Genomic DNA, 63,597 nt, shown 5'->3' with positions numbered 1-63,597 from the left:
CTCTGGTGTTCTGCCTGTGCACATCAGCAGATGAAGGGGATCTGTGTTGGGAGGAATTTAGGTTACCACCTCAGGCCCAAATGAACAATGTTTACTTATTTATTTGAGACAGAGTTTCCCTCTGTTGCCCAGGCTGGAGTGCAGTGGCACGATCTCAGCTTAATGCAACCTCTGCCTTCCGTGTTCAAACTATTCTCCCGCCTCAGCCTCCCGATAGCTGGGACCACAGGCGCGCGCACCGCGCCCGGTTAATTTTTGTATTTTCAGTAGAGAGGGATTTCGCCATGTCGCCTAGCTGGTCTTGAACTCCTGAGCTCAAGCGATCCACCAGTAGGCCTCCCAAAGTGCTGGGATTACAGGCGTGAGCCACCGCGCCCGGCTGTCTACAATGATTTGAATCCAGTCACTACTACAGATTCTCCACCTGAGGACCAAATGGTTGCTCTGAGAAGCCCAGATCCCTGACCCCTTAAGTCTCACTGACTCTTCAGTCGGTCTAGGCGGCCTTTTCCTACTGATCAGTTCACTGGAGGCCATGACCCCCCACACTCTGGAGGTGAGGTCAGGATTCAATACACCTGAGCGGTCATTACAGGTTTGCAATGCGCATTTTCCTGTTGAAGAAGCTAAGTCTCACAGAGGTAATGTGGCCTGCCCAAGGTCACACTGGCACTAATTTGTCTGAGATGCTGATTTAAGTCTCCAACCAACGTTTTCCCACAGTGCCTCCTGCTTCAGGTTTGCCCTCTCCTGAAGGCCTAAATTCAAGGTGCCCCCCTCCCTCAGCGCAGCCCAGCGCAGCAGGACCTCTGGAACCAGACGTCCCGGCCGCGCCCGCGCAAGACGTCCGACAGCACTGGCGCGGGTGGGCTGGGGCTGCGGCTCCGCTCGCTGGGCACGGGTAGGACGGCGGGGGATAGCGGCTGTCCAGCCCCTGGCGCACGCGTGCGCTGTGCGCGCGTCGTGCGCGTCTCCCGGGACAACCGTCGGCGCGCCCCTCCCCTACCGCCTGGGCGGTTAATTGGATTCGGGAGGGAGGGGGCATGGCAGCTACTGCAGGGGCCAATCGAAGGCCTAGAAGGCCCCGTATGCAAATATGAGGGTCGGGTAGACCCAAAGTTAGGGCGAGCGCGGGTTGGGGTTGGGGCTGTCGGGCAGCCAATGGGAGCGTTACTCCTTCATCCTTCGAGGAGGGGGCCGGCAGGTGTGGTTGCAAGCTGGACTAGCAGCCCAGCGGGGCGAGACGGGAGAGTAGGAATCGCTGGTAAGAGAGCCCCAAAGCCCGGTGCTGGCTCCAGACCGCAGCCTCCTGGTGTCTGTCCCCTGAAAACCTGGCTAGACACGTCTCCTTAAACCTACATGGGACCCAGGTCCCCAGGGTACCCCGCTGCCCTCCCTACGGCGCCAGGCACTTACCCTCACGGTTCCTCGGCTCCGGGGCTCCCTCCTTTTCAGTCCCTCTTACTAACGTTCATTTCCTGCCCTCCCCCAATTTCCTAAGCCACAGCCACCAAGGAGCTGTCTCTTAGACACCAGCGATCCCTGGGACTCACACAACTCTCTTCACCCCCTTCATCCCCATCATTGGGTCATTTTCTTCATCACTGTTCTTCCTTTGTCTGGAGAAACCTTCCAGAAAGATACTTTCCATTTTTCATGGCTGGCATAGTCCTCTGCTGATGCCCCTACCCCCTTCCGGTCTGGTGTTCTTTCATTTCCAGTTGTTACTTCTCACCCCTCCTGAAAGAGTACTCTTCTGGTTTTGCAGAAGGTTCTCCTTTGGGATTTGAACTCTAGGAAAAATATCACATGGGGGATGAAGTGGGAAGGGAGCTAATGTTTTTAAAGCACCAGTATGTGTGAGGCACTCCAAAAAATATTTAATATTTATGCCAATCTTATTACTGTATTTTCTTTTTTATTTGTTTTAAGAGATTGGGGGGGGGGGTCTCACTTTATTGCCCAGTCTGGTCTCGAACTCCTGAGCTCAAGTGATCCTCCCACTTTGGCTTCCCAAAGTGCTGGAATTACAGGCATGAGCCACCACGCCTGGCTTATATTTTCATTTTACAATACAGCCTTTATTTTGAACCAAGCACTGCCTTAAGGGTATTAGAAATATTAACTCATTTAATATTTAAAACAACTCCATAAAATGAATATTATTATCGCTATTTTACTTATACAGAAGCTGAGGTACAGAGAGGCTAAGTTACTCACCCATGGTCACGCATTCTAGAAACTGGTAGAGCTGGGATTTGGATCCAGATCCGTCTGTCTTTGCTAGCAATGCCCTGAATATTGTGGAGAAAATTACTGGGCATGAGCCTGATCTGAATATTGCATCTTCCAATCTTGCAGAATTTCTCAGTTTCTAGCAGAATAAAAGATAGCATATAAGTCAGCAAGATTCTTATTGTTCCCACTACATGTGACCTGTCATTCTCAACACTTCTTATTGGCAAAGCCCTTGAGCAACTGGGTGCCCCATCCCTCCCTTGTTAGTCCGTATTTTGCTTAGGACCCTTTCAGGCCCTGGCCTGAAATTCAAAGGGTGACTAAAATGAAAAGTCAAAAGACCACAAAAAACATCTTATTTTATCCTGTCTGAATCAAAGCCCAAAGCGCTTTTCTAGATGTGAAGCTTTTATCCTCCTAGTGGTCCTGTAATTATAGAGAAGATAGGGAATGGGAGAGGAAATAATTGCTTGGATTTTTATGACATACTGAATTGGAGGGGCAAAGCTGAAAGCAAGATCCAGAGGTCTTACCTCCGCATGTTTTCTTCCCCCATCCACTTTGACATTTTCCAAGAGCTAGCCACTGGAGGCCTTCAGAGGGATGCTTCCAGTAGGGAAATGAGGACCAAAAGATGAAAAGGAGGTACGTGAAGGAAAACCTATTATCTGGGGAAAGAGAGGGACTTCACAGACAGACACAATAGGCGAACCCTGCAGTGCTCTGTATTTTCCTATAGACTAGAAAAAAAGTCCAGGTGGTGAAGGTCAGAGATGAAAACACTTGGCTACAACTTGAAATATGTTCTCCCATGGTTCTCTTAATCAACCACCAAATTATTGTTTTGTATCATTTATAGGATGCCCGTGTTCATTCAGTTTTGCAAAAGAAAGCACTAAACCGCCGGGTGCGGTGGCTCAGGCTTGTAATCCCAGCACTTTGGGAGGCCGAGGTGGGCCAGTCACCTGAGGTCAGGAGTTTGAGACCAGCCTGACCAACATGGAGAAACCCCGTTTCTACTAAAAATACAAAATTAGCTGGGCGTAGTGGCGCATGCCTGTAGTCCCAGCTACCTGGGAGGCTGAGGCAGGAGAATCACTTGAATCCGGGAGGCAGAAGTTGCGGTGAGCTGAGATTGCACCATTGCACTCCAGCCTAGGCAATAGGCTGGAGATTTTTTGAAACTCCGTCTCAAAAAAAAAAAAAAAAAAGAAAGAAAGAAAAAAGAAAGCACTAAACATTTTCCACCCTCTGCAACACCTCCAGGGGAAAGGAGAGTAGTCAACAAATATAGTCCTTCGGAAGTGGAAATAAGACAGGGACCCTCCTCTGAGTTTTTTCCAAATAACCAGCAATGGACCCGTCCCAGTGAACCCATCCCACTGCTCATTTCCTCCCCCTGGTGGCCAATGTAGGACATTTTCATGCTGTCTAACCAGGATCTGGTTGTCAGCCTCTGGCTTGGAAGATGTCAAGATCAAACTCTATACTAAAATGGAAGGAAACATGAGAATTTTTTCAGTGTCTTAACTATCCTACTTGGAAAGGTGAACTGATACCCTTCCTTAAGGACACAATGCCCTTGTGTCATTAAGAAAAACTGATGATGGGCAGGGCGCGGTGGCTCACGCCTGTAATCCGAGCACTTTGGGAGGCCGAGGCGGGCGAATCACGAGGTCAAGAGATCGAGACCATCCTGGCTAACACAGTGAAACCCCATCTCTACTAAAAATATAAAAAGAAATTAGCCGGGCGCGGTGGCGGGCGGCTATAGTCCCAGCTACTCGGGAGGCTGAGGCAGGAGAATGGCGTGAACCCGGGAGGCGGAGCTTGCAGTGAGCAGAGATGGCACCACAGCACTCCAGCCTGGATGACAGAGTGAGGCTCCCGTCGCAAAAAAAAAAGAAAAAGAAAGAAAAACTGAAGATGCTATTTTGCTATTTACTGTGTTTGTTAACATTGGTAGTACAGCTCTTAGTCTTTTTTTTCTTTTTTCTTTTTCTTTTTTTTTTGAGACAGTGTCTCCCTCTGTCGCCCAGGCTGGAGTGCAGTGGTGCGATCTCGGCTCACTGCAACGTCCGCCTCCCAGGTTCAAGTGATTCTCCTGCCTCAGCCTACTGAATAGCTGGGATTACAGGCGCCTGCCACCATGCCCAGCTAATTTTTGTATTGTTAGTAGAAACGGGGTTTCACCATGTTTGCCAGCTTGGTCTCCAACTCCTGACCTCAAGGGACCTCAGCCTCCCAAAGTGCTGGAATTACAGGTGTGAGCCACCGCACCCGGCCTTAGTCTTTATTAAACTCTCTAAGGGACTTAGTCCACTTTGCATGTCCACTAACCCGGCATAATGGGAAGGTGACTTTGGGACCAGGAAGCTGGGGTTTTGGTGGTGCTTCTGATTACTTGCTCTCTGGCTATGTACAAGTCCCCTCCCCTAGCACAGACTGGTAGAGGGCAGGGAGTTCAAAACCTCTTCTAAAAAGATTCCTTCCAGCTCTAACATTCAGGAATTCCATAGAAGTTTAGAAAATATTCTAATTACACCCTTAATAAGAGTCCTGGTACAATGTGGACATTGGTGAAAAGAAGGGAAAGAGAGTGAAAATAAATATAAGTAGAAACAATACAGCTGTTACCAGGTTATGGCAAATCTGGAGAGATCCAAGCCCTTGTTGGAGATGGGAATTTAGAAGCAGTTGGCTTTAAGGAAAATGATGTGGAACCAACTGAATTTTTTTTTTTTTTTTTTTGAGACAAGGTCTAGTTCTGTCTCCCAGGCTGGAGTGCAGTGGTGTGATCTGTACTTGCTGCAACCTCAGCCTCCTGGGCTGAAGTGATCCTCCCACTTCAGCCTCCTAAGTAGCTGAGACTACAGGCACACACCACCACACCTGGCTTATTTATTTATTTATTTATTGGTAGAGATTGGGTTTCATCCTGTTGTCCAGGCTGGTGTCAAACCCCTGGGCTCAAGTGCTCTGCCCACCTTGGCCTCCCAAAGTGCTGAGATTACAGGCATGAGCCACCATGCCTGTCCCTAACTAATTCTTAAGGGACTAAAGTCACTAAGATTGCTTTTGGGAGTTAAAAGATCAGTTACTTTACTTTATGGTCACACCGTTTATGGATGGCCAGCAGAGAGGAAAAGGCAGTGAGGGGAGCATGGAGAGATAGGCTGTGGGGTCAGATGGACGTGTCTTCCAACCCCAGCTGTGCCTCTTACCTTAACCTCTCTGTCTCAGTCTTCTCATCTGTAATAGAGGAAAGAGTATCTGTGATAGGATATTATGAGGATGAGACATTATGTGTATAAATGCTTTAGTGTAATGCCTGCTACTTGGTAAGTGGGTTGTCAGTAGTCTATTGCAAGTGAATGAAACAAGCATTTTAAGTGCCAGCTATATGAGAAGGACCCAAGGTTGATGCTTTAACAATGTAAATAACAAATGTTATTTACCTAATGCTCACAACAACACTTCTATTATATAGCTAAGGAAAATGAACCTTGGAGAAGCTTAATCAGTTCATGCATTTATTCATTCTTCCAGCCCATTAATTCAAGGAACATATGGACATCTCATTTTCAGTATCTTTTCTAGACACTGCTAGGAGCTGAGAATGCAGAGACACAGCCTCTTCCACCAGGAAGTTCACAGTCCAGGGTTACATAGCTGATAGTGGTAGAGAGCACTTTGTGAGTACCTACTATGTGCCAGGCACTGTTCTAAGAACTTTGTGTTGCATTAAGTCAAATGAGTAAACTCATTTGATCTCCATAACTGGGAGAAGCCACTTTACAGATGAGGAAACTAAGGCAGGAGGTTAAATAACTGCCTGAGGTCAGACAACTAGGATGTGGCAGAGCTGGGATTTAAGTCCGGACAGACAGACTTTGAAATCTGAGTTCTTAGCCACTACACTGCAGCTGCCTCTTAATAAGTGACTTAGTCACCTATAGCTGACAGCAGAGGCCCTTACACCATGATGTATGTCTATTTCAGGATGCCACCAGCAGCTCCTCTCACTCCTTTTATTCTCCTTAGGCTATGTCTTTTGCCTTTCCTCCTTTTATTCCTCAAGGCTATAAGACTGCTTTTGGTGTTGGCACCAACAAAATTGGTAAGCAGGGCAGTAGGTGGGAACTACCAGGTGAGCAGGGAGTGGTTGCTAAGACTGGTAAGATAAGTCCTGTAGAACCAAATAAAGTCCACACCTGAAAAGTCTGAGAGGAGTCCCAGTTTCACCTGGGTCAGATTTAATTCTTGTTCTGAAAACCAGGGAATTAAAATGCTTTCTGGCTGGGCGTGGTGGCTCATGCCTGTAATCCCAACACTTTGGGAGGCCAAGGTGGGCGGATCACCTGAGTTCAGGAATTCGAGACCAGCCTGGCCAACACGGCAAAACCCCGTCTCTACTAAAAATGCAAAAATAGTTAGGCCGGCACGGTGACAGGTGCCTGTAATCCCAGCTATTTGGGAGGCTGAGGCAGGAGAATAACTGGAACCCGAGAGGTGGAGGTTGCAGTGAGCCAGGATCGTGCCACTGTACTCCAGCCTGGGTGACAGAGCAAGACTCTGTCTGAAAAAAAAAAAAAAAAGCTTTCTGCTCAGCCCTGGTGGAAGTAGCTTTTGTTTTCACTTGAAACTGCTTGGAGGCCAGAGATACTAGAGCAGAACCGCTATAAATTCAGATGTCTATAGGGTTAGGCATGTAGCTTAAATGAAAGAAGTGGGCTGGGTTTAAGAAATGTCACCTCTCTTGAGCTGGGTACAGTGGCTCATGGCTGTAATCCCAGCTGCTTCCAAGGCTGAGGCAAGAGGATCTTTTGAGGACAGGCGTTTGAGACCAGCCTGGGCAACATCGCAAGACCATGTCTCTAAAAAAGAGATGTCTCAATGCTGCTATAAGAAAAATAGGCTGGGCGTGGTGGCTCACACCTGTAATCCCAGCACTTTGGGTGGCCAAGGTGGGTGGATCACCTGAGGTGAAGAGTTCTAGACTAGCCTGACCAGTATGATAAAACTCCGTTCTCTACTAAAAATACAAAAGTTAGCCAGGCATGGTGGCAGGCACTTGTAATCCCAGCTACTCAGGAGGCTGAGGCAAGAGAATCACTTGAACCCAGGAGGCAGTGGTTGCAGTGAGCCAAGATCATGTCCCTGCACTCCAGCCTGGGTGATGGAGTGAGACTCTGTCTCAAAAAAAAAAAAAAAAAAAAAAAAGGAAAAATAATAGCACAAGGATAACTGTTGCTTGGCTCCTGTGTCAGGGAGACAAAAAGGAATGTTGGACATTGGGGCAGACTGGAAAATGTCTACAGGAGGCATTACTGAGCTCTGGTTGATTGCTGACATGAAGGAATAGAGACCTACTTCTCCAAAAGAAACGGAAATCTGCATTTTCTAGTAGTTGGCGACTACATATATATATACACACACACACACATAGATACACACTATATATATATGCACATACTATATATGTGTATATATGTACTCTCTCTTTATACATATACATATACTATATATACACATAGGTTTTTTTATTTGTTTGATTGTTTTTTGAGACAGGGTCTCGCCATCATCCAGCTGGAGTTCAGTGGCATGATCACAGCTCACTGCAGCCTCAATCTCCTGGGCTCAGGTGATTCCCTTATCTCAGCCTTCTGAAGTGTTAGGATTATAGGCATGAGCTACTGTGCCCCAGAAGTAGACATTTCTGCAAGCTAGATTCAGCATGCATGTCCCCAATAGGCAAACTTTGAAGGAGATACTCCCTTTCAGGATCTTCGGAGAGACAGGATTCAGCTTTGGAGATTAAACAGGGAGAGAAGCTTGGGGGAAACGAAAGCAAGGAGGCCAAAGACAAAGCAAAAATAGTCACATGGCAAGTACTGTTTGCCATCTTGCACCTGTCTTGGGTACCATCCAAGATGGCTCTTATGTCATAGGCAGCCTAGAATACAAGGGAATGCAGGCAAGAATTCCATGGTGACCCAGTTCATCTAAAAGTGCATGGGCTCAGTTTTTTACTCTACATGCTTGAGGCCCTCTCATGCAAGAGCAAACATAATTTGACCTTTTTAAATTTTCTTTTCCTTTTTCATTTTGAGACAGGGTTTTGCTCTCGTTGTCCAGGCTGGAGTACAATGGCACGATCTCAGCTCACCACAACCTCTGCCTCCCAGGTTCAAGCAATTCTCCTGCCTCAGCCTCCTGAGGAGCTGGGATTACAGGCCTGCGCCACCATGCCTGGTTAATTTTCTGTATTTTTAGTAGAGACGGGGTTTCTCCATGTTGGTCAGGCGGGTCTCGAACTCCCGACCTCAGTTGATCCACCCGCCTCATCCTCCCAAGGTGTTGGGATTGCAGGCATGAGCCACCGTGCCCGGCCTTTCTTTTCTTTTTTTGAGACAAGGTCTCTGTCATCCAGGCTGGAGTGCAGTGGTGCAACTGTGGCTCACTGCTGCCTTAAACTCCTAGGCTCAAGCAATCCTCCTACCTCAGCCTCCTGAGTAGCTGGGACTACAGGCATGTGGCACTGTACCCAGCTATTTTTTTTTTTTTTTCTTTTTTTTTTTGAGACGGAGTCTGGCTCTGTCCCCCAGGCTGGAGCGCAGTGGCCGGATCTCAGCTCACTGCAAACTCCGCCTCCCAGGTTCACACCATTCTCCTGCCTCAGCCTCCTGAGTAGCTGGGATTACAGGCGCCCGCCACCTCGCCCGGCTAGTTTTTTGTATTTTTTAGTAGAGACGGGGTTTCACCGTGTTAGCCAGCATGGTCTCGATCTCCTGACCTCATGATTCACCCGTCTCGGCCTCCCAAAGTGCTGGGATTACAGGCTTGAGCCACTGCGCCCGGCCTTTTTTTTTTTTTTTTTTTTTTTTAATAGAGATGGAGTCTCACTTTGTTGCCCAGGCTGGTTTTGAACTCCTGGGCTCAAGCAATCCTCTCACCTTGGCCTCCCAAAATGTTGGGATTACAGGCATGAGCCACTGCACCTGGCCTACTCTTTGAGGCAGACACATAAAAGGAACCATGACTTGTTCTTATCACTCAGGCAAGGACTCAAAAATGGGCAAAGAGAATTCGCACCTCCAGAGGTCAAATTCTGGGTCAGTTTTCTCTCCCCAAGTTAACATTAACCTTTAGGTAAACAGAGCCACTCCTCCTTGAGGGCTTGGTACATAGGAGCCGTTGTGGAGGGCTAGGGGAGTGGAGCTGGCCGTTTACCTGCAAGGAAGGGAGCATCCCAAGGTCAAGATTTCATGTACCTTAGTTCCCCTGAACTTTGCCAAGAATGTGCCTGTTCACTGGGAACAATTGACTTACAAGACCCAGGGTTTATCTGTCCTGAGCACATCTCTTCTTCCTCCTGCTCTGGTGTCACCATAAAGGGTCTTGCCTGTAAGTGGCAGCCCTCTTCAGAAAGAGAAAGAAACAAGTGGCAATCCTTGGCTAACTTAACAATTCTGCCCTCCCTCTCATCATAAGCATTCAATGGGAGCATGTATATGAAAATCTTTGAAAATCCCAGAGAACTATCCCCACATAAAAGCTTATTATTATATTATTTATAGGTAACTTCCATAGTTAAAGGGCTCCACACCACCACATTTGGTTTTAGAAAGGAATAGAGAGAGGTGGAAGGGTGCAGTCATATTAGAGACATTGGCCATAGGGTATAAAAGTTGTCTAGAATGAACAAGTTTGGGCTAGGTGCGGTGGCTCACACCTGTAATCCCAGCACTTTGGGAGGCTGAGGTGGGCGGATCATTTGAGGTCAAGAGTTTGAGACCAGGCTGGCCAATATGGTGAAACCCTGTCTGTACTAAAAATACAAAAAAATTAGCCTGACATGGTGGCGGGTGTCTGTAATCCCAGCTACTCAGGAGGCTGAGGCAGGAGAATCACTTGAACTTGGGAGACGGAGGTTGCAGTGAGCTGAGATTGCACCACTGCACTCCAGCCTAGGTGACAGAACAAGACAGCATCTCAAAACAAAACAAAACAAAAAAAAAACCAAAACAGGAATAGCAAATTTGTATATAGAGGGGAGGTGATTCCCAAGACATTGTGGGGCTCTGGTGAGCCTATTCTTGTTGCATATTGCTGGTAGTATTCCAAATTATTGCAATCCCTCTGGAAAGCAACATGGTATTTTATATATATACATATGAGAAGCTATGTAATTTGCATATTCATTAACCCTGTAATATCAGGATATTAAGAAAATAACCCTAAGTAAGTAAAAGGCCTTCTGCACATGCAAGAGTGCATTTTAGAGCTATTTATATAATATCAAAATTGGCAGCGACTTACATTTCCAACAATAGGACAATGATTGGTTACATTCAGGTGCATTCTTTCAATGGAATACATACAGCCATTAAAAACTAGAAATGGGGCCGGGCGCGGTGGCTCAAGCCTGTAATCCCAGCACTTTGGGAGGCCGAGATGGGCGGATCACGAGGTCAGGAGATCGAGACCATCCTGGCTAACACAGTGAAACCCCGTCTCTACTAAAAAATACAAAAAACTAGCCGGGCGAGGTGGCAGGCGCCTGTAGTCCCAGCTACTCGGGAGCCTGAGGCAGGAGAATGGCGTAAACCCGGGAGGCGGAGCTTGCAGTGAGCTGAGATCCGGCCACTGCACTCCAGCCTAGGCGACAGAGCCAGACTCCGTCTCAAAAAAAAAAAAAAAAAAACAAAAAACTAGAAATGGTCAGGCGTGGTGGCTCATGCTTGTAATCCCAACACTGTGAGAGGCAGAGGCAGGCAGATTGCTTGAGGTCAGGAGTTCAAGACCAGCTTGGCTAAATTGGTGCAACCCTGTCTCTACTAAAAATATAAAAGTTAGCTAGGTGTGGTGGTGCATGCCTGTAATCCCAGCTTTTTGGGGGACTGAAGTACAAGAATTGCTTGAACCCAGGAGGCAGAGGTTGCAGTGAGCCGAGATTGCACCCACTATAGCCTGGGAGACAAAGCAAGACTCTGTCTCAAAACAAACAAACAAACCAAAAAACTCAGAAACATGTAAACTTTGCCACAATGAAAAGGCTGTTTATGATCTACTAAGTGGGCAAAGAGCAAATACAAAATTGATTACAATTATATTAGAATAAGTATGCTTAGAAATTATTATTTTGGCAGGGCGAGGTGGCTCACACCTGTAATCCCAGCACTTTGGGAGGCCGAGGCAGGCGGATCACCTGAGTTTGGGAGTTTGAGACCAGCCTGACCAACATGGAGAAACCCCATCTCTACTAAAAATACAAAATTAGCCGGGCATGGTGGTGCATGCCTATAATCCCAGCTCCTCAGGAGGCTGAGGCAGGAGAATCATTTGAACCTGGGAGGCAGAGGTTGTAGTGAGCCAAGATCGTACCATTGCACTCCGGCCTAGACAACAAGAGTGAAACTCCCTCTCAAAAAACAAAAAACTACAACAACAAAAAAGAAATTATTATTTTTTATTTTTAAATTAATTAATTAATTAATTATTTTTTTGAGGCGGAGTCTCGCTGTTGTCGCCCAGGCTGGAGTGCAATGGTGCAATCTTGGCTCACTACAACCTCCACCTCCTGGAGTCAAGCGATTCTCCTGCCTCAGCCTGCTGAGTAGCTGGGATTATGGGTGTGCACCACCATGCCTGGCTAATTTTGTATTTTTAGTAGAGATGGGGTTTTGCCATGTTGGCCAGGCTGGTCTCGAGCTCCTGACCTCAAGTGATCTGCCTGCCTCAGTCTCCCAAAGTGCTTGGATTACAGACGTGAACCACCGTGCCTGGCCTTATGCTTAGAAATTAAGAATAAAAGTGAATCCACGGGCAGTTTAAAGTGGCTATTATAGAGTAGGAAAGCTACAGGTGATTTCTCATCCTACCTCATTTTCTAAGCCTCCTTTAATTTTATATTATTTCAATGATAATACATTGTAATAAAGATATTATTATCTTTTTTTTAAATCCAAAGAATTTGTGAAGGAGGAACAGGTAGTAAGTAGCAAGGGGACTGTGGACATCGGAGGGGAAGGGTTGAAATGTGAGGAGGTTTGCAGGATTTTCGGAGGTGAGGAGAGGAAGGGAAAGCCCCAGAAAATTGGCTCTGTCATCATAGGAACCTTGGATATGAGGGAATATGAATCCGATAATTGGGCCTGGCTGTTCTGGGTTACCCAAAGGCAAACTAAGCATGTTCTTAAGGAGGAGTGAAGCAGGGGCATTCAAATCCATTAAAAATAGTTGACATTTGACATTTCTTGTTTTTTTTTTTTTGAGACGGAGTCTCGCTCTATGGCCCAGGCTGGAGTGCAGTGGTGTGATCTCGGCTCACTGCAACCTCTGCCTTCCAGTTCAAGCGATTTTCCTGCCTCAGTCTCCTGAGTAACTGGGATTACAGGTACCCGCCACCACGTATAGCTAATTTATTTTTCGTATTTTTTCTTTTTTTTTTGAGACAGAGTTTCTCTCTTGTTGCCCAGGCTGGAATGCAACGATCTTGGCTCACCACAACCTCCGGCTCCCAGGTTCAAGCGATTCTCCTGCCTCATCCTCCTGAGTAGCTGGGATTACAGGCATGTACCACCGTGCCCGGCTAATTTTTGTATTTTTAGTAGAGATGGGGTTTCTCCATGTGGGTAAGGCTGGTCTCAATCTCCCGACCTCAGGTGATCTGCCTGCCTTGGCCTCTGAAAGTGCTGGGATTACAGGCGTGAGCCACCGTGCCTGGCCTTTTTTTTTCTTTTTTTTTTTAATAGAGACTGGGTTTCACCATGTTGGCCAGCCTGGTCTCAAACTCCTGACCTCAAATGATCTGCCCGCCTCGGCCTCCCAGAGTGTTGGGATTACAGGCGTGAGCCACTGTGCCCAGCAATATTTGCCATTTTGAGCAAACATGAAAGAAATCTCATGGGGCCAGGGAGGATGAGATTCTACTGAACTTCCTTATATGTATTTTATAATTTGATCTTGTTTTTATTTTGGAATGGATGGTGGGGGAGACATAGCCTTCTCTGTGGTTGGTGTCTCTGAAGGTCTGCATCTGGCCCTGGGCTTGAATCTTATTGTTCAGTCAGCTACACATTAGTCCTGTACTCCACGAGCAGCAGTTGCATTCATTTTTAGGCCAGCATATTGTTGTGTGGGAGGTTCACTGCAGTGCTGAAACAGTTAACAGACCTCCTCAGAGCACCTCTACCTGCACCCTCTGGGACTAACTCTCTCAGCTAGGAAGGCTTGGGGCTTCACTGTCTCCAGACACTCACTCACTTTAATATTGTTTACCAGGTGGTGCCATGCATAGCATCTCTGGCTTCTCCTGAAAATCCCAGGAGGGAAAAACCAAGGCTAGGGTTGGCTGAGTGCGTCTCCAAGGTCACAGCCAATGGCAAAAGGTGGAATCAGCTCCCTCCCAGAGTTTGCATCAAACCACGGAGGCCGAGTGGCATTGTATAAACTGCAACCTGTTGCCTTGAATTAGAACCCTGGGTCACCACCCACAAGAGCGAGGGAGGGGGTCCCCCTGCAGGTGGATCCCTGTAACTGCAGCTCCCTCTGCCCTCTCTCTAAGGGCCTGGTATTTCCCCAGAGCCTCCTCCCAGGCCAGGGAGATGTCACGGTGCCGGACTCTGGAAAGCCAGGAAGGGGCAAACTCCGAAGAGAAGGGGGACAGTTCCATAGAAGATCCAAAAGAAACCATCGCGCTGGCTTTTGTGAGAGTGAACCCAGGGGCACAAAACAGACTTCAGAATGCCCAGCAGCAAGGCAAGAAGAAGAGGAAGAAAAAGAGGTTAGGATTGAAAGCTGGGGAATGGGGAGCCATGTTGGTAAGAACAGGAAGGACCTGGAGGGAAGGGGGTCTTGGCTGATGATGAGAAGGTAAAGGAGAAGCTGTGTGCCGAGACTGTCAATATCTCACCACTTTTGGTTCATATAAAAAGAATCTACTTTTGATGATCTGTTTTATAGAATCAAATGATCGTGTGGGTAATCTAAAAAACCACACCTTGTCCTAATTTTCATTCTATTTGTGTTTAGGATGCCTTTAAAAAAATAGCAGGAAGAGAAGATTTCCTTGTTTTAAGAAGGCGCTTATTTGTCCTGGAAATTTAGTACACCTTCAATATGATAGCACCATACTGACTTATCAGGATCCAACTGCAGCTTGTGCATTCCGGTTCTTGTTTAATATTTCACCATGCCTTGCTCCATTCAGACTGATTGATGAAGAAAAGCTTGTCCACTTTCTTATTCATAGCTTCCCTTAATGGAGGGAAGAGGAAGGAGACAAGTATTTTGGCCAAAAAGATGTTCAATTCCTGTCCCTGATGAGCCAGTGGAGTAAAAGGCTTGAGGCAATATGTTAGTGAGAAGCTGCAAGCAAGATTAGCTGTAATGGCAACACAGAATTTCTACCTTCCGGGTAGAGTAATAGTACCCTAATGCCATGTTTTCCACCATGCTGTACCCCTTTGGACTCGTGTCTTCAGCAACAGGGATGGTCAAACCAGGCTTAGCATGGCAGGCTAGATTTTAGAGAGCTCCACCTGGGACAGGATGTTTCTGGGCACAGTCACTTGTTCTGGCAAATGTGTTTCTGTCTTGCTGCTTTCCTTTTTCTCTTTTCCAGATGATTGGTGATCAATCTATCCAGCTGCCGGTATGAGAGTGGTGAGCATCTACATTCAGGGGATCTATAATGGGGACCCACCGGATTCTCCCAAAGGATTGGGAAGAGTCACTTTTGTGTATTTGTGAGGATGGAAGGGTGTGTCTCCAAATCCTGTCCTTCAGTTCTCCTAGCTCAATGAACTACTTAATTAAGGAAGTTGGGAATCTTATTCCAAAAGTCATGGGTTTTCACCAGAATGGTGTGTACTTCAACTATCTGTCTTTTTTTTTTTTTTTTTTTTTTTTTGAGACAGAGTCTCGGTCTGTTGCCCAGGCTGGGGTGCAGTGGCCGGATCTCAGCTCACTGCAAGCTCCGCCTCCCGGGTTTAGGCCATTCTCCTCCCTCAACCTCCAGAGTAGCTGGGACTACAGGCGTCCGCCACCTCGCCCGGCTAGTTTTTTGGATTTTTTAGTAGAGACGGGGTTTCACCATGTTAGCCAGGATGGTCTCGATCTCCTGACCTTGTGATCCGCCTGTCTCGGCCTCCCAAAGTGCTGGGATTACAGGCTTGAGCCACCGCACCCGGCCAACTATCTGTAATTCTTATATATAGTGATTTGGGGATCTAATTGTAAGAGACAACTGTTGCTGCAGCCGGTGGCTTTGTTTTAGAAGACAAGTTACAAACTTGCAGTTCGTGAACTGAACCTGATCTACAGACCTATTTTGTACTTCAGAGCACAGTGTTGCTGTTGCTTTTTTTTTTTTTTTTTTTCTTTTTTTGAGACGGCATCTTGCTCTGGAGTGCAGTGGCATGATCTCAGCTCATTGCAACTTCCACCTCTCAGGTTCAGGTGATTCTCCTGCCTCAGCCTCCCAAGTAGCTGGGATTACAGGCAAGTGCCACCATGCCTGGCTAATTTTTTGTATTTTTAGTAGAGATGGGGTTTCACAATGTTGGCCATGCTGGTCTCAAACTCCTGACCTCAAGTGATCCATCCACCTCAGCCTCCCAAAGTGCTGGGATTATGAGTGTGAGCCACTGTGCCTGGCTGTTGCTGTATTGTATTTATTTATTCATTTTATTTTATTTTTTTTGAGACTGAGTTTCACTCTTATTGCCCAGGCTGGAGTGCAATGGCACGATCTCAGCTCACTGCAACCTCTGCCTCCTGAGTTCAAGCAATTCTCCTGCCTCAGCCCCCTGAGTAGCTGGGATTACAGGCATGCACCACCTTGCCCGGCTAATTTTGTAGTTTTAGTAGAGATGGGGGTTTCTCCATGTTGGTCAGGCGGGTCTCGAACTCCTGACCTCAGGTGATCTACCTGCCTCGGCCTCCCAGAGTGCTGGGATTACAGGCATGAGCCACTGCGCCCGGCCATTTATTTTTTTTGAGATGGAGTCTTGTTCTGTCGCCTAGGCTGGAGTGCAGTGGCATGATCTTGGCTCACTGCAAACTCCGCCTCCCAGGTTCAAGTGATTCTCCTGCCTCAGCCTCTCAAGTAGCTGGGAGTACAGGTGCACGCCACCATGCCCAGATAAATTTCGTATTTTTATTAGAGACAAGGTTTTGCCATGTTGACCAGGCTGGTCTCGAACTCCTGACCTCGGGTGATCTGCCCGCCTTGGTGTCCTAAAGTGCTGGGATTACAGGCATGAGCCACTGTGCCCAGATTGTTGCTGTATTTTAAATTCAAATATGAATGCTTTAGGGTAGTCTTGTACTGTCCCGGTTACTGCAGGCACTTCTCCCATTCTAGGGCCTTGAAGGCATTTGAGTTGGTGTTGGAGTCAGCTCCTACTTATTAATCCTAACAGGGACAGAAAGGATATGACATCACAAATGTAGTTTTGAAATCCAGTGTGTACTTTAAAAAAAATGTATGCTTAATATACCATATACTAATTAAGATTGGCTCTGACTAATGTTAAGGATTAGTTTATATTCCCTGAACATTCAGAGCTTGGTGTTTGGAGGAAAGCCAGAAGCTTGCTTTCTGGCAAAGGGAAGCCAGAACAGGCAAATCATTCACCCCAGATTGTCTTCTATGGGGATCATTGAGTACAGGCTGGATTTTTCAGTAGTTTTCAACTCTCTGTGTTCCTTTATTTATTCTCTTTCTCTCTCTTTCTCTCTCTTTCTCTCCTTCTTTCTTTCTTTCTTTCTTTCTTTCTTTCTTTCTTTCTTTCTTTCTTTCTTTCTTTCTTTCTTCTTTGTTTCTTTCTTTCTTTCTTTTCTTTTTTTTTTTCTCTCTCTCTCTCTCTCTCTTTCTTTTCCTTCCTTCTTTTCTTTCTCTCACAGGGTTTCCTGTTGCTCAGGCTGAAGTGCAGTGGCATGATCATGGCTCACTGCCGCCTTGATTTACAGGGCTCAGGTTATTCTCCCCCTCAGCCTCCTGAGTAGCTGGGATTACAGGCATGCCCCACCACACCCAGCTAATTTTTTGTATTTTTAGTAGAGACAGGGTTTTGCCATGTTGGCCAGGCTGGTCTTGAACTCCTGGGCTCAAGTGATGCAGTGGCAGTGTTTGACTCTCCATTCTTGCATTAATGGAGACAGGGCAAGATGGCTTCCAGTCTCAAGGAGCTGAGTTCTCTCACTTCAGTACGTGGTCTGGGAGCACCTAGTAATGGAACCTCCCCACCCCATGCTCCTCCCCCACTTCCCGGGCTAATAGGCCTTTCTTTCTTCAATAGTGCGCAGGGCCGCCCAACAGTACGGCCTTAGAGAGGGAGGGGAAAACGATGACTGGACTCTCTATTGGACAGATTACTCAGTATCACTGGAGCGGGTGATGGAAATGAAAAGTTACCAGGTATTTGGGTTAGTGATGGTCCTTGGTTTAAGTGCGGCATCTTACCCGGTGGGGCCCCATTTTTACACCTGTGTCCCAAGGAGATTTTGTGGTACTCCCATGTCCCTCGATTGCTCATGAATTCCGGCTTCCCTTGCAGAAGATCAATCACTTTCCCGGGATGAGTGAAATCTGCCGGAAGGACTTGCTGGCCAGGAATATGAGCCGCATGTTAAAGATGTTCCCTAAAGATTTCCACTTTTTCCCTAGGACCTGGTGTCTTCCTGCTGAGTGAGTGCCCCCTGCCCTGTGCTTCCTTCTCCAGTCCTCTCTCCATTTATGTTTCCTGTTGCCCCTGATTCCCTGGTTGCCACTTTCCCTGCCCATATGATCTCCCATCTCTCTGGCTACTGTTCAGGAAGAGAAGGGATAAAGGGTGTGTCCAAGGTTGAGAAAACACAAGGCTCTGCCTGTAAAATTAGATGACATTTAGGGGCTGGGTGCCCTGGAACCTGTACCTGCAGTTGGGGTTAGAGTTTGTTCTGACGCTGAAAGCTGTTGATTTTGAACTCATTCCAACCACGTAACTGTGCAGTTTCTGAATCTTTAAGGACCATGAGCACCTCTGGAGAGAGTGTGGTAGTGGTTAGCACCCAGGTTAGGAGCAGGGAGGGATGCCTGACCTCTGTCCCATGCAGTGCTATGGATAGCAGTCAGCACTTCCTCTTCTCTGCTCTCTTTATATCCATTTCAAAACGACAGAATTCCTGGTATGTAAAATGCTCTGGACCACACCACCGAGGAACAGGAGAAATGTGAGATGACATACGTGACCTGGGGTGCAATCTGGTGGCTGAGACAGGGCTGAGACAGTGAACAGTGCCACTATCATATTATACTCACATGGCAAGGGCATCAGAGGAATTCCATCCTCCCCTCTCCACCCAGTGCTTTCCAAAACCAAGAGCTCCAGGGTTCTCAGACTTTCCTTCGCTTGTCTGGAACAAGTTTCAGGGCTTAGCAGCAAATTAGAAGGAAATGTATTTGCCATCAGGTCAACAGGAGCTCCAGATTTCATGGTTACTGAGGAACATTGCAGTTAGGTGATTTTTCCAATGGTTACAAGGTTCCTTTGAGTTAAAACACAGAAGTATAGCGAGACTGAGAGACAGAATCCACTCATTTAGTTTCTTTCTTTCTTTTGAATATACTTTCCTCAAAATATGTTCAAATATATGATTTGCTCTCCCATACTCTGACTAAAATAGAGGCGTCACAGATGAGACACTGAAGCCCAGCGTGGGGTGAGAGACTGATGGATCCAAAGTCACATCACTTGTCAGGGCTTGAACCAGGTCCAGAACTCCAAAGCTCCTACCTGCAAGCCCCGAAGGCCAAACTGCCTGCGCCATGGTCACCTTGATGGGGCATGCAGCACTGTGCCCGCATTATGTCATGCAGCTAAGCACCACAGCAGATGGGTGTCGTTATTATCTTTACTGTATAGATGATGAAGTTGAGGTTTAGAGAGGTCAAGTCCTTGCAAAGGGTTGCACCACTGGTAAGTGGTGTTGCTTGGGCTTCAACCCAGGCCTGAATTCCCTCTGAAGCCCACACTCCCTGCTGTGTGTGCTCTACTGCCTCCCATTGCTGGACCTCTGGGCATCTGTCAATGCTAGGGTTTTGTCACATTAGATAGCTTTTCTTTCTTTTCTTCATAAAGAGCTAGCCTTCCTTTTCATTGTTCCCCAGCTAAAGATGTATCTTGTTCCCTCCCTGCTCTGGTAGCTGGGGAGATTTGCAGACCTACAGCAGGTCAAGAAAAAATAAGACATACATTTGTAAGCCGGATTCGGGCTGCCAAGGGAAAGGTATATTCATCACCCGGACAGTGAAAGAAATCAAACCAGGGGAGGATATGATCTGTCAGCTCTATATTTCAAAGGTACTTCCTCATTGTGATTATTTATTTATCACCCACAGCAACCGCGGGGTTTAGCTCCACTGGACAGAATGCGAAATGAGGGAATGGAGGGTGAAGACGGAGGTGGAGCTGACCTGGCTTCTGCCTTGCACTTTGTCAGACCAAACGTTCTGACCAGGGGTGCCGGCACGTGCCTGGGCCAGAGTGTCTCTTATCCTTTTACCCTTGTCAATTGGTCTGGCCCTACCAGGCTGGCCCTTTTCCTCTAACACATTAGGGCTAGGGGAGCACCTTTGGTTTGGGACAGCCCTCATGTGGGAAAGGGGCATGGTGCTAGAGAGCAATCAGCTTTTCTCTTTGACTGGAGGTCGTAGGTCATAGCCCACTGTGGGGAGGGAGCCCTCTAGGAGTGTGGACAGAGTGGGACACACTGATCTCTCTGGGAAGAAATGGCCAGGAGATGACATTGCAGGGAGGACTCTTGTAGAACTGCCACTGTGCGTTGGCTGCATAAAGTGGCTCACGCCTGTAATCCCAGCATTTTGGGATGCCAAGGTGGGTGGACTGCTTTGAGCTTAGGAGTTTCAGACCAGCCTGGGAAACATGACGAAACCCTTTCTCAACAAAAATTAGCCAGGTGTGGTGGCACATGCCTGTAGTTCCAGCTACTCCAGAGGCTAAGGCTGGAGAATTGCTTGAGCCCGGGAAGCAGAGGTTGCAGTGAGCCAAGATTGTGCCACTGCACTCCAGCCTGGGCAACAGGGTGAGATGCTGGAGACCCTGTCTCAAAAAACAAAACAAAAAAACAAAAGAAAAAAAAAAAGAACTGTAACTATATGTAGCCCTGAATGGTGACAATATGTCCATGCATCAAAAGACTGTATTTTATTTTTATTTCTTTAGAGATAGGGTATTGTTCTGTCACTCTGACTGGAGTGCAGTGGCACAATCATAGCTTATTGTAACCTCAAACTCCTGAGTTCATGCAATCCTCCCACCTCAGCCTCCCCAGTAGAGCTAGGATTACAGGCACACGCCACCACATCTGGTTAATTTGTAATTGTTATTTTTTTGAGACAGAGCCTCACTCTGCTGCTAGGCCGGAGTGCAGTGGTGCAGTCTCGGCTTGTTGCAATCTCTGCCTCTCAGGTTCAAGTGATTCTCTTGCTTTAGCCTCCCAAGTAGTTGGCACCCACCAGCACAGCCAGCTAATTTTTGTATTTTTAGTTGAGACGGGGTTTCACCATGTTGACCAAGCTGGTCTCAAACTCCTGACCTCAAGTAATCTGCCTGACTTAGCCTCCCAAAGTGCTGGGATTACAGGTGTGAACCACTGTGCCCAGACTAATTTTTTATTAAAAAAAAATTTATTTGTAGAGATAGGGTCTCTATGTTGCTGAGGCTGGTCTTAAACTCCTAGGCTCAAGAGATCCTCCTGCCTTGGCCTCACAATGTGCTGGGCTTCCCAGTGTGAGCCACTGTGCCTGGCTTATCAGAGAATTTTTATTTATTTATTTATTTATTTTGAGACAGGGTCTCATTCTGTCACCCGGGCTAGAGTGCAGTGGTGTGATCAGGGCTCACTGCAGCCTCGACCTCCTAGGCTGGAGCAATCCTTCCACCTCAGCCTTCTGAGTAGCTAAGACTACAGGCTTGCACCACCACACTTGGCTAATTTTTTTTGAATTTTAGTAGAGACAAGGTCTCACTTTGTTGCCCAGCCTGTTCTTGAACTCCTGAGCTCAAGCAATCCTCCCTCCTCGGCCTCCCAAAGTGTTGGGATTATAGACATAAACCACTGCACCTGGCCCATCAGAGGACCTTTTTTTTTTTTTTTTTTTTTTGAGATGGAGTTTCGCTCTTTCGCCCAGGCTGGAGTGAAGTGGCGTGATCTTGGCTCACTGCAATCTCTGACCCCTGGGGTTCAAGCGATTCTCCTGCCTCAGCCTCCTGAGTAGCTGGGATTATAGGTGCCCACCAACACGCCTGGTGAATTTTTGTATTTTTAGTAGAGACGGGGTTTCACCATGTTGGCCAGGCTGGTCTCGAACTCCTGACCTCAGATGATCGATCCATCTGCCTCAGCCTCCTAAAGTGCTAGGATTATAGCCCGGCCTCAGAGGACTGTTTAATGTTTCTCTGTTTAATTGCCAAGATACTTCTTAGAGGTGGTTACTCGTGTCACTTGACAGATGAGGAAACCAAGGCACAATGTGGTTTAGTGACCTCCACAGGATCACATGTTGGGACCCAGAGCGCAAGTCTCCTTGTTCTTCTCTCTGACCCTGGACAAGCCTTCCCTCCACAACACTAGGCAATGTTGGAGCCAACTCCATGGAAACAAGGCAGGAGCTAGTGATTTTTAAGTGTAAATTTCTCCCCTAATGCATGTCTGACTTCTGTTCTCTCCTTCCAGCCCTTTGTCATTGATGGGTTTAAGTTTGACCTACGGATTTATGTACTGGTGACATCCTGTGACCCTCTCAGGATTTTTGTGTACAATGAAGGACTGGCCCGCTTTGCGACGACCTCTTACTCCCGCCCTTGCACAGACAACCTGGTGAGCTAAGGAGACACACTACCTCACCCTATCCCCATAGCATAATTAAAAAAAAAATCCTAGTTAAATCCACGTTCTCAAGACATTGTGAGGGTCATTTGTTGAGCGCTTGCTATGTGCCAGGTTTCATTTAGCCCTCCCAGGAGTGCTCAGAGAGAGGGATGGTTATCCCCATTTTACAAATGACGAGATTAAAACCCAGAGCATAAGGGACTTGTCCAAGGTCACATAGATAGGAAGAGGTGAGTCTGGGGCTTGTGGCAAGGTCTGCCTGACTCCAAAGCCAGAACCACAGTTCAGGGGTACTCAAGGAGAAAAGGCCATGGGTGAGCAACCCTGCCATCCCCGCCTTTCCTGGATCCCCAGGACTCCTGAAGTTTTTCTCAGGCTGTGCACAACCCAATCTCATAAAGAATTGGAGTTTTCTTGTTTTTTTTTTTTTTTTTTTTTTTTTTTTGAGATGGCGTCTCATTCTGTCGCCTAGGCTGGAGTGCAGTGGCGCAAGCTCAGCTCACTGCAAGCTCTGCCTCCCGGGTTCACGCCATTCTCCTGCCTCAGCCTCCTGAGTAGCTGGGATAACAGGTGCGCACCACCAGGCCCAGCTAATTATTGTATTTTTAGTAGAGATGGGGTTTCACTGTGTCAATCAGGCTGGTCTTGAACTCTTGACCTTGTGATCTGCCCACCTCAGTCTCCCAAAGTGCTGGGATTACAAGCATGAGCCACCGCGCCCAGCGGAATTGGAGTTTCTTAGGCTTGAGGCTGCAGGACACCCCTTCTTACTTCCTCTATTTTGCCACACAAAATAAGCCCTAAAACTTCCTTTTCTTTCCATCCCTTCAAGCTCCAGGGGCCATGGGAGGGCACAGAGAGGAAGCAGGGGGCCTGCCCTTCTGAGCTGACCCCACAGATATGTGTCTCTTTCCCCAGGATGATATCTGCATGCACCTGACTAATTATTCCATTAATAAGCACAGTTCAAATTTCAGTCGAGACGCTCACTCTGGCAGTAAGAGGTAAGGAAGAGGCTTCATTTTTCTTTCCTTCCCCTACCAACCTCAGAACTGCTTTCTGGGATTCTACCCAAACCCTGTCAGTCCCCATCAGTGTTTCCATCTTGGGTCACATGGTCTGAGAAAGTACTTCTTTGCTTCGCAACCCAGAACAAATTCCTTCGTCTCTGCCCTCTTGGCTGTTAATCATTAAAAGAAGGCCCCATCGTAAACCCTGGGAGGCTGGGAGGAGGAGAGATAAACATGAGCTGTTTCCCCAGCAGAATATATACACACACCAAAACATACCCTTGTTACAGTTGGCCCTTCTGATATTTCCAAAGCAACAGATATTTACTGATCTGCCACGTGAGAAGGACTTGCCAGGCAGTCATTGCTTGGCCCGTGTTCCCCCGGGTGTTGCTCCATTAGAGATTCCCAAATGATGTGTCACGGTGCCCTGACATGTGGCTAGCTGACTTGAAGATTCCTCAGAAGGGGGGAAATTGAGAGCGGTTCACGACAGTATCTTCACGACAGGCTTTTCCATTCCTGTTATTGTCTAATCAGGTCTCATTTGAGTTTTAAGAAAATGGGAGACTGAAGAATGTGAACTTGACCAGGTGAAGGGGGAAAGGGAAAAGGAGCAAGTATTTCTGAGGCTTCATGTGTGTTGGGGTCTGTGTTTGGTGCTTTCTGTGCATTTTTTATTGCTGAATCTTTCTTTTCTTTTCTTTTCTTTTTTTTTTTTAGACGGAGTCTCGGTCTGTCACCCAGGCTGGAATGCAGTGGCGCGATCTTGGCTCACTGCAACCTCCACCTCCCGGGTTCAAGCGATTCTCCTGCCTCAGCCTCCCAAGTAGCTGAGACTATAGGCATGCGCCACCACACCCAGCTAAGTTTTGTATTTTTAGTAGAGACGGGGTTTCAACATGTTGGCCAGGATTGTCTTCAGCTCTTGACCTCGTGATCTGCCCTCCTCGGCCTCCCAAAGTGCTGGGATTACAGGCGTGAGCCACCACGCCTGGCCTGTTTTTGAATTTTTTACAGCAACACTATGGTAAAGGCATTGCTATCTGCTCTCTGTAGGTGGAGAACTGTGAGTTAGGTGCCATCTCCATCTTACAGATGAGGAAACTGAGTCTCAGAGGTTGCGTGAGTTACCCAGGTCCCACAGCTGTGACTGCTAGACTGGGTGGAGAAGTGAGGTCTGTTAGACCCCAAAGCTCATTCTCTTTTCTAACACACCAAGCTTCAAAGGACCACTGAACAGGCTATCAGTTTGGCTTCAGACTATCAGAGAGGCATGTGACATTTCATGACCCCTTCAGTGGCAGCATTCCAAAAAGCACACGGAAAATCACTAAGTTAAGGCTGCTTAAAGGGTATGTGGAAGACTGGTGGGAGGCAGTCTCCCCCTTTTCCAGAAGATGTCAGCCACCTGTGCTGCCTGAAGCTCTGCCACTTCCTCCTCTCCTCCCCACCTGGGCTGTGGGCACCAGCTGGGCCTCTTGCATTGCTGCGTTCTGAGCGTTGGCACTTTGGGAGGTCTAGCTTGTAGTCCCGGCTCTGACACTTGCCAACTAAGCTTGGACAAGTTACTTCATCTCTCTGAGCCTGCACTTCTTGGTCTGGAGGATGAATGTGATGAGACTCCCTGCCATGCCCTGACACCTCACAGGGTCTCTGTGAGGTTCAAATGACTTGTGATGGCAACATAGACAGTGTGCGTGGTTACTGTCATTTTTCGTTAGCCTAAGGGCACGGAATGGAAAGGTTCTCATTTCCCTCCTCCAGTGAGAACTGGCACCCCAACAGCAGGCTCTGGGCCCTCGGCTGTGATGGAGGAGTGTCTTGGGGTAGTAGAACTAAGGTGAGGTTGCAAAGGCTTCAAGTGTTGTTCTGCCTCTTCCATTTCCTTCTTCCTCTTCCTCTGTTCATCTCCCTCTCACCCCACGGTGCTTCTCCATCCACTCTCTCCTGGAGCAGCCGCCTGCCCCCGTGGCCTCCGCCTGCCCTTGCTGGGCTCAGCCTGTCTCCCTTGGGCTCCAGGTCCATCTCTCCTCAGTTCCACCTGGATGTCTTCAACTCAGCATTTCCCAGTGTGGGTGTGTTCTCTCTCCTTGCCTCCACCCCAGCACTACAAATTGGTCTCCCTGCCCAATTTCCCCATCTCTACCTTCTCATCTCCAGGGCTGGAGAGCTTAGACATTTCTTTTCCTAGTGATAATTTACATACTTGAAACCACTTAATCCTCCTCAAAACAACACTATGAAGTTGGCATTATTATCGTCCCTATTCTGCATATTAGGAAACTGAGATGTGAAAAAGTTAAGTAACTTACCCTGAGTGGCACAGCTAGGAAGCTGGGATTGAAACCAGGGCTGCCTAACCCCCGAGTTGGTGCCCTTACCCACTAAGCCATGCTGCCCGTACCATCCACTCCATGGGCAGGGCACTGTCTTTTTTTTTTTTTTTTCTTGAGACGGAGTCTTGCTCTTGTCACCCAGACTGGAGTGCAATGGTGCGATCCCGGCTCACTGCAACCTTTGACTCCTAGATTCAAGCGATTCTCTTGCCTCAGCCTCCTGAGTAGCTGGGATTATAGGCTCCTGCCACCACGCCTGGCTAATTTTTTTTTTTTTTTTTTTTTTTGTATTTTTACAGCCCTCACGGTCAATATCAGCCATTGCCCATAGCTGTTCTTTACCCAGGGCACATTTGCCTTTTGTCCCTAGTTGTGCTTCGCTCCTTGAGGGTTACAATGGTGCCCTGGCCTTTGGGGTTCTTCCCATAGTGCTGGGCAGAGTTCTTATTTCCTCCTTTCCCTCCCATTTTGTTTCTCCTTTCCTCTTCCTCCTCTCCATCTTTTGAGACAATCTGCTTCTCATACTGACTGTCTCATCTGTCCCAAAGTTGGCAGTTGAGGTCAACTGCCCTCCCTGTCAATACCCCACTGGGGCACAAACTCAGGAGTAGTGCTGCAGTCACAGTGAATGAGAAGACAGGAAACCTGAAAACCTGGCAGGATTCTCTGGCAGACACCAAGCCATCTTCATCTTTCAGTGTGCTCAGCACATGGCTGGTATTAAATTGAATTGACTTGCCACTGGGCATTATGAAATTATACAATAAAGTATATCCATTGTGATGAGTCCTGAGTCATCAAGAAAATGTTATGTTATATGTTGTTGGGGAATTATATAATCTATTTCAGGAAAATTTATTTCCCAATTAGGCAAATTAAATACATTTTTTTCCACTTGAAAAAAATTGGCTTAAAGCGATCTGGAAAATCCATTTATGTGCAACACTGTTTTCTGACAATGGCAGGTGGAGGAGGTGGCCTCTATATTGAGTAGCCTTGGCTTATCTGTCTTTATATAAATGCATCCTTGGTTGTTTCACATGTGTGTTGACTCCCTGAATGGTCCTGAGGCTTCCCATGACAGAGGTGACAGTTTCTAGTGTCCCTTCCTTGCATGAGGCTTTGCATGCACCAAAGGCCCTTATCAAATGCACATTGTCTGGCCGACCCTGCTTCCTCCTTCTTGACCCCTTGGGCTGGGGTCTAGTGAGCTTTTGAAACTGCTTGGATGAGCCGTGTCTCTTGTCTTTTTCATTATTTCTGCTGTTCACTCCGCTGCACCTCCTCCTTCCACATTGCCACTTCCACTTTGGCTCTCTGTGCACATGTATGTGCATGTGAGGGGGCAAATGTGTATCCCCACCACTGCCTCTTGGATTTGTGAGATCCGTCCTCTCTCGGTAATGCCCAGCTCAGAGCTGGCTGAGCACCCACTCAGGTATTTCTTCATGAACTGTTCCACGTGAGGTAGACATCTCTGAGTTCCTCTGTGATCAGGCGACCCCCAGCTGTCTCTGTTTGCCCGTGACTGAGGGGTTTCCTGGAATTCAGAACTTGCAGTTCTAAAACTGGGACAGTCCAGTTTGCCTGGCACAGTTGGTAACCTTATCTGTGGACATGCCCTGGGGTGCCTTTTCCTTGTGGGCAGCCCTAAAACAAGATTTCTGTGCCAGAATCCCCTCAGATGGCTGAGGTGGGACCCAGGCATCAGCGTTCTTAAAAGGCTGCCCACATGCTTCTAATAAACACCAGAGGCTGAGGAATCGTTGCTGCCAAAGTAAAACCATGGTGTCGGGGGGGTGGGGGAGCGGGTTTCTTGACTCATCCCTTCCCCTGCTGATAGATGTTTTGTGGGTCACAGTGAGAGTGTCCTGACCATGTCTTATGTGACTGCATCCGCACCCACCCCAGGACTCTGAAGACTTGGAGGGAGTAGTCCTGGGATTCCTGGGACCTCCTCTGGCTCTGACACAGCCCAGGTGTCACCCTGGCTCCTGGGTGTTCGTCCCTGCTGGCTCTGGAGCTTGTCTCCACCAGGAGTTTCTGGTTTCCAGCATGCCATGGCCTCGGGTGACCAGAGGTCAGCTACACTGCCTCCTGGCCTGTGGTTCCCTTCCAGGAAGCTCTCCTCCTTCAATGCATACATGGAGGACCACAGCTACAATGTGGAGCAGATATGGAGGGATATTGAGGACGTCATCATCAAGACCCTCATCTCGGCGCACCCCATCGTCAGGCATAACTACCACACCTGCTTCCCCAGCCACACACTCAGCAGCGCCTGCTTTGAGGTCCTGGGCTTCGACATTTTGTTGGACCGCAGACTCAAACCCTGGCTGCTGGAGGTAGGGAAGTTTGGGCGAGGGGCGAAAATGGACTCTTGTTATTGGGGCCAGCCCGCTTCAAGGATTCCGCCCTCCTGGCTTACCTGAATTGTTTCAACTTCCCAGGCCACTTCCTCCCATGGTGCCTGCTGCCTGGGGCTTCTCTCTTAGCTGAGAAGTGGCCACCAGAGGGGGGTAGACAGCTGGGAATTAGATAATTCCTTTGCCTTCTTGAGGTCCTCTCAGACAAGGAAGTGCTGATCTCAGGCACAGAGTGATTCTAAAGACAGCTCGACCTTTTGTAACAGAGTTGTCTCCCAGAAAGGGGCGTTCTTCGTCAAAGCTGGGTTGGCAACGTTCAGTATCAGACAGGAGCGACTGTGCCCCATTCTTAGGGGCCTGGACTACTCAGTTCACACACACCAGCAGAGAGTGTCCTGGGGCCTACTGCCACTGAAACGGGTAGGGGGCCATGTAGTGAGTTTCCTGCCTCCCCGAGACCCATGGGTGGTGAGAGGAGGAGGAGAAGCTTTCCTGGCAGCTGCCTCTCTTCCTGAAAGAATTGTCCCCAGGAGCCCTCTCACGTGGCCCTTCAGGGAGCATCGTGAGGAGCAAAGGGTGCTAGTGCCAGGTTCAGTGACACAGGTCAGACTTTGGGGTGGAGAACCCGAGACTACAGGTCAGATTCCTGCAGCTTTGCCCTTCTTCCATTCCCAGTCCTTATTTCCAGGTATGTTGGGAGGAAGAGGGATGTGCCTGTTTGCAGCCCTTACCCAAAGAGCAGAATGAGCCACCAGGAGCAAGCCCTTCAGAAACTTCTAGAAATCTGCAAATGTCACATGGTGCCTCCAAACAACACAGACTTTTCAGTGTGCAGGAATAAGTCCTTCCCTCCTCCTACCTGTCTCCCCTCCACCCTGGCCAGGCTCCTGAATGCCACTCCTCTCTACCTCCTGTGTCCGAGCCTGTCCCTTTGGATAGTACCACTTCCATTCTGCTCTCTGGATGCCCAGTGCACATGAGGGAACACATGCACCCCAGATGGAGTGGAACACACACACCAAAGAGAGGGTAGCCCTGATGCTCCCAAAGAAGAAAGGCCTGAGATAAAAACTGGTTTAACTAGAGGGAGTTATGCTTCCTCCTTTTTTCACCGCGACTCCAGTCCAGATGCTCTCCCCTCCCTTCCTCTCATCTTGGTAGTCAGGCCCTGAGGTGGGCTTTGGTAACACCCTGGAGGTGGCATCTCGGCCTCTCTGCTTTCACTTTGGATGGCTTTGTCACCAGTTGCCCATCTTGCCCTCACAGGTCAACCACTCTCCAAGCTTCTCCACCGACTCTCGGTTGGATAAAGAGGTGAAAGATGGTCTGCTGTATGACACTTTGGTCCTGATCAACCTGGAAAGTTGTGACAAGAAGAAAGTCTTGGAGGAGGAGAGACAACGGGGGCAGTTCCTGCAGCAGTGTTGTTCTCGGGAGATGAGGTACAGTAGCACTCCCCAGCCTTGGGGGGCTCTCTCTCTCTGACTCCCCTGCTCCCAGTAAGAATGGTCTGTCCCGGGCCGGGTGCAGTGTTCACGCCTGTAATCCCAGCACTTTGGGAGGCTGAGGCAGGAGGATCACCTGAGGTCAGGAGTTCGAGACCAGCCTGGCCTGGTGAAACTCCGTCTCTACTAAAAATACAAAAAAATTAACTGGGTGTGGTGGCACACACCTGTAATCCCAGCTACTCAGGAGGCTGAGGCAGGAGAATTGCTTGAACCTGGGAGACAGAGGTTGCAGTGAGCCGAAATCACACCACTGCACTCCAGCCTGGGCGACAGAGCGAAACTCCGTCTCAGATAAATAAATAAATACATAAATAAATAAAATAACGGTCTGTTTTGGTCCAAATTATGACTCGACAGCCTACTAGTTATGTGGCCTTTCTGTCACTTTTCTGAGCCTCAGTGATCTTTCTATGAAATGGAGCTATGATACATAAGGTAGTTGGGTGAATGAAATGAGATAATGCATATAAAAGGCTTAGCAAAGCACTTGGCACTATAATACATATCGAAGGGTATTATAATCTTGCCTGAGGTTGGGGGGGGGGGGTCATTTTAACAAATGATAATCCCATTTGGAAAATGAGTTTATACTGGCAGAATGTAGCAGTTTGAATAGTTTTACTTGGAATATTCCTTTGTTCCTAGAAATAGGAGATTAAGTTACAGATATATAGCTATATATAATGGATAGAAATTAATTAATATTATGTGAAGCTTTAGGAATTACCAGCATAAAAATAAGACCATTCGTTTATTTCTACCGTTAAGAAAGATGTGTCTGTCCTTCTCCATGTTCCCATGTTGCCAGGAGCTGACATCCCCTGCTTCCTGCTGGGCAGCACTTGCCTTGTAACTGGGGCTTCCATTCTGTAGAGAGATTGTAGTGTCAGGAGACTCTGAGCCTAGTCAAGGGGATCCTTTGTTGCTTTTCAGACCCCACTACAGCCCCCTGCACTCCTCATGGGCAGAGCCAGTCTAATCCTTTGGGGTTGAGTTTCTGGAACTGATGCCGTAAATAGCATTCATGTTTGGATGGCACCATGTTTCTCAGGCACTTGCACTGTCTTCCCTGTAAGGAGTGGGCAGCTAGGTAGGGTGGAGTGCTGTGTGGCCTTGTTCTGGAAGCCAAGGAAATCAAGACTCCAGAAAGGGAACTGACTTTATAAGGTCACACTGCTGGTAAATGACAGCTCTGGACCCAGAGCCTAGTGGGTCTGCTGCCTGGGATTCCAGGATGCCTTTCTCCATGTCCTGCCATCGCTAAACTCCCCGAGAAGGAGGCAGTGTCCTGTTGAGGAGCAGCTGTCAGGTTAAAGGCCTTCTCTGAATCAGTCTCCTCATTATTTGGCCCTGGATATTTCTGTGGCTCTGGGTTTCCCTGCTGTAAAAGGGGGCTTATCATTTCTCCCTACCTGACCCCCACTTCCCCAGGGGGCTGTGAGGAAGAATGAGATCATTGCAGCTCATAAACGGTCATCAAGGTCATCCAGGAAGCCCTCAAATTCAGCAAAAGTACAGCAGCTATTCTGTAGAGAAGGGTAATCAGGACTGTGAACGGGAAGGTGGTGACAGTCTGCCTAGTCAGAGCTAAGCCGAGTGGAAAATGGGTTTTACTTGGAACAGGACAGAATTTGGTGAGTTGTCAAAAAGACTGTGCTAACCAGCTCTTAGTGTATTATGGCGTGGGCTGTCCCAGGAGGGCTAGAATCTCCTTTCAGGGAAACAGTCATGCATTTATTTAGCAAACCCTGATTGGCCACCATGATGTGCAAGGCCTCCATCGGGCCCTAGACGACCTCCAGCTTGGGCATGTCCCTTCCAGGCTTTGTCCCAAGAAAACTTGACAACAGCCCCATGTTCTGCTTCCCAACAGGATTGAGGAAGTCAGGGGTTTCCGAGCCATGCAGTTAAAGAAAACTGAAACATATGAGAAGGAAAATTGTGGAGGGTTCCGACTGATTTATCCCAGTCTGAATTCGGAGAAGTATGAGAAGTTTTTCCAGGACAACAACTCCCTCTTCCAAAATACTGTTGCTTCCAGGGCTCGGGAGGAGTATGCCCGGTAGGAAGACATCCGGGATGGGGTTGGTGGGGGGTTCTGGGGATTGTCTGTGATCTATTGGCTGACTGGCCTGGAGTGGCAGGGAGAGTCCCCAACCATGAAAGTTGCCAGAGCAGCCAGGCACCGTGGCTCATGCCTGTAGTCCTAGCACTTTAGGAGGCCAAAGCAGGTGGATGGCATGAACCCAGGAGTTCAAGACCAGCCTGGACAACATGGCGAAACCCCATCTCTACAAAAAAACAAAAAGGAAAATTAGCCAGGCGTGGTTGCCTGTGCCTATACTCCCAGCTATTCAGGAGGCTGAGGTAGGAGAATCACCTGAGCTCAGGGCGGAGGGGTGGAGGTTGCAGTGAGTTGTGACTGCACCCCTGCACTCCAGCCTGGGTGTCAGAGTCAGACCTTGTCTCAAAGAAAAGCAAAAACAGAAAGTTGCCAGATGAAAATCTGCCCTGGTCTCACAAGGACAAGGAATTGGAAGATTCCCTGTGTGAAGTGGAGAGAGGTAACTCTTTCTAGAAACTGACTCCCGAGGATAGCTACCCCCTCAAAGCTGCCTCATGGATTCACACAGGCGTAAACTCCAGGAGCTGGAGGGACTCATCCACTGAGTCCAGTCCTCTCCTACCAGCTCATTTTATGGAAAGAGAGGGCAGAGCAGAGGAGTGATCACATATAAAGATGATGACAGAAGAGGGACCAGAACTCCCCTGTGTCCTGACTCATGAGACTGAGTTATTTCTGCTATATTATGTCACCTTTTGTCCACTCTCAGCATCCATTGGCTACAGAGGCCCAGCACATGAAATGGCCCAATATGAGATCCTTTGGCTTTAGCCTCCTACCCAGACCCTCTTCCTGGCACCTGCCATGGATGGGAACTGGCCTGCTGGGAAGTGGGGAACAGATAGGGGTGTGGTGGACTAGGGAATAGCCCCCTTACTGTGCATCTCTCCTTGGGTGCTGTTCCCACACAGGGGATGGTATGCTTGGCAGAATGATGCTTTCCTCCACACCCTGCTCCTTAACCTTCAATCACTTGTGCAGACTGGATATGTTGGGAGAAGGGAACGTGGAACTCGCTACCTCTTCGCCCAGTCATGTCCATCCCTCAAGGAGAATGCTTGCCTGCGCAGCGCATCCCTAACCCCCGTGACATTCACTTGTTCTTCATGGGCAGGCAGCTGATCCAGGAGCTGAGACTAAAACGAGAGAAAAAGCCCTTCCAAATGAAGAAGAAGGTAGAGATGCAGGGGGAATCGGCAAGCGAGCAAGTGAGAAAGAAGGGCGTGAGGGGCTGGCAACAAAAACAGCAGCAGAAAGACAAGGCTGCCACCCAAGCCTCCAAACAGGTAAACCCGGATCATGGGGAACACATGTAGCCAGCACCCTTCCCCACCTGGGCCTGATCCGTTGGGGGGTGCTGAGGAGACCACTGCTCAGAGCCCAGACACACTGAAGGGCTACACAGAGGGCTTGGCAGCGACGGGGTAGTGCGGGGAGCCCTGAAGGCACACAGGAGCTGGCATCTTTTAGAGAATCCCTCCATCCAGGCAACAGAGGACTCTCACCGGTCTGTCCTGCTTGCCTCCTCCAGTAGGAGTAAGAGCAGCCAGGCCATGCTGGGAGGCTAAGAACGAACCTTATTTAGGGAACCTTACTTAGGGCTTCAGGAGTGCATATACTCCTGGTCCTCAACTGCAGCTTGGGTTGGAATGCTCCCCTCTAGTAGGCCAGGGCACAGTGGAGAGAGCAGGCTACTGGGAAGAACTTCTGGGAGCAGGACTCTCAGAACATTACATGGGATGCTGATCATGGCTAGATCTATCCTCCTCTGTGCAAAGCGTGGACCAGTCCTGGCTGTGGGTCAGCTGCCCAGTTGGCCTGTGGTCTATTTTCGCCTTCTCTGCTTACCACTCTCTTCTAGCTCAGTGGGAAGATTCAGCTGAGTTTTCAATCCATCTCCTTTGTCTCAAGACTCACCTGGATTAGAGCAGAGATTTTTGTTTCATATTATTTAACTTTGTTAGGGTCACAAACCCTTTAAGAATTTGATAAAAGCTATGGAATCTCTTGCCAGAAAGTACAAAATGCACAGTTTTTAAACTGAAATTTCAAGTGGCTCAGACCCTGTGAAGCTATGCACGAGTCCTGTAAGGGTCCCAGAATTCCAGGTTGAGAGCCCCATAGTAGAGAAATTTTGCTATCTACTGCTTTCCTTCTCCTCATCTCCTTTGTACCTACCCCGGGTGCAGATGAATCTGGAAGTGGATAGAGCTGGGTTCCCATGGGCTGTGTGTTGTGGTTTCCTCCTCCCCAGTACATCCAGCCATTGACATTAGTGTCCTACACACCTGACTTGCTCTTGAGCGTCCAAGATGAAAGGAAAAATGAAACAGACAGCAGCTTCCACGAGGAAGCCCCCATGAAGGAGGCCGGCCCTGTTTCCCCCAAGCCGACATCTGCGAGGCCCTCCAGTTCTGTACCAGACCTGAGGAATATCAGTCTCAGCAGCTCCGAGTTGGAGCCCAGTAAACCAAACTTCAGCATAAAGGAGGCCAAGTCTGCCTCTGCAGTGAACGTTTTCGCTGGCACTGTGGTAAGTAGTGAGCCGAGCTCTGGGAGGGAGTGGTGGGAGTCTTGCTTACTGGTCCTTTTTCTACCCCCAACTTGCTATGACCCTTTGAGTAGGCCACTGAGCCTCCCTGGGCCTTGGTGTCTCCCCTTGAGAAGCCCACGCTATGGAATGGCATAGCTGCTGGGAGGACCAGCATTTAGGAAGGCGCTTTTGTGAGTCCCCTCTTGGGAAGCAGGTTATCCCCTGGAGTGGTTCCTAGAGCTGCTGTGGCAAATTGCCTCCAACTTGGTGGAGGCAACACCGTTTATTCTCTCATGGTTCTTGAGGCTGGAAGTCTGAAACCAAGGTGTGGGCAGGACCATGCTCCATCTCAGGGCTCTAGGGGGAAGATCCTTCCTTCCTTCTTTGCTTCTTGCTGGATTCTGTCTGGTGGCTGCTGAGTGCTTGGCAGTCCTTGGTTTGTGGCAGCATAACTCCAATCTCTACCTCTGGTGTCACGTGACTTTCTTCTCTGTGCTTCTCCTCTGTGTATCTTTGCTTTTTTCTTTTTTTTTTTTTTTTGAGACAAGGTCTGTCTCTGTTACCCAGGCTGGAGTGCAATGGTGCAATCTCTGCTCACTGCAACCTCTGCCTCCCATGCTCAAGCCATCCTCCCACCTCAGCCTCCCAAGTAGCTGGGACTACAGGCACACACCACCACGCCCGGCTAATTTTTGTATTTTTTGTCGAGAAGGTTTCACCATGTTGCCCATGCTGGTCTTGAACTCATGAGCTCAAGCCTCCCAAAGTGTTGAGATTACAGACGTGAGCCATGACGCCTGGCCTTCCTCTGTGTATCTTTACATGGCCTTCTTATAAGGACACCAGTCATTGGATTTAGGGCCTACCCTAATTCAGTATGATCTTATCTTAATTTGACTAATCATACCTGCGAAGACCCTCTCTCCAAATAAGGTTTTGGTAGTACACCTTTGAACTCAGCACAGGCTTAACAGTATTTCTCAAACTCTTTTGATATATGGACACCTTGTTTTGAAGGAAAGAAAACTCTCTCAGACCCCCATGGTAGACTTAAATTATTTTTATGAATATATACAAGCATAAAACCAGATATAAAATATTTATACTTAGAGCACTTAGACAACCATAGAACCAAACCAAAACAAATAGCACCAATAAAATTCAAATAAAAGCTGGGCGCAGTAGCTCATGCCTGTTATCCCAGCACTTTGGGAGACTGAAGCAGGTGGATCACTGGAGGTCAGGAGTTCGAGACCAGCTTGGCCAACATGGTGAAACCCCGTCTCTACTAAAATACAAAAATTAGCCAGGTGTGGTGGTGCATGCCTGTAATTTCAGCTACTTGGGAGCCTGAGACAAGAGAATTGCTTGCCCGGGAGGCAGAGGTTGCAGTGAGCCCAGATCATGCCACTGCACTCCAGCCCGGGCAACAGAGTGAGACTCTATCTCAAAAAAAAAAAAAAAAAAAAAAAAAGATCAAATAAAAAATATTCCCTTAAGGTGACAGTTGACTTTCTATTTTTGCAGAAACGAAGTTGCCACATGAATATGGTACTAGGTGCCCTAGCACAGATCTCTTTGTGTTCCTCCCACTGAAGCCCACCAAGGGCTGACTCGGCTGTAATTACTGGAAAATCTTCAGCATTGTTGGGCCTTCATTTGGACCAAGTGCAGTAGAGAGTAGGGCAATGTTTTTCAAAATTTTAGCCATAGCCCACAGTAAGAAATCCACTTTATTTCACAATCCATCACCCTGCCCCATCTCCCACACACACACCTGGAAAAAAGTTTCTAAAACAGTGCTTAGGCATACTACATATGATACCTCAATTAACATTTTATATCCCGTGCTATTCTGTCTGTCCTATTCTTTGAAAAAGTACCAGTTAAGGCTGGGCACAGTGACTCACTCCTGTAATCTCAGCACTTTAGGAGGCCGAGGTGGGTGGATCACCTGAGGTCAGGAGTTCAAGACCAGCTTTGGCAACATGGTGAAACCTCGTCTCTACAAAAATACAAAAATTAGCCGGGCATGATGGCGGGTGCCTACAATCCCATCTACTTGGGAGGCTGAGGTGGAAGAATCACTTGAACCCAGGAGATGGAGGTTGCAGTGAGCCAAGATCATGCCATTGCACTTTGGCCTGGGCAACAGAGTGAGACTCTTTCTCAAAAAAAAGAAAACAAAACAAAACAAAAACAAAAACAAACAAACAAAAATATCAGTTACAACCTACCAGATTAATTCATGATTTCATAGGTTTACAACCCCATGGTTTGAAAAGCACCTTTAAGAGAGTAAGCTTTGCAATTTCATGATTTCTTGGGCATATGACACCAAAAGCACAGTGAACAGAAGCAAAAATAAGCAAATGGGACCATATCAAACTGAAAACTTTTGCACAGTAAAGGCAACAACCAACCGAGTGAAAAGGCAACTTGGGCAATGGGAGAAAATATTTGCAAACCGGGGCCAGGTGCAGTGACTCATGCCTGTAATCCCAGCACTTTGGGAGGCCAAGGCGGGAGGATCACCTCAGGTCAGGAGTTCAAGACCAGCCTGGTCAACATGGTGAAACCCCATTTCTATAAAAATGCAAAACCTAGCCAGCAACGGTGGTGCGTGTCTGTAATCCTAGCTACTCAGGGGGCTGAGGCAGGAGAATTGCTTGAACCTGGGAGGCAGAGGTTGCAGTGAGCCGAGATCGAGCCTGGGTGATAGAGTGAGACTTTGTCTCAAAAATAAACAAACAAACAAAACAAACAAGAAAGAAAGAAAGAAAGAAAGAAAGAAAGAAAGAAAGAAAGAAAGAAAGAAAGAAAGAAAGAAAGAAAGAAAGAAAGAAAGAAAGAAAGAAAGAAAGAAAGAAAAAGTATATATATTTACAAACCATGTGTCTGATAAGGGATTTACCTTAGTCTATTCAGGCTGCTATAACAAAATGCCTTAGACTGGGTAACTTATAAACAACAGAAATTTATTTCTTACAGTTCTGGAGGCTGGGAAGTCCAAGATCAAGGCACCGGCAAGTTTGATATCTGGTGAGGGCCTATCCCTCATAGATGGCAGTTTCTTGTTGTGTCCTCACATGGTGGAAGGAGCTAGCTAACTCTCTGAGGCCTGTTTTATAAGGGTACCAATTCCATTCATGAGGGTTCTGCCCTTATCACCTAGTCATCTCCCAAAAGCCACACCTTTTACTACCATCCCCTTGGGGGTTAGGACTTCAACATGAATTTTGGGGGAATATCAACATTCACACCATAGCAGGCTTAATATCCAGCATATATGAAGAATTCCTACATCTCAACAGCAACAAAAATACAATTTAAAAATAGACAAAGGACTTGAACAAACATTTTTCTAAAGAAGATAAACAAATGGCCAATAGCATGAAAAGATGCTCAACATCACTAGTCATCAGGGAAATGCACATCAAAACCATGAAATATCACCTCATAGCTGTTAGGATAGTCATTACTTTTAAAAAAATGAAAAACAGAGGGGCTGGGCGCGGTGCCTCACGCCTGTAATCCCAGCACTTTGGGAGGCTGAGGTGGGTGAATCATGAGGTCAGGAGATCGAGACCATCCTAGCTAACACGGTGAAACCCCATCTCTACTAAAAATACAAAAAATTAGCTGGGCATGGTGGCAGGTGCCTGTAGTCCCAGCTACTTGGGAGGCTAAGGCAGGAGAATGGCGTGAACCCGGGAAGTGGAGCTTGCAGTGAGCCAAGATCGCACCACTGCATTCTAGCCTGGGCAACAGAGCGAGATTCTGCCTCAAAAACAACAACAACAACAACAAAAGACCAGAAAATAAGCCTTGGTGAGGATGTGGAGAAATTGGAATCTTTCTGCACTGTTGATGGGAATGTAAAATGCTGCAGCCTCTAAGAAAACAATGCGGAGCTTCCTCAAGAAATTAAAAATAGGGCCAGGTGTGGTGGCTCATGCCTGGAATCCCAGCACTTTGGGAAGCTGAGGCAGGCAGATCACTTAAGGCCAAGAGTTCAAGACCAGCCTGGCCAACATCGTGAAACCCCATCTCTACTAAAAATACAAAAACTAGCCGGGTGTGGTGGCACACACATGTAATGCCAGCTCCTCAGGAGGCTGAGGCAGGAGAATTGCTTGAACCCGGGAGGCGGGTTTACAGTGAGCCAAGATCACGCCACTGCACTCCAGCCTGGGCAACACAGTGAGACTCTTGTCTAAAAAAAAAAAAAAATTAAAAATAGAATTACCATCCCGCTAACCATCCCACTCCTGTGTATATATCCAAAATAATTGAAAACAGGATCTCAAAAAGATATTTGCACACCCATGTTCATTGCAGCATTTTTCATAATAGCCAAGAGGTAGAAGCAACCTAAAATGTCCATCAACCACAGATAAATGAATAAAGAAAATGTGGCATATACATATAATGAAATATTATTCAGCCTTAAAAAAGAGAGTAATCCTGTCAAATGCTGCAACAGGACTTAACCTTGAGGATGTTTATGCTAAGTGAAAGAAGCTAGTCACAGAAAGAGAAATACTGTTATGATTCCATTTCTGTGAAGTATCTAGAGTAGCCACTCTTACAAAGTGGAATCATGGTTGCCAGGGACTGGGTGGAGGGAGAGAAAGGGGAATTGTCTAATAAATATAGAAGTTAAGTTTCACAAGGTGCAGAAGTTCTAGAGATCTCTTGCACAACAAATGTGCATATAGTTAACACTACTACATATAGAACACTTTAAAATGACTAAGATGGTAGATTTTATGTTTTTTATTTATTTATTTATTTTAACCACAATTTGAAGTAGAGTTTATGCTTTGGAGATCTGGCTACCTTTGATTGGATCCTGGAGTCTCCTTTTAGTAGATATAGAACTTCCTTTTAGTCACTTTAAATTCCCTAAGCCTCAGTTTTCCCATTTAAAGACTGGATTTTTAAAAATAGAGTCTGGGCGCAGTGGCTCACATCTGTAATGCCAGCATTTTGGGAGGCTGAGGTGGGCAGATCATTTGAGGTCAGGAGTTCGCTGAGGCAGGAGAATCGCTTGGACCCAGGAGGCAGAGATTGCAGTGAGCTGAGATTACGCCATCGCACTCCAGCCCGGGTGACAAGAACCAAACTCCATCTCAAAATAAATAAATAAAATGTATTTAAATATAATTTGATTATACATCTCATTGTATGTCCTCTTTTTTTTTTTTTTCTGAGCCCTGTTTTTTTCCTAAGATTAAATTTACTCAAATCTTAACTGTACAATTTTGGCAAATAAATATGCCCTATAACCTACACGCTATCATGATATATCATGATACAGAACATTTTGATATCTCTAGAAAGTTTTCTCCTGTTTCTTCCCAAGCAATCTCCCTCCCCTCATCCTTCCTCAAGGCATCTGCTACCCTGACTCTGACTTCTTTGACTTTTTCACCTTAGTTTTGCCTGTTCTTGAATTTTACGTACATGGAGTAATATAGTATATATTCTTTTGTGTATGGCTTCTTTGGCTCAGTACATATCTCTGAGATAAATCCATGTTGTTGAGCTAATCAGTAATTTGCTAAGTTGTATTTCCCTGTACAGACATGCTACAGTTTGTTTATCCATTCACCTATTGACAGACTTTTGGATTGTTCCCAGTTTTTTGTTTGTTTGGTTGTTTATTTTATGGTCGTTAAAGCTCCTGTGAACATTTTTGTAAACAGCTGTTTGTGGACAAGTGTTTTCATTTCCTTGTGTAACTACCTAGGAGAAAGACCATTGGATCAAAAGGTAAATCTATATGTAACTTTATAAGAAACTCCAAAGTGACTGTATTATTGTACATTTTAACTAACAATTTATGAGAGTTCCAGTTGCTCCATAGCTCCATATCTTTGTTAACGTTTTGGTGTTATCTGTCTTTTTTTTTTTTTTTTTTTTTGAGATAGAGTCTCGCTCTGTTGCCCAGGCTAGAGTGCAGTGGCACAGTCTTGGCTCACTGCAACCTCAGCCTCCAGGGCTCAAGCAATTCTCATGCCTCAGCTTTTAAATTTGAACCACTCTAATGGCTATGTTTTGATATCTCATTGTAGTTTTACTTTGTATTTCCCTGCTGTTTACTGGTTATTTATCTTTCTTTGTCAAGTATGTTCAAGTTTTCATCCCTCTCTTTTTTCCCCCACCTCTGAGACAGAGCCTCATTCTGTCACCCAGGTTGGAATGCAGTGGCACCATCATAGCTCACTGCAACCTCAAATTCCTGAGCTCAAGGGATCCTCCCTTTCACCTCAGCCTCCTGAGTAGCTGAGACTATAGGCCCTCACCACTGTTCCTGGCTAATCTTTTTATTGTTGTTGTTGTTGAGATGGAGTCTCACTCTGTTACCCAGGCTGGAGTGCAGTGGTGTGATCTCAGCTCACTGCAACCTCCACCTCCCAGGTTCAAGCGATTTTCCTGCCTCAGCCTCCTGAGTAGACAGGATTACAGATGAGCACCACCATGCCCAGCTAATTTTTGTATTTTTAGTAGAGACGGGGTCTCACTATGTTGGTCAGGCTGGTCTCAAACTCCTGACTTTGTGATCAGCCCGCCTCAGCCTCCCAAAGTGCTGGGATTACAGGTGTGAGCCACTATGTCTGGCAATTTTTTTATTTTTTATTTTAAGAGACCGAGTCTTGCTTTGTTGCCCAGGCTGGTTTCAAATTCCTGGGCTTAAGCAGTCCTCCCACCTCAGCCTCCCAATGTGCTGGGATTACAGGCACGAGCCACTGTGCCTGGCCCCCTTTTTGGGTAGGATTGTTTGTCTTTTGACTATTCCATTATGGGAATTACTTAATTTATATATTCTGGAAATTTGCCTGTTTTTTTCCTAGTAGTGTTTTTTGATTAGTGAAAAATTTTAATTTTGATAAAGTTTATCAATTTTTCTTGTATACGTCTTCCTTCCTTCCTTCCTTCCTTCCTTCCTTCCTTCCTTCCTTCCTTCCTTCCTTCCTTCCTTCCTTCCTCCCTCCCTCCCTCCCTCCCTCTTTCTTTATTTCTTTCTTGTCTTTTTTTTTTTTTTTTTGAGATGGAGTCTCGCTCTGTAGCCCAGGCTGGAGTGCAGTGGCATGATCTTGGCTCACTGCAACCTCTGCCTCCTGGGTTCAAGTGATTTTCCTGCCTCAGCCTCCCAAGTAGCTGGGACTACAGGTACACACAACCACACCCGGCTACTTTTTGTATTTTTAGTAGAGACGTAGTTTCGTCATGTTGATCAGGCTGATCTTGAACCCCTGACCTCAAGTGACCCGCCCGCCTGGGCCTCCCAAAGTGTTGGGATTAAAGGCGTGAGCCACCGTGCCCAGCGTGGCTGTTGCTTTCTATATCCTATCTAAGAGATTTTTATGTACCTCAGGTCACAAATATATTCTCCTATGTTTTTTCTTTTTTGAGACAGTCTCACTCTATTTCTAGGCTGGTGTGTGGTAGCACAGTCTCGGCTCACTGCAACCTCTGCCTCCCAGGTTCAAGCAATTCTCCTGTCTCAGCCTCCTGAGTAGCTGGGACTACAGGCGCCCACCACCATGCCTGGCTAATTTTTGTATTTTTAGTAGAGATGAGGTTTCACCATACTGGTCAGGCTGGTCTCGAACTCCTGACCTCAGGTGATCCTCCTGCCTCGGCCTCCCAAAGTGCTGGGATTACAGGCCTGAACCACTGCACTCAGCCACTCCTATGTTTTTTCTAGAAGTTTTATAACTTTAGCTTTGTGTTTCAGGTTTATGATTCACATCAAATTAATTTTTAAGTATGTTAGATGACGAGATCCAAGGTTTGTTTTTGCCATATATATGTTCAGTTGTACCAAAACTATTTATTGTAAAGACTTTCCTTTATCATTGAATTGCTTTGGTAACTTGACTGAAAAGTGATTGACTATGTAAATGCAGATCTATTTTTGTACTCTAATCTGTTCCTTTGATTTTTTAGGGGTGTGTGTGTGTGTGTGTGTGTGTGTGTCTATCCTTATGCCAATACCACATTGTCTTGATTACTGAACCCTATATAGAAAATCTTGGAATCAGATAATATAAGTCCACCACTTTTGCTGTTTTTTTTTCAAGACTGTTTTGGGTCTTCTAGGTCCTTTGCATTTCCACTTAAATTTTAGAATAAATTCATCAATTTTTGCAAAGAAGCACGCTGGGATTCTGATTGGCATTGTGCTGAATCTGCAGAAAATTTTGAGGAGAAACAATTTCTTTAACAATAGTGAATCTTTGGTATTATGCAGCAAGAAATCAAAATAAAACAAAACAAAATAGTGAATCTTCCAATCTTCCAACATGATTTATCTTTCCATTTATTTAGATATTCTCTCATTTCCTCAACAGAGTTTTGTAGTTTTTAATGTAGACATTCTGCACATCTTTTGTTAAATTTATTCCTATTTGTTTTTTGACAATATTGTAAATGGAATTATTTATTTAGATTTTAATTTCCAGCTATTTGTTCTTAGCATATAGAAATAATGATTAATGTATACTATCCTGAATTTTGAGACTTAAATTTCTTATGAATTCTAGTTAGTTTTTTTGTTGATTCTTTAGGATTTTCATCATATGTCATTTTCAAATAAAGACAGAGCAAGACTCCGTCTCAAAAAAAAAAAAAAAAAAAGATGGAGTCTCACTCTGTCACCCAGGCTAGCGTGCAGTAGCACAATCTTTGCTCAGTCTCCTGGGTTCAATCAATTCTCTTGCCCCAGCCTCCTGAGTAGCTGGGATTCATAGGTGCCCGCCACTATGCCCACCTAATTTTTGTATTTTTAGTAGAGACAGGGTTTCACCATATTGGCCAGGCTGGTCTCGAACTCCTGACCTCAAGTCATCCACCCGCCTCAGCTTTCCAAAGTGCTGGGATTACAGGCATGATCCATGGTGCCTGGTGATTTGTCATTATTTCTTATCTAAATATTTGGATAGAATTCTCCAGAGAAACTATCTGGGCCTGGACATTTCTTTTTTAGAGTATTTTAAACTAAAAATTCAATTTAAAAAAGTAGATATAAGACTATCCAAATCACTTATTTTATTTTATTTTATTTTTATTTTTTGAGGCGGAATCTCGCTCTGTCGCCCAGGCTGGAGTGCAGTGGCGCCATCTCGGCTCACTACAAGCTCCACCTCCCGGGTTCACGCCATTCTCCTGTCTCAGCCTCCCGAGTAGCTGGGACTACAGGCGCCCGCCACCATGCCGAGCACTTTGGGAGGCTGAGGTGGGCTGATCACTTGAACCCAGGAGTTTGAGACCAGCCTGAGCAATATGGCAAAACCCCATCTCTACAAAAAATACAAAAGCTGGACGTGATGGTGCATGCCTGTGGTCCCAACTACTTGGGAGACAGAGATGGGAGGATTGCTTGAGCCCAGGAGGTGGAGGTTAGAGTGAGCCAAGATTGCACCACTGCGCTCCAGCCAGGGTGACAGGGCGAGATCCTGTCTCAAATAATAACAATAACAATAACAATAATAATACCTATTGTTCTGATGGCCAATCTTTGTTGTTTATAATCTCTCTCACGTGTAGAGACTTTTAGAGGAGGCTGTAGAGTCTTCTACCGTCTTCTGCCCTACTGTTTAACCAATTCATGGTGAGGAAACTCTTCTAACCTAATCTTTCTTGCTGCTAATGTATCAGCTCTTTATTTATTTTAATCAAGAGTAGCATGGGAGCTGGGCATGGTGGCACTCACATATAGTCCCAGCTACTCGGGAGGCTGAGGCGGGACGATCACTTGAGCCCAATTCGAGACCAGCCTGGGCAGCATAGCAAGACCTTGTCTCAAAAAATAAAAATAAAAAAAGAATAGCATAGGAAGGAACCCTTAGCTTTCCGCAGTCTCATTTTGAACTGTCTTTTCTTCCAGTGCTTAACCTCAGTAGAAACCGCCCCAGAATCCACCACCCAAGTCTCAATCTCCCCAAAGTCTCCACCAACCCTGGCCATGACCACCAGCTCTGAGTACAGTGGCCCAGAGATGGATAGGGTGGTATCCTTTAAATGCAAGAAGCAGCAGACCCCTCCACAGTTAATCCAGAAGGAAATGTTAAAACCTTTTCTGCCTACAAAATCCAAGAGCTTCTGGGGGAGTCCGAACACAAACTGGAGTTTGCTGAAGAATGACATGAAGAAGCCACATTTGCTATCCGAGCTACTGACCAAGCTTCAACGGAGGGGAAAGCTCTCCTTCTTCCCAGCTCACTACAACCCCAAGCTGGGAATGAATAGCCTGTCACGTGAGTGCCAGTGTGTTCAGGGATGTGCCAGGAGATTAAAGGGGAGATGGACCGATAGAACCAGTCCTAATCTATGGGGAGCTCCCAGTCTTTGGAAGGGGACAGCCCTTGTCCTCAGGGAAACCCCAGTCTGATGGTGGAGACACAGTCCATACCATTAGGAGGCCTCTAGTCTGATTGGGAAGACAAAGAAGATAAAAACAGAATGCTGTCCAAGTCCCTTCTTCAACATTTCCTAGTTCTCATTCACATGAGGCTCATTCAGCTGAGGCTGCACCAGTTATTGATGTTAAGTATGAAAAAATGGGGAAGAAAAACTGTTTGGAGAAAAGGAGCAATGGCTGATTCTGGCTCAAAGAGCTTCAGCCAGTTATAGGCCATGGAACCCTACTGGGAGGTGGTCTTCACCAGGAATTTGTGCTGAATCCAGCAGCACAAATCGCTGATGCTTATGACTTTGCCTTTCCAGAAAACCCCTCCCTGCCTGAGGAGTGCCACTCCTGCAGTGACAGCTCTGGCGAGAAGAGGCAGCTGGATGTGCCCTCCCTCCTCTTGCAGGGTCCTCAGAGCTATAATGTTACTCTGAGGGACCTGCTGGTGATTGCCACTCCAGCCCGACTGGATCCAAGGCCTTGCAAAAGCCACACAAATGCTCTGAGGGACCCGTGTATGCAGGATCAAGAAGCATACAGCCATTGCCTGATCTCTGGCCAAAAAGGATGTTAGAGGAGCTAGGTAGGCCCACACATATTCCCTTAATGCATTTGGTGCGTTGGCAGATGCTCTGTGTTTTTCTGGAATGTTGGATAGGTAGAAGGATGGATGGATTGATAAAGACATACAGGTAAGTAGACAATGAAGACTTAGTCAAAATGTGTCCCTGGCTGGCCACAATGGCTCATGCCTATAATCCCAGTACTTTGGGAGGCCAAGGCAGGAGGATCCCTTGAGCCAATGAGTTTGAGACCAGCCTGGGCAACATAAGGGAGACTGAATCTCTACAAAAAATTTAAAAATTAGGCCGGGCGCGGTGGCTCAAGCCTGTAATCCCAGCACTTTGGGAGGCCGAGACGGGCGGATCACAAGGTCAGGAGATCGAAACCATCCTGGCTAACACGGTGAAACCCCGTCTCTACTAAAAATACAAAAAACTAGCCGGGCGAGGTGGCGGCGCCTGTAGTCCCAGCTACTCGGGAGGCTGAGGCAGGAGAATGGCGTGAACCCGGGAGGCGGAGCTTGCAGTGAGCTGAGATCTGGCCACTGCGCTCCAGTCTGGGTGACAGAGCGAGACTCCGTCTCAAAAAAAAAAAAAAAAAAAAAAAAAAAATTTAAAAATTAGCTGGATGTGGTGGCATATGCCTGTGGTCCCAGCTACTTGAGAAGCTGAGGCGAGAAGACCTCTTGAGGCAAGGGGTTCAAGACCAGCCTGGGCAACATAGCAAGACCCTGTCTCTACAAAAAATTTAAAAATTAGGCTGGGTGCAGTGGCTCACGCCTGTAATCCCAGACTTTGGGAGGCGGAGGTGGGCGGATCATGCAGTCAGGAAATTGAGACCATTCTGGCTAACACAGTGGAACCCTGTCTCTACTAAAAGTACAAAAAATTAGCTGGCCATGGTATCACGGGCCTGTAGTCCCAGCCACTCAGGAGGCTGAGGCTTGCCTCCTGAGGGAGGGAGAGAGAGGGAGGGGTTGGGAAGGAGAGGTTGCAGTGAGCTGAGATCGTGCCACTGCACTCCAGCCTGGGTGACACAGTGACTCCGTCTCAAATAATAGTAATAATAATAATTTTAAAATTAGCTGAGTGTGGTGGAGCATGCCTGTGGTCCCAGCTGCTTGGGAGGCCAAGGTAGGAGGATTCATTGAACCCAGAGCTCAAGGTTGCAGTGAGCAGGGATTGTACCACTGCACTCCAGCCTGGGTGACAGAGCAACGCTCTGTCTCCAAAAAACAAACAAACAAACAAAAAGTGACCCCCTTGCTATGTATTAATATATTTCTGATAGAACTGATCTGCCCCTACTAGGCACTTTGCCTTGTCTTCCACTTATGGCTAAAATTGAGATAGTCATATATGGAGATCCCAGAAGTAGAAGCATGTCAACCATGATGGGTTGATTTTCATACCCTTCAAGCTATGCTGCCTGGTCTAGGCCTAGATCACTTGCCCCAAAGGCTGGCCCTGTAATGGAGTGTGCTGAGGGGACAGAGCAACAGGGCAGCAGAGACTGAGATGTGGAACCAAAGGCCTTTGAGAAGCTTTGGTTCCACCGTGCAAAAGACCCCAGGAGATGGTAGGATGCCCTCCATCTGAACTTCAGTGCTTCTGAGGGAAGGTCATATATAAAAACTTGGGAGAACCCTACAACATAGAGCTGTGGAATTAAGGGATCTGTGCTGCTTGACTGTCTAAAGAAGGAGGCTAGAGATTTGAATCATCTCACTCCACCCTGCCACCCAAAGCTTTACTGTGAGCAGATACTCTGACCTGGCCCCTTGTGACCAGTAGCTCACACTGCAGGAGGGCCTGCAAGGAAACATCCAACCCATAGAGATCACCTTGGGTGCCTGTAAAAATGCATATTCCAGGGCCTCCTCCCAGAAATTCTGATTCAGTAGCTCCTGGGTGGAGAGCCCAGGAATCTGCATTTTATGAAGCTCCTCTGGGTGATTCTGATAGTCCTGTCACCATGCTCAGAGAAGAGCTGGGCCTGATGTTTCCCCATTTCCCTGATGATAGGAATCATATGAGGGCCCTTGTTTAAGCCTATAGTTTCTCAGGGCAAACCCCCTGGGAATTCTGGCATAAGAGGGCTGAGAAGGGGCCCTGGGAATTTGTCTTTTGAACAAGTCTTTTAAATATGGGTAATAGGCCAGGTGCGGTGGCTCGTGCCTGTAATCCCAGCACTTTGGGAGGCCGAGGCGGGCACATCACTAGGTCAGGAGTTCGAGACCAGCCTAGCCAATATGGTGAAACCCCATCTCTACTAAAAATACAAAAAGTAGGCTGGGTGCAGTGGCTCATGCCTGTAATCTCAGCACTTTGGGAGGCCGAGGCGGGTGGGTCACAAGGTCAGGAGTTCAAGACCAGCCTGGCCAAGATGGTGAAATCCCGTCTCTACTAAAAATACAAAAATTAGCCGGGTGAGGTGGCGGGCGCCTGTAGTCCCAGCTACTCGGGAGGTTGAGGCAGGAGAATGGCATGAACCCAGGAGGCGAAGCTTGCAGTGAACCAAGATCGCACCACTGCACTCCAGCCTGGGTGACAGAGTGAGACTCCGTCTCAAAAAAACAAACACAAAAACCAAAACAAAAAACCCCAAAAAGCCGGGCATGATGGCACATGCCTGTAGTCCCAGCTACAGTTGCAGTGAGCTGAGATTGCGCCACTGCACTCCAAACTGGGCGACACAGTGAGACTCCATCTCCAAAAAACAAAACAAAACAACAACAACAACAACAACAACAGAAACATATGGGTAATAAGTACTTGTCTTACATGTGGACCCAGGCCTAGGCAGAGGAGCCTGTTATAGCCAGCCCTGACCTGTGGGCCTGTTATTGGAGCAAAACTCTCTGATCCTTGAGGAGCTCCAACCCACTACCACTATCTTCAATTCTTGTGCCTCAGCTTCTTTAGTAGCTGGGGCTACAGGCATGTGCCTTCATGCCCAGCCAATTTCTGTATTTCTAGTAGATATGGGGTTTTGCCATGTTGGACAGGTTGGTCTCAAACTCCTGGCCTCAAGCGATTCACCCACCTCAGCCTCCCAAAGTGCTGGGATTACAGATATGAGCCACCGCACCCACCCTGTTTCTACTATTTAAAAAAGAGAGGATGATGTACAGATTACAATGAAAACTTGTATTCAATAGGACTGTTAAATGAAATAATAATGATCAGAAGCCATACAAAGAAAGGGAAGAGATCATTATACGAAGAGGGTGTGATAAGGTGCTTCCTGCGTTGACCGTTGAATTTGGCTCTGAACCTCTTAGCAGAAAAGGCCAGACATAGCATCCTGTTTTGGTCCTTTTTGTCTGTCCAATCATACTAGAGAGTCCCTAGTGGCATGGACTATGTCTCTGCCATCAGATGGGGGTCTCCCTGAGGACAGGAAATTTATTCCTCCCCCTCAAGATTGGGGGCTTCTCAAAGATTGGGACTGGTTCTGTTGGTTTCTCTCCCCACGCGCAAGCTCCACGTACATCCCTGTATACACTGGCCCTCACCTGCTTGGAGCCGTAGTGAGCTGAGAAACAGCGAACCTTGGTGAATGCCTCTGACATCAGATGCTGATTCTTCATGTCACTTTTTAGCAACGTGAGCTGAGATTCCCTAAGAAGCTCTGGTATATTGTAGGCAGAGATGGTTTCAATATTTTCTCTTAGGTGAGTAAAAATAAGTTGAGTAGTTCTTTAGGGAAGACTTCTTTCCCTGAAACAGCAGTTTATCATGTGGAGTCTCATAGGTCTTTACTGCCATGATAAACAATGGCTGAGGGCACTGTCATGTGTTAGTATTAGTCATGGTGTTGGGCATGGTGGCAAGTGCCTGTGGTCCCAGCTACTCAGGAGGCTGAGGCAGAAGGATTGCTTGAGTCCAGGAGTTCCGGGCTGTAATGCGCTATCCTGATTGGGTATCCGCACTAAGTTTGGCATCAGTATGGTGACCTCCCAGGAGCTGGGGACCACCAGGTTGCCTAAGGAAGGGTAAACCAAGATGGAAATGGAGCAGGTCAAAACTCCCATGCTCATCAGTAGTGGGATCACGCTGCTGAATATCCACTGCACTCCGGCCTAGGCAACATAGCGAGACCCCGTCTCTAAAAAAAGAAAAAATTGGGGTGATAGATGGTGATAGTTGCCCTTTTTTGCTAGGTGACTATAAAAGCGCCAGCACTCTTCTAGATAAATATTTTATCTAATTGAATTTCAATCACAGTTGCACACTTTATTTTTATTTTCTTTGGAGACAGTCTTATTCTGTTGTCCAGGCTGGAGTGCAGTGGTAGGATCATGGATCACCATAATCTCAAACTCCAGGGCTCAAGCCATCCTCCTGTCTCAGCCTCCCACGTAGCTAGGCCTACAGGTGCACATCATGATGTCCAGCTAGTTTAAAAATTATTTTTGTAGCACAGGGTCTCCCATGTTGCCCAGGCTGGTCTTGAACTCCTGGCCTCAAACAATCCTCTTGCTTTGGCTTCCCAAAACTCTGGGATTACAGGTGTGAGCCATTGCACTTAGCCTTGAACTTTAGAAAGGAAAAAAAACAAAAAAACAAAAAACAAAACAAAACAAAAAAAACAACTGATACTCAAAGAGCATAAGGCTTAACATTCAGCAGGTCTCCCAGTTTTTAATTGGCACAGCAAGGATTTGAGTCAGATGCTTCTGATTCTCAAGTCCCAAGCTCTTGAAGCCATATTATCTGTCTGTTAAATTATACTTTTCATATTAGTCTTTAGTTTGAGCTGAGGTGACAAGTGGCTCTTCAGTGGAGGCATTTCTGCAGGTAGCAGATATGACAAAGACCAAGCAGAGCCTCCTAGAATAACATATGGGGTCATCAGATCTCAGAGCTGGCCCCCTGCTTTTAGGCCAAATAATGGCTTCTAAAACTTCTCTCCAAACTAATCAGACCATAAACGACTTACATATAAAAAAGCAAACTCACAAAAGACTAATTATATATAGCAGAATGTCCATTGGAGTGCATGATATTAATGCACTGATTTACAGATGGAGCAGAATGTGGTGTGAAAACAGGTCTTCTGCACAAGAAGTAATGGTTGAAGGAAAGAAGGAAGAGCAAGCAGAGGCCCCAGTTGAGGATCAAGGGTTTCTTTGGAAAGCGTGATAGTAATAACACCTTCCACACATCAGGTTTACAGACCATATCTCATGGAATCCTCATATTGACAATGTGAAGTTGGCAAGGCAGACGTTATTACCTTATGCCCAGTCTGCAAGTGAAGAAACTCAAGGTTGAGGGTGTTAAATGACTCGCTCAACCTCACACAAGTGATGGACTGGAGAAACAGCTCTATATTTCTTCCTCTATACCACCTGGTCACGAACTTGGCACCCATCCTGACCCATGTGAGGAATGGAGCCCTGACAAACTCCTCCATTTTTCTGCTTTAGTGGCTAGAATCTCATTCTTCTTCCTCTGGATCCACTTGCACAGGGGGTTGGTCACTGAGTCCAGGGTGCAGATCTGTATAACAGTTGAATTCTAGGGGATAAACAACCTATTTTGTAGGTCTTTCTTTCTTTCTTTCTTTCTTTCTTTCTTTCTTTCTTTCTTTCTTTCTTTCTTTCTTTCTTTCTTTCTTTCTTTCTTTCTTTCTTTCTGTCTGTCTGTCTGTCTTTCCCTCCCTCCCTCCCTCCCTCCCTCCCTTTCTTTCTTTCCCTCCCTCCCTCCCTCCCTCCCTCTCTCTCTCTCTTTCTCTCTCTCTCTCTTTCTTTCTTTCTTTCTCTCTTTTTTTTTGAGACAGGGTCTTACTGTGTCATCCAGGCTGGAGTGCAGTGGCACTATCATGGCTCACTTCAACCTTGACTTCCCAGGCTCAGCTGATTCTCCCACTTCTGCCTCCCGAGTAGCTGGGGTGACAGGTGCTTGTCACCATGCCTGGCTAACTTTTTCTTTTCTTTCTTTCTTTCTTTCTTTTTTTTGAGATGGAATCTCCCTCTGTTGCCCAGGCTGGAGTTCAGTGGTGTGATCTTGATCTCAGCTCACTGCAGCCTCTGCTTCCCAGGTGATTCTCCTGCTCCCGCTGGCTAACTTTTTCTTTCTGTTTTTGTTGTTGTTGTTGTTGTTGCTGTTGTTTGTTTGTTTTTTTTTGTTTTTTGTGTGTTTGTTTGTTTTTTGAGACAGAGTCTTGCTCTGTCACTCAGGCTGGAATACAGTGGTGTGATCTTGGCTCACTGCAACTTTCACTTCCCAGGTTCAGGTGATTTTCCTGCCTCAGCCGCCTGAGTAGCTGAGACTGCAGGTGTGCCACCATTCCTGGCTAATTTTTGGATGTAGCTTTAGTAGAAATGGAGTTTCTCCATGTTGGCCAGGCTGGTCTCAAATTCTTGACCGCAAGTGATCCACCTGCCTCAGCCTCCCAAAGAACTGGGATTACAGGCATGAGCCACTGTGCCTGGCCTCATTTTGTAGGATTTTAAGGATGACTCATGGCTTGGTAAAGTGGGATGCCTGGCATCTTACTGAATCAATGGTACCTGCAGTGATGGTGATGCTGTTGCTGATGAGGATGATATTGTGCTGATGGTGATGAGCCCAGTGTGAACTGGCCCAAGACACACTTCCCATTGGTGTACTAAAAGCTTTGCATATATTGTCTCAGTCCTCAAGGCATTGTTGTTGTCTTTTTCCAAATGGGGAAACCAAGGCTGAGAGAGGTTAAGTAACTTGTCCAAGGGCATACAGCTTCTTAACCATTGTAACATTCTCTCCAGCCAGCCATCTTGGCTGCTCTTAAATGATCCATATCCAATGTTTCAGGCAAGAAGGCTGCAGGAAGATGAATGTTGTGTAGGTGGAATGAGTTTCTGGTGATGACGGATATGAGTCACCTAAGCATCTCTTGATCCACTAGATACGAATGGTGATGATGAATTAATTGACTTTAATGTTCTGGAAGCCATTTTAAAGGAAAATCTAAATATATATATAATTTTTATTTTTTCCAGAATCCGACTGGATCTCTGCCACTTTTCTTTCCTACCTCTCAACTTGCAGGAAATGGTTTGTCTCTTCCAACAGCGTCTCCAATATTCACAGACTCAACTGAAGTTTTGTTTCCTCATCTAGATATCCTTGTCTTTCATTAGCTCCTATTAGCAGCACTGTGGCCAACAGCCCTGCCTTTGTGCCCTCCCAGTTAGCTTACAGTGCTACAGGACCACGATTTCTGGGGTTGGATTGGTGCTGCCCCAGGACACACCCCAGTTGCCCTACCAGTGGCACTTCTCTGGGTTCCTCACATGGCACCATCATCCAGAATACTCCCCCAGATAAAGCAACTTGGGGTGTAGTGTTTCAGAGAAGGACTCATGATTTCCAGGAGTCAAAAGCCCTCAGTCCACCAACAGAACTATGCCAGTTGATCTTCATCTCCAAGATAAAAGATGAGGTCAGGGATGGGCATGGTGCATAACTCTGAGCCCTGAGTGAGAGAATTGAGGCAGCTGCAACTTCACAAGGTCAAGGCCTGACCTCCGCCCATCCCCACCAGCCCAAAGACTTGCCACCTCAGTGCCTGAGCATCTTCTGGCGACCTCCCTCAGCAACCCAACTTAATCTCACCAGTGAAAACAGAGGTGAGGCGAGAGTACCCAGCCTGAAGATGCTTCTTCTATCAACCTGCAGAAATGTTACACTTTCCCTTTAGGCATCCATTAATAAAAGAAATTGCCATGCTTACTGCCAAGAGGAGGAGCCTGATCTGGAGGGAGAATGGGAAGGGAAGGTTGTGGGGAGACAGTTATTCTGAGTACCCCTCACTAAGAAAGCTCCAGGCCAGGCATGGTGGCTCATGGCTGTAATCCCAGCACTTTGGGAGGTTGAGGCAGGCAGATCACCTGAGGTCAGGAGTTCAAGACCAGCTTGGCACACATGGCGAAACCCCATCTTTACTAAAAATATAAAAATTAGCCAGGTGTAGTGGCAGGCACCTGTAGTCCTAGCTACTCAGGAAGCTGAGGCAGGAGAATCGCTTGAACCTGGAAGGCAGAGGTTGCAGTGAGCCGAGATCACGCCATTGCACTCCAGCCTGGGCAACAGAGTGAGACTCCGTTTTAAAAAAAAAGAGCTCCGAATACATTGAAAATATGTCAGGAACCTTTGAAGACTTTCTTGGGACAAATGGTCTATAGTAAGCCCTGCCTTCTTTACTAGGAGCCCAGGGCCTGCTGTTGCCCTCTCTGGGGCACTGACTCCTCCAACTGTGCCCAACAGGGCCTGGCTAGACCCCAGGCATAACATCTTTCCTTATCTGCCAGCTCACTCTCTGCCCTTTCCAGGAATGTGATCCATTTTGCTTCACTTGCTCTTCCTGAGTCCGTTCCCTGGTGAGACCTTTGGGGTGTGTGGGGCAGAGGTGGAAGAAGTAACTTCTGAACACAAGCACCTGCTTCACAGTGTTGACCCGGCTTTGCCTTAAGGATTTCCAATAGAATGAATTTCTGGCCTCAAGAATGTCAGGGAAACCTGGGATGCTTGAAACCCACAGTACCCTTCAGGCAAATGACCTTAATTATCCAAGATATTGAATGGAGACGTTAGACTCAAGTCATTTGTGTCCAGCTCTGAAACACACATGTGTACACGTCATCCCCATGTGGGCCTGGTTTTCAAGGATTCCGGGATAGTGTTCTTTTTAGTAAATAGTCAAGGCCCACCTGGATGGCAAAAGAAGCCAAGGCCTGGTTATCCCAGCAGACAAGTAAAAACTTAATTGCCATCCCAGCCTCCACAAGCCCATTCCTGACGCCATTCAGAAGGCTCAAAACAGACTGATGTGAGGCCACTTTTCCCATTGTTCTCATCAGGTTGTCAGAGATCATAGCCTGGCCCAAGCAAAAGATGTAAGACTTGCTGAAAAGGGGCTTCCTGGAATCTCTACATCTCTCCCCTTTTCTCCCTGGTCACCAGTTCCAGCCAGTCAAGGTTCCTGAGCTGATAAAAAGGAAGTCTCTTAATAAGATGATGCCGGCCGGGCGCGGTGGCTCAAGCCTGTAATCCCAGCACTTTGGGAGGCCGAGACGGGCGGATCACGAGGTCAGGAGATCGAGACCATCCTGGCTAACACGGTGAAACCCCATCTCTACTAAAAATACAAAAACTAGCCGGGCGAGGTGGCGGGCGCCTGTAGTCCCAGCTACTCGGGAGGCTGAGGCAGGAGAATGGCGTAAACCCGGGAGGCGGAGCTTGCAGTGAGCTGAGATCTGACCACTGCACTCCAGTCCGGGCGACAGAGCGAGACTCCGCCTCAAAAAAAAAAAAAAAAAAAAAAAAAAAAGATGATGCCAGAATTATTTGGCTTTCTATGGGACACTGTGGTGCCAGCACCTTTGCTCCTAGAGACAGGGCATGCAATCTGTGCAGTCGCACAGGGTCCTGCACTTAGAAGAGCCCTGTGTTTGGCTTAATGCCTTATTGCCACCATCTTGAAATTCTGAATCATTTTTGAACACGGAACTCTGTGTTTTCATTTTGCAGTAGGCCTGCCAAATTGTGTAGCACATCTTGTCTAGAGGCTTTAACAGCTCAGAGTTATCCAATGAGAAGGCACAATGTCAGGCTGCCTTCCCAGCCCCACTCACCTCCTGCCTGTTCACTTATAGGGCTGTGGAGAGCAACTGTCTACTGAGTGCTTCTGCCAGACAGAAAAATGCTGTGGCAGTTCCTGCTCCCAAAGAGTGTGCAGTGGAGGAAGGTGGGTGCGCAGATAATTAGCCTGAGTTAAGTGCCACTAAAAAAGAGTGTCAGTAGATGAGAAGGAAACATCCTCACACCTAGTTGGGAGGACTAAGTCCACTTCATTGGAGGAGGCGATATTTGAGGTGGCAGAAAAAGATAAAGAGGACTTTATTTTATTTTTTGAGATGGAGTCTCGCTCTGTCGCCAGGCTGGAGTGCAGTGGTGTGATTTCAGCTCACTGCAGCCTCCCCCTCCTGGGTTCAAGTTATTCTCCTGCCTCAGCCTCCCGAGTAGCTGGGATTACAGGCGTGCACCACCACACCCGACTAATTTTTGTATTTTTAGTAGAGACGGGGTTTCACTATGTTGGCCAGGATGGTCTCGATTTTTTGACCTCATGATCCGCCTGCCTCAGCCTCCCAAAGTGCTGGGATTACAGGCGTGAGCCACCGTATCTGGCTGATAAATAGGATTTTAAAAGGTGGAAGTAAGATATGGACTGAGGTATAGAGGCCTGGAAGAAACTAAAAACCTTGCACATGATCAAGAGGTAATGTCTAGGCTGGACATGGTGGCTCACGCTTGTAATCCCAGCACTTTGGGAGGCCAAGGCATGTGAATCACCTGAGGTCAGGAGTTTGAGACCAGCTTGGCCAACATGGCAAAACCTCGTCTCTACTAAAAATACAAAAATTAGCCAAGTGTGGTGGCGGGTGCCTGTAATCCCAGCTACTCGGGAGGCTGAGGCAGGGGAATTGCTTGAACCCGGGAGACGGAGGTTGCAGTGATCTGAGATCACGCCATTGCACTCTAGCCAGGGCAACAAGAGCAAAACTCCGTCTCAAAACAAACAAACAAACAAAACAAACAAAAAAGTAAGGTCTAGTGCATTTTGGCTGGATCAGAAAGGAAACTGGGAGATGAAGGTGGAAAGATAGATTAAGAGACCATATTGGAAACCCAGGGACCCTTTGTCTGTATTACCGTTATTGGACTCCTCATGATAATGAATTTGTGCAACTGTCTGTCCACTGGAATGTACCATGTCTCTACATCTTTATATTCTCTACTTTTAGTTTAGTACCTAGGACATAATAGGAATTCAGTAAATATTTACTGAATGAATAAATATTGCAGAGGACATAACTGTTATCCTGGGTAGTGTTTACCTTATTCAGCAGGCAGTGAGAAACTGCTGAAGGTTTTTGAGTGGGAAATTTTATTTAGTGTTAGGAAGATGAATCTGGTAGTAGATGGTAGAATGGCTTGGCAAGGGGAGGGACCCAAAGGTGGGAGAGGGCTTGGGAGTCTCATACAGTGGTCCAGGATTCAAGCCCTTGCAGCCTCTATCAGGATGGCTGGCTGGGGGAAAGAAAAGGAGGCAGATATACCTCGATAGGCTGGAAGAAAAAAAAAGAGGTAAGTGAGAAAAATATCATAGAGCTGGGACTTAGCAGCTGACTGTGTGGCAGAGGATAAAGGAAAAATAAATAAGGTTTCAGAGGAACTGAGTCCCCTGAAAGAAATTGGGAACATTAGGAGAAGGAGCTTTGGGAGGATAGAGATCAAGGTATCTGTTCATAAAGCAGTTGGATGAACTCCTGTCCCCAGACAGATTTACGAAAGCAACACTGAAGGAAAAGTTTCCAAGTGCAAAAGTGACGTTCCTGAAGACCAAGTTGTTAAAAATAGCCATCTTGGATGGGGCAAGTTCTCTGATCTCCAAGCTCAGAGATATCTGGGCAGTTGTAAGGACCTGTGGTTCTCCCTAGACTTAATTAGTCACTTTGGAGCAAGGGTGAGGTCAACTTGGATTTAAAAAACTCTGCCTGTCCGAGCACGGTGGCTCACACCTGTAATCCCAGCACTTTGGGAGGTCGAGGCAGGCAGATCACCTGAGGTTGGGAGTTTGAGACCAGCCTGACCAACATGGAGAAACCCCGTCTCTACTAAAAATACAAAATTAGCCAGGCGGAGTGGCAGGCACCTGTAATCCCAGCTATTCAGGAGGCTGATGCAGGAGAATCACTTGAATCTGGGAGGTGGAGGTTGTGGTGAGCCAAGATCATGCCATTGCACTCTAGCCTGGGCAAGAGCGAAACTCTGTCTCTAAATAAATAAATTAAATAAATAAAATTAAAAAAAGAGAAAAGGTCTGCCAGGGAGTTCTGATGCTTAGCCAGGTTTGGGAACCACTTGTCTGGCTTACCCCACACTGGGTTAGGCTGCCTTAGACAGCATGGGTAACTCTTACTAGCCTTAAAAGGGTGCCTTCAGGCTGGGTGTGTGGCTCACACCTGTAATTCTAGCACTTTGGGAGGCTGAGGTGGGAGGATCACTTGAGCCTAGGAGTTTGAGACCAGCTTAGGCAACATAGCAACCCCGTCTCTACTAAACAACAACAGCAACAAAATTTGCCAGGCATGGTGAGGCACACCTGTAGTCCCAGCTACTCGGGAAACTGAGGTGGGAGGATTGCTTGAGCTCAGGAGGTCGAGGCTACAGTGAGCTATGATCGTGCCACTATACTCCAGCCTGGGTGACAGAGGGCGACCCTGTTTCAAAAAAAGTGATTTTAGATTCCAGCTTTCGTTCCATCCTGGCAGAGAGTGTAAGCAAGGCAGACTGGCAGCTGTTGCAGGCTCCCTCCCCACACTCATCCTGGATGATTACATGAACTGAATGAATCATTCATAACCCTTGCCTTTACAGCTGGCATGTCACTTAGCTTAATTACAGCATGCAGTGGTATTTCAACTCGAGGAATCTAAAAAAGCAATAAAAAGAGTTTTGCAAATTGTTAGGAAGGCAATGAAGGCCTTGAAACTGCAATTTACTAAGCATTGCTTTCAATTATTTTGCATTCTCCAGCCATGACTAAGTTATTCACTAGCAGCCTAGAGCCAAGCAGGTAGTGTGTCATATGGAGGGTATTTCATGTCTCCTGAATGCCCACTGTGTGCTGGGGAGGTGGCTGGAGGCTCTGGGAGTTGCTTTGGGTATGGGAGGGGACGTGATTATTCTGAGCACATGCTCTTCCCATCAGGTACATGATAATCATGCTTCCTTCAAGACTCTCCAACCGTGGGCTCTGGCTGGTCTGGGGTGACCTTCAGCAAGGGGCTCCCTTTTCCTTTACTCCCCACTATCTACTATTGTCCCCAGAAAGCAAGAGGAAAGAAGTGTGGAAAGCAAAGCAAGTGCTTTAAAGATCTAGGGTTTGTGCCTGTTTTTTTCTGGCTGGCTGTCTCATTTCTTTTCCTGGCATACTTCCTGATTCATCTTAGTCCTTGAGTATGTACTTCTTGGGGAGCCATTTGAAAGGGAAAGTCTGTGGCCTCTTTTTACCACCCTGCTTTCTCAAGCATAGGAGTCTTGTGACAATGATAACAAAATAGGACCCCATCCATCTGAGAAAGGGGAAACAGCAGCAGCAGGAAGTCTCAGCCAGCATGATAAGTAGTAGCAGAATTCCAGCTGCCTTAGCAGCCATGCCAGGCGGGAGAGCAAACACCTAAATCCTGTTGGCAAAGCCAGCAAGACACCATCACACTGCAGCCAAAACAAACAGGAGCTGAGACAGGCCCACTGTAATGGATTCTCACTTCCCCCTGGATCTGGCAGAGGGTGAGACTAAGCCAGCTGAGCCCACGTGACAGGGCATCAAGTAGCCATGGGGATGCTCACACCCATCCCCGAGCTGGGGCCCAAGCTGGACCCTTGCCTTCTTTGCCATGGACTCTTTCTTTTCTTTTTTTTCTCTTTTCCTTTCTTCCTTTCTTCCTCATTCTCTTTCTCTCTTTCTTTTCTTTTCTTTTTTTTTTTTCAGTGTCTTGCTTTGTCACTCAGGCTGGAGAGCAGTGTCTAGATCATGGTTCACTGCAGCATTGACCTCCTGGGCTCAGTGATCCTCCCAACTCTCCTTGCTGAGGAGCTGGGACTGCAGGCATGCACCACCATGCCTGGCTATTCATTTATTTATTTATTTATTAAGATATAGAGTCTCACTATGTTGCTGAGGCTGGTCTCAAACTCCTGGGCTCAAGGGATATTCCTGCCTCGGCCTCCTAAATTGCTAGGATTACAAGCTTGACCCAAGCCACCTCGCCTGGCCCACAGTCTCCTTTCAATTTGATCCAGGCCAAGGAAAGGCTGATAATGAAAAAGTATTGTCACATATATTATGTTGTTGATTCTTCACAGCAGTTTTGTGAGATCAATATTATCCTCATCTTATAGATGTGAACACTGAGGCTTGGGGATATCAAGGACACAGAGCCAGGCCTTAGTCTCAGGCCTCTGACTCAGTGTCTGCTACCCATCTCATTTCTTCCACCCTTCCACCTCTCCACCCCAAACTCTCCATGTCAATTCCCACAGTCCCTTCATGGGCTGAGCTCCCACAGTCTAAATGGGACTTGAGTTCTTTTTTTCCATTTTGTAGTTGAGAAGCAGACTCCAGAGTGGGGGTGGGGCTGGGGGTATTTTTTGTTTCTAAACCAGGAAACAGCTAGTTGACATACTTAATTCTGTCTACCACACCCACCAACATGAATGGAGGTCCAGTGAGAAGTATATGTTTACAAATATTTTCAATCATTTTGCTTTATCAGCAGCATCCCCCTCCCTTATTAAAACGTGAAAGATCTGAATCAAGACCTCTTGTTTCTGATGCCGTAATTTGGTTGTCCTTGGACATAGTCTGAATAGACCCCCTTATGACCTGAAGCTCCTTGGTGTCTCTAGGGCCCAATGTACCTATGAAAATTCATATCCCTCACCACCTAGTTGAGAAACTTATATTTATTAATGGAGAAATGCACAGTAGCTATATTCATATCTAAAGGAAAGACTGGGCTTCTATTGAGAGAAGAAAAGCCAACTGTTGGATAGGACATTCCCTTCTGGTTCTCTATATCCCAGCAGATTTACTGATCATTGAAACGTTTCTCAGTCGCTCTGTTGGAAGGGAAAGGACCGGAGAAGGAAAGAGGAATCGTTTATTGGACTCAGAGCCAATTCACCGGTTCTTTTTTTTTTTTTTTTTTCTTAGCCTTTTCATTTGTTCTGCTTTTAGGGACCCTAAAGGAAAATACCGTTCAATAGAAGGGGCCGTGGAAACTGTAGGTGGAGGGCACAATTGGAATATCTCCTCCATTCCCCCATACCTGAAGTGGGTAGTTATATGGCAGGTGGGGATTCCGCAGTAGAGAGCGAGGCCTGCGTGCGTGAGGCTGGCTTGGAGGTCCTGTTGGAGAAGGCGCGCTAGGGATGGTTCTTCCTAGCGAATTTGCCTGGAATTGGAGTAGGACGCACAGAGAGGAAAACCTTGCCCCCCACAGCCCAGTCCCGAGTCCTTGAGCCCCGCGCTCCTTGGCGGAAAAAGATCCCGGGTCGACGAGAAAAGTGCTTCCCAGCCGCTGAGCCTCGCAGGCCGGGCGCATGCATCCAGGCTCCAGCGCAGAGTCCGAACCCGCAGCGCGGCTACATGCAACGCAGGGCCAAAGGGCCTTTGCCCCAGCTGGATCGGAGAGAAATCCACCAGAGGCTGGAAGAAGCAGGACCGGGGATCTCAGTAGAAATGCTCAGGGCAGGGCCGGATAAGCCCGTTCCTTCTCGCTCTTCTGCTCGCTTCGCCCAAGCGGCTCCAGCTCTGAAGCCCCAAAGCCTCAGAGGTGAATTCGGTTCCAGAATTAGCGTGGAATCGGATTCCTCCGGTTCCTGAGTGTACACGACATTGTTAATGTAGCGCATATGATGTGCCAAGCACTGAGGCAAAGTGCTTTTACAATCTTTATTATCCCCAAAACGGCTTTCCGAGGGGGATACGAGCCCCATTTACAGATGAGGAAACTGGACCCGAGAGATAGTGTAAACCCAGTATGTGTCCCGAGCAAGACTGGATGGGGCCGGTGGCTCCACGGCCACGTGGGACCTCTGTAGCCCTTCCCCGACCACAGTAGTTGAACTTGAACTGCAGAAACGGAATTCTAGTGTGGAGATCAGTGTGAAGCCACGGAGGGGAACAGCGCTTCAGGTTCCAGCGTGGTCACCTTCATTCCGTCACTATTCCCATTAGGACTCCAGAGGAAGACTGGGAGGTTACGCCAATTTTACAGTGTAGGAAACAGGTTTACTGTGTCCAGGTCATAGCTACTCCAGAGACAAGATCCCATCCCGGGAAGGTCTTCTGATGTCCCAAATCCAGGAAGAGCTTTCAGCCAGGGCGTTCATCCTGAATTTTTCGTGTGCCACGTAAGTGGGGTGCTGAAACAGGCCCTGAGGAGTGTTGCTGCCACCGCGCCTGTCCCTCCTCAGAGCCCTTAGGTCTCCTGGTGTGGAGGACCACCACGTGAACGACGAAAGGGAACTGAGCTCTCCCTTCTTCCCTTCCTCCCTTTCTTCTTTCCTTCCTTCCTTCTGCTCACCGGCTGTGGAGAAGAGTGGGCTTGGGTGATTTTCCTTTGATTCAATTTCGTCATCCTGGTCACTCGGCTGAGATGGGGCAGAGGTCAAGTGTCCAAAGGTTTTTCTCTGGGACAGGCGTTGTTTGGCCTTGGCAAAAATCCGAGAGGAAGATGAGGCAGGCGGGACATTATTTTGGTCACTAAGCACGGGGCTCTGCAGCGCTGGGCTCGCCACTGCATTGATTTAATTCCAGCATCAACTCTGCAGTTATTTTACCTATAAGGAGACTGTGCTCAGGGAGATGGAGACCGTTCCCCGGGCCTAAAGCTGCTGGGGAATGGGACTGGGGTCTAAGCTGGGTCTATGTAACCTCATAGCTTTGCCCTGTCCTGCTGTGCCTTGCCAGTGGCCCAAGAATGGAAATAGGAGTCAAAACAGCCTCCCTCCACACCATCAACATTAAAAATGACAGCCACGAGATTCTTTCTTCTCTTCTTTTTGACGAGAGTCTCGCTATATTGCCTAGGCTAGAACTCCTGGCCTCAATGGATGCTCCCACTTCCATCTACCAAAACGTCAGGATTACAGGCATAAGTAACCGAGCTCAGCCCTGTAACCATTTTCTTAAAGTTCAGTGACAAAGTCCCTCTCCAAAGAGTATGATTTCCACTCTTGTGCTAGGGAAAGCTGACAGCATGTGCCCCTAACCCTTCACAGATGCCCGCTCTCCCTTCAGAGAAACGTCCTTCAGGTGATTCTTAACAAACGGGATTCTGGAAGCTGTGCCCTCCAGCTTCCCCTTCCAGCTTCCTCGTCATTTCCATAGTCGCATTCCCCAGGCCCGTGTGAGCCGTTCTTTAGCCCGAGAGAAACCACGCCCCATGTGATTGATGCTCCTGCTTTGGTCTCAAGCAGGCAGCCTAGCTGCTGGCTCCGAAGGCCGCCCTGGTTTTCTGGCAGGAGAGAGGATTTCAGAACGTCTCCTCCACTCAGAATCCCTCCCTTCCGCGTCCGTCTCCCTGCCGCCCCCTCCCTCTCCCTGCCGCCCCCTCTTTTCTAGTCCCACCAGTTTCCAAAGCGCAGAGGATGTTTACCCTGCGGAGCGAGGCCTGGACGGCCTGAGGTCACAAGCCTGATTCACCGCAGGGAGACCCCCTAGCCTGCCCCCACTCGGTGCCCCCGGCTCTGCCAGGGCGAGGAGATCACGCTTGGAAACCCCACCCTGCCGGGCCAAGAAACGCCCCCGCCACTCCCCAGCCTCCCAGGCATCCCTACGGCGCCCAGGCCCTTCCTCCCAAAGGCGCTCGCCAGGCCCAGATGCGCGAAACCGTGGGAGAACCCGGAGGGGGCCCTGGGCGCTCTTCCACCCCACCCCATCACGGCCCCTAGCTGCCAAAGATTGAGGGTTGGGGCGGAAGAGAGGGTAATGCGCTCCATTTCCCATCCGAGTCATTTTAAGACTCGCGTGAACCAGGCTGGGGCATTCCCTGACGAATGACTAGAGGTTTCTTGTTTACCCCCAAACCGGGCTGAGAGGATCTCCTTCAGGCTTGGGGACGGCTGCCAGAGGCAGAGACAACTTGCTCTGTTTCACCAGCCAGGAAATAGGAGTTTAGGGGATTTCCAAGGGAATCTCAGGATGAAGGACGTTTGTCTTCTCACTGTGTCCTCTAAGGATGTTCCCCTTCCCTTCAGAACCCTGAGGGGGTTAATATTTCACCAGTCACTCCCTTCCTCCCTTTCCTCTCACCTGGGGGCTCCAAGATGCACCCCCAGTCCCTAATCCAGCCACTACCTTGTCCCAGGTTGGGTCAGTGGAGCGGGCTGTCCCCCAAGCAGCCCCTCTTCATCTGCACCGTCCCAGCCCCCGCTGGCATCTGCCTGAGCTTGTCGCCTCGGCCCCCACCTGACCCCGACGCACTGATAAGACCTCAGACGGCCAAACATCGTTAACTTCTTTGCCTTTCTAGACTTCTCAGCCTGTCCTTTTCCCGACCCCAGGCTGGAGGGTCGCCTGGAGGTGCGTCTGTGCTTTCCTAGGCAGTGGACTCCACCACACCACGTTGTCTTTCGCCATACACTCCTCCACCCCAGCCCCCACCCCTCCTTCAGGCTTCTCGACTGCCGCAAACTTTCTGTGACACCCAGGTGGTCTAACAGTGTCCTCTCACCCTCTACTCCGACACGACTCGCTTGCCTGCCTAGACAGTGACTGACTCAGAAGAGTTCCAGGAAACAGTAAAACTAAAGAGAAAGAAAGGGGAAAGTGACGTCAGGTGCAATGGCACCCACCAGGGAGGGCAGAAGGTCAGCACGGTTTCAGACATTGAAGCTTAAAATCCTTCCCCCCTCTACCCTGAATATGAGGGGAAGAGGGAAGAATTGAGTTGTCCACTCAGACTGTCAATATTAAAACATATTCTCAGCTTCTTATTTCCCTTTGCTTTTAAAGATCTTGCCCA

At 47.5% G+C, this 63,597-nt stretch overlaps 1 protein-coding gene across 2 annotated transcripts; it reads left to right on the top strand.

Annotated features, from left to right (window-relative positions):
* Positions 1-17,644: 17,644 nt before the first annotated feature.
* Positions 17,645-45,015, top strand: TTLL6 (tubulin tyrosine ligase like 6). 2 transcript variants are annotated; one of them, XM_030923702.1, is made up of 12 exons: positions 17,645-17,665; positions 17,805-17,935; positions 19,433-19,589; positions 21,985-22,128; positions 23,059-23,144; positions 27,609-27,834; positions 29,122-29,297; positions 31,237-31,425; positions 32,603-32,774; positions 33,743-34,021; positions 43,920-44,289; positions 44,759-45,015. In XM_030923702.1, the coding sequence occupies exons 1-12, from the start codon at positions 17,645-17,647 to the stop codon at positions 45,013-45,015; spliced, it is 2,208 nt and encodes a 735-aa protein (XP_030779562.1). The 2 variants fall into 2 exon arrangements, with proteins under 2 accessions (XP_030779562.1, XP_030779563.1); XM_030923703.1 differs by lacking the exons at positions 17,645-17,665; positions 17,805-17,935; positions 19,433-19,589; positions 21,985-22,128; positions 23,059-23,144 and adding an exon at positions 24,962-24,993.
* The last annotated feature ends 18,582 nt before the right edge of the window (positions 45,016-63,597 follow it).

Source organism: Rhinopithecus roxellana, chromosome 19, assembly GCF_007565055.1.
Source record: "Rhinopithecus roxellana isolate Shanxi Qingling chromosome 19, ASM756505v1, whole genome shotgun sequence".
Lineage (NCBI taxonomy): Eukaryota > Metazoa > Chordata > Mammalia > Primates > Cercopithecidae > Rhinopithecus > Rhinopithecus roxellana.
Note: the sequence above shows the minus strand (reverse complement) of the source record. Positions and strands in the feature narration are given on the sequence as shown.

Bases quoted from the DNA above. Each gene is read 5' to 3' on its own strand.
- TTLL6 (XM_030923702.1), top strand. From the start codon at position 17,645: ATGGAAATGAAAAGTTACCAG. The intron at 17,936-19,432 runs GTGAGTGCCCCC...CTGCTCTGGTAG, and splicing joins ACCTGGTGTCTTCCTGCTGA to CTGGGGAGATTTGCAGACCT. The intron at 23,145-27,608 runs GTAAGGAAGAGG...GTTCCCTTCCAG, and splicing joins GCTCACTCTGGCAGTAAGAG to GAAGCTCTCCTCCTTCAATG.